The sequence below is a fragment of the Lycium barbarum genome, chromosome 6 (genome assembly GCF_019175385.1).
Source record: "Lycium barbarum isolate Lr01 chromosome 6, ASM1917538v2, whole genome shotgun sequence".
Taxonomy (NCBI): domain Eukaryota; kingdom Viridiplantae; phylum Streptophyta; class Magnoliopsida; order Solanales; family Solanaceae; genus Lycium; species Lycium barbarum.
The window spans coordinates 4,939,507-5,011,595 of NC_083342.1; the positions used below are offsets into that span (position 1 = coordinate 4,939,507).

The 72,089-nt window shown below is 34.0% G+C and overlaps 3 protein-coding genes across 3 annotated transcripts; 1 reads left to right on the forward strand and 2 right to left on the reverse strand.

Moving 5' to 3' along the window:
- Positions 1-2,515: 2,515 nt before the first annotated feature.
- On the reverse strand, positions 2,516-6,129 carry LOC132599481 (histidine-containing phosphotransfer protein 1-like). Its single transcript, XM_060312848.1, has 7 exons — positions 6,024-6,129; positions 5,307-5,372; positions 5,054-5,184; positions 4,836-4,904; positions 3,862-3,933; positions 2,865-2,937; positions 2,516-2,759 (listed from the first exon to the last, which is right to left on the reverse strand). The coding sequence occupies exons 2-7, from the start codon at positions 5,364-5,366 to the stop codon at positions 2,703-2,705; spliced, it is 462 nt and encodes a 153-aa protein (XP_060168831.1). The 5' UTR covers positions 5,367-5,372; positions 6,024-6,129; the 3' UTR covers positions 2,516-2,702.
- A 25,245-nt stretch (positions 6,130-31,374) lies between these two features.
- Positions 31,375-32,944, forward strand: LOC132600318 (uncharacterized). Its single transcript, XM_060313385.1, has 2 exons — positions 31,375-32,547; positions 32,642-32,944. Exons 1-2 carry the CDS (start codon positions 31,375-31,377, stop codon positions 32,942-32,944), a joined length of 1,476 nt encoding a protein of 491 aa, XP_060169368.1.
- Positions 32,945-43,408: 10,464 nt separating this feature from the next.
- On the reverse strand, positions 43,409-50,373 carry LOC132600570 (fatty acyl-CoA reductase 1-like). The gene is made up of 10 exons (XM_060313831.1): positions 50,177-50,373; positions 49,384-49,487; positions 47,463-47,668; positions 47,258-47,358; positions 46,610-46,802; positions 46,193-46,354; positions 45,930-46,011; positions 45,070-45,348; positions 44,210-44,337; positions 43,409-43,681 (listed from the first exon to the last, which is right to left on the reverse strand). The coding sequence occupies exons 1-10, from the start codon at positions 50,253-50,255 to the stop codon at positions 43,534-43,536; spliced, it is 1,482 nt and encodes a 493-aa protein (XP_060169814.1). The 5' UTR covers positions 50,256-50,373; the 3' UTR covers positions 43,409-43,533.
- Between the last annotated feature and the right edge of the window lie 21,716 nt (positions 50,374-72,089).

Below are 72,089 nucleotides of genomic sequence, written 5' to 3' on the forward strand. Positions count from 1 at the left end.
CACATAATTAGGAATAAATTTAGGAATAAATTAATTGCACAATCTGACCTTTATGGTATTTATTAATTACTTTCTTAAATAGATGTAGTTAAAATCCTAAAACTCAATCTTGAAGTTGGATATTAAATAATCATATTTCCATAATAAATATATTTTGAGCAGGTTACACAACAACCTAGAACTTACTCTATTTTTTTTTTTTGGTCATTGAACGATATCTAATAGTACTCCCTCCGTCTTAAAAAGATTGTCTTCCTTTTCCTTTTAGTCTGTCTCAGAAAGATTGACACCTTTCTATAGTTAGAAACAATTTAATTTTATGAGATGATTTACAGCCACACAAATATCTAGGGCTTGTTTTGGACCACACGTGTCAACAGTCTTCCCTTGTTTCTTAAACTTTGTGCCAAGTCAAACTAAAACAATCTTTTTGGGACGGAAGTAGTATTTTATAATAAAAGTAAAAAAAAATAAATTAAATCTCTCTCATTTTGTTTCATTGAATCAATGTATTAATGATTTTCTTATTCAGACATATTTGAAATAATGGTCCAACGTTAATATTAATTTTTTTATAGCGCTATCATTTTAGACTTCCGAGTAGTTACATAAAGTCCTATAGGGTGTAGATTTTAATGTGTTACCATTCAAATACAAAATAAACATGACATTCCAAATATATTTATTATAGTCCATGAAATTCGGTAAAAAAAAAAAAAACTAGGTTACTTTCTGAGGGTCTTGTCTATTTGTGATATCGGAGCAATTAATACTTATATAAAATTCCATATAAAATAATATCGTTTTGATTGATCGTCAAATAAATCTATGATTGCTACATAACTAATACAACACTTGATTGAAGGTATTAAATAGATAATACTCGTATTAAATTATGCACGAATCTATGTACTATTATATATTTGCGAGATAGAATATAGAATAAGAATAAGCGTATTTGCAATACATTGATTAAACTATATTAGATGTGTTGATTTTAGCTCAAATCTACTTCAATCATTTTATTTTAATGAGTTTGAAAGTTAGCTTAAAATGTATGAAGTTTATTAGTAATGGTGATTTTTATATCTTATGTTAGTGCTAATAAACTGGGAATGGAGTGAGCATTAATTGGAACCTTTGAAGCTTAGCATGTTGGTCAAGCCGTGAATTATAGGCATATATTAGTTATTCTTCTTGTATATAATTAATTTTGTAGTACAAAAAAACCATCAATTTATTTTTCAATTTGTATATTGTCTTGAACAAGCTCCAAGGACTTGGTAAACTAAGCTTTACCAACATCTCATTATTGTTGCTTTTACCAATGTCTCTTTAATTATCTATAACAGCTTCTAAGTGCTTTTAAGAAAGCAGAGAGCTGCAGTGAAAATCTCAAGAAATTTACGGGATGATGAGCTCCTGAACAAAGTTGCAGATTTGTCAAGAAAGTAGAGAAAATTTAGAAATCTATTCAATGAATTGTAATGAAGGAATACAATCAGATTTATAGACTAAAGACCATCCCACTTCGTATTGTAACCAACTTTTCTGCCAGTGATCAATTGCAACAAACTAACAATTGAAATGACTCTTTTATCCTTCTAACTGTTCATCATATAACATCATCTACCCAACTAAAAACTTTGTTGCTTATGATCTCTTTATAATTTATAGTGTTGACATTGGGCTCACAGGTTGTAGCAACTAATTTCTCTAGTCCATCCTGACAACCTAGGTCGAGCTTTCTCCATCAAGGACAAGACCTCCTCACAACAAGATCACATATATCACAAAATTACTAATCAAGGTAGGCATGCTTAACTGTAAGCCTATAATTAGCACTCATATATGGCTACTAATGTGAAACTCTTCAAGGGTGATAGATTATCCTTGTCATGACTTAAGTCTCTATAGACATGTTGTTGGTGGCTCTTCAATATCTTACATCGAAAAGGCCAGATCATATTCTTTGTTGTCAACAAAGCTAAATTAAATATCTTTGTCCTAATTTGCTTTGATGGTCGTCGTATGAGCAAAGAACAATGGCTATAGGTCGTCTATAGAATATGAGTATAAAGGTAAGTGATGTCACATAATTAACTTTCCCTGATTTTCATCTTCCTCATGCTCCTATCCTATGGTGCAATAGCATTGGAGCTGCCTGGCTACTTATCTATTAATCATATCTCCAATAATACAATATGATCCTTCCAAAAAAAAGGTAGGAGAGGGAAAAGATTCTTCTACTGCACTACATATTTTTAATGTACGCATGTAGGTGTCTAGTTCATTGAGCTTGAATAATTTTCAGTCCTCTAGTATTTACACCTTTGACATAGTAAAAAAATGCAATCAGACCTCTCTATAACAATTATCTCTATAATAATATCTCATTATTTATTGCCATGTTTTCATTGAAATCCATTTTTTTTATATCATATTTTTTTTACAACGACATTTTCCTATAACAATTAAAAAAATTTGAACAAACAATGTTGTTAGAGGTTTGACAATAGGTTGCATGTTGGTTTGAATAAATAAAGGCAACTAGTTTCTGTCAACCATGATAAACTAAAAGTCCATAGTGAAATACTTATCATAGAAGTAAATAAACAACTCTTATCTTGAACCAAATACAATGACACACATGGACCTCAAATATTCCAAAATACATATAACATAATTTGAAATATTTTCCTTTAAGAACTTGAGCTTCCAACTTGACCCCTTTGCACTATGATAATCCTTCTCTCCATCTGAAGACGTAAATGACATCTTGTAATTATAAAATGAAGTTAATAAGAAAACTAAAAATTAAAGGACACTTAATTAATTAATTTCTGTTTAGGCTGAGTACGTACCCGAGCATAACCTTCCAATTGGCTTTGAGTAGTTGAGAAATCATTCCTTAACAACTCCAAGGTTTGGGAAAACCTGAAATGATGCCAAACAAAAGTTGTAAATTATATACAGTAACATTTATATATCAATATTTTTCACATTAAAGAGAGAACCTAAAGCGTTTGGACATGAGTTTGGTGATATTTGAAAAAAAAAAGTAGTACACAACAAGAACATACCCAGTATAATCCCACAAAGTGGGGTCTAGGTAGGGTAGCAAACCTTACCACAAAGTAGTATCTGAAGTTTAAGTTGAAAAGAGTATTTACAAATTGACGTTGTGTTTGGACATGCATTTCATTTGAAGAAATCTTAAAGTTTTGTGAGGGAACTTTTTTTTTACTTGAAAAAGTGTTTTTTTAATCATTTTTTTTCAAGGTTGAAAAACTAGACTTCAAGTTGGAGTGAAAAATAGACTATAATATATAATCAATTTTTTTTAAAAAAAAAAAAAGAAGAAGGGGCTGATTTAAGCAAATTCCCTCTTTTAGGCCACCATTTAAATTTGTTCCTATTTTTAAAAATTATGTTGTACAAATATAGCTCTTGAAAGATTACCGTTCCAGATAACATAAGACTCAGGTCTAATGTTTGCTAATATATTTCTCAATCTTACGGACAAAACATTAGATTGTTGCATAACGTTTGAATAACTTATAAATTTAGATCATAGTCTAACATTTTCTCATACGATTTTTAGATGGCTCAAAACCGATATTTAGACTGTAGTCTGAAAGGTTCATAAGTTGTAAAAAAAAAAATCATTTACTAAATAGCTATCTAAAAGGGACAACCGCCGAAAATTTTCAAAAAAAAAAAACAGTTGAAAAAGCAATGTCCAAAAGGGCCAAATATCTTAAATTATGGGTTAAGTTCAAGAAGTCACAATGATATACAAAAAAGTTCACTAAAACTTTGCTTAAGCATAAAAGGGGAATAATCAAAGATATTTCTTACTTCTTTTTGTTTCTTTGCTCACAAGCACGAACGAGAAGCATACATGCAGAATTCACTTGCGCAGCACCAATCCTATACCATCGACAGCAATTAATAATCTTGATTAGTAACATAAAATAAATCTAATAAGAAATACACAAATGCAGAACCAAAAAATTCCTTTTATTTTATATAGGCTACAAATAGATATATACACCTTATATCCTAATTTAATGAATTAGGGGGTTCAGGATACGAGTTTCAAAGTATTTAATTCTTTCAGATTTAAAAATAAAATTACATATTTGAAAACTACACCAAAATTATAGTACTAAGTCAAAACATTAATTAAAAAGAGTTTGAGAAAAATAATAGTCAATGAAAAATTGTTTGATTTTCCCAGATGCTAAAGAATTGGGCATATAATAATTTGACAGTTTACCACAACATAATCATATCTTTATGAGATTCCATTGAATCTATTGGGCACAAATTTGAACCATTCTAAGATCTACATGGGAAGTTTTAATTTCATTACATAGTCAAATGTTTTATAAGAAAGAACAAAGAAGACATTTAAAAGGCCGACTATAATATAGGCATTCCAGCGGTAAAACTGATAATTATATGGATCTATACCAAGTCATGAATGATAGTGAAGCTAAATTGCCATCTATACGTGAAGGAACAAAAGCTATATGAAGGCTCAGAAAGGATACGTTAGGGTTACAATGCCACTTAGTCGTGTACAAAAGGAAACATGTTGGTATATGGAGTAAGTATAAGGAATGGAGTTTTAAACTGTAGACCGTAACTACACACTGACTAAGAATTTTATCTATTACTACTAAATACTAATTAAGGGGTCCCAAGAAAATCAGAAGAAATTGCACTTGCCACATTGGTGGTACAACCTAAATTCATTTTTTTTCTATAAATTCTGTTACAAATCAAAGAGCAAGTAAATCAGTAAATGTTTAGTAGATTTTGATCACCTTGTACTTTTCTCTCTGACAAGGTCGCATAATGCAACCAAATGAGAAAAATCAACATCAGGAATATCACTGCAAAATGGTCGATATATAAGAAATTAAACGTGAAGAAAATAATTGCATGATATGAATATAAAAAATAAACTTATTATAGAATTATTAAATTTGGTGCCTTTGTTAAAACCATAGATATGTGGTTTTCGAATTTAAACGGGTACTACATGTCATTTTTCATCTGCGACATAATAGCCTCCACTTCAGCACCATATTCCTCAATTGTTTGTATTACAAATTGAGGATTTTGTGCCCTCTTAGCAATCATCAAATGTTCAAATTCATTATTCACTAAACCCTGCAAAAGAACAATTGAAGATATTAATCAAGTCTAACACACCAAAACTCCACTAAGAAATTAATTTTTTTATCCAAAAAAAAGTGCAAATAAGATAGAGATAGTGACAAGTTAGATTCTACCTTTTTCAACATTTGATTAAGAAGTGCTAGTTGGATTTTCGTCAAAATTCTCAATGCCATTTCGCGCTGAAAAAGTAAAATCAAAGCATGAGGAGATTAAAGAAAAATAACTATATATATGCAGAAGCAGAACTAACATTTAGAGTTTACATGTTATGGATAAATTATATACACATATTAAATTCATTTTTTAAATACAAATACTTTTAAAACAACGTCTACCCCAAAGCTCTTGAATTCTGCCGAACCAGCAGAATTGTACCTGATTACAAGAAGTAAATGAAAAAAAACCTACTTTAAACTTTGAAGTGTTTTACTTTCAAGTCGAAAGGTTTGAGAGAAAAATATAAACTAAATTCACTGAAAGAAGAAGAACAAACAATAAGAAAACCAAAAATTACCAAATGACTAATTTAATTTTGAAGGATTTGAAATTAGTTAAGCAACATGATGAAAAAGAGACATGAAAATTTTAAAATTTTTTTGGTCATGATCAACAAACTTCTTATAAATTAAACTAGTAATAACCATGAAGATCAATCATTCTCGAACTATGATAACAGAAGAAAATTATGTTAAACTAACCAAACTTTGTTAAAAGTGTTACTCATGAAATAAATGTTATAGGTAAAATGAATCATGTTCTATATAGAGATAAAATGAACTTAATCTAAGTAAATAAATTTATATATGTAATCTTTTTCTTTTTCTATTTACCTGGAGATCAAACCTCAAAGTAGAAATAAAAGACTCAACAAAATCAACAAGAAAAGCTCATGAATTCATCAATGAAGTATTCTTTTTCAGAGTGAGCTGCCTAATTTTTATCATCAACTTCTAATTAATATGTATACTAACATCATTTAATGTATAAGTCCAAAAATAATAAGTCTACATTTATTACATTTCAGTTACGAAAGAAAAAAATTGTTGAAAGTACTGAAAATGTCACGTTTTTCTTCTATGGAGGTTGAGTTTTCTTGTGATTTTGCATGATGAGATTTGTTTAGTTCTATTAATGATTAACTGAATTTAACTTATTCAAATAAGTTACATGTGTAATTCATATAAATAAATCTCATGTATATATATGGATAACTAAGATTATTGCTTTTACATATTAAAGTAAATTTTACTAAACCCCACCCCCACCCCCACCCTTTTTTTAATTATTGATAAATATTACCTCCTTCACATTTCGAATTGAAACGATAGCCCCCTTAAATAATATTTTTCGGTGAATTTTAAATGTGGTTAATTGTCTTCCTTTCCAATCTCCGATGTTCATAAAGCTTATTTCTCGTTTGTCTAAAGATGTAGAGGAAATCCTGATATTTTTTTTGGACGCGGAGTAGATTCGCAGAATACATACTTTTAAATTTTTATTCTTTTCTTTTCTTCGTTATATAAGAAGCGGGTCTTTTTTTAATATCACCAAAGAACGTCTTCACCAAATTAGAAAACACGATGGTAATTTTTAATTAAAAATAAAAATGAATACTAAAAGGTTTTATACAATGTATTTTTCGAATATTTTTATCCTTATATGAAAACTAAAGGTAGAATGTTGAAAAAACATAACAGCAGGAGAAAGCAAAAGCCTAAGAAGTTCTAAAACTTTGCTTTGTTTATTGAAACTTTAATTTAAGCTTAGAAAAATAACAATGCTTTTTCTTAGTGACAACCCATCGAAAGCAAGACCAAAACCCCTAACAATGGGCTCAACATTATGCCCTTCGACCACTGTGCTGAAGCTGATATTGTGCTAAGGAGATTCAAAACCTAATATATTTATACATAACTAAACAAATTAACCTTATATATACAGTGTAATTTCCCGACGAAGGACCCTGTAGTTCCGCCCCTGATTTTAGCTCATGTCTCAATATGAATTGCTTTCAGAAATTCAATATATAGCATAGGCCATTCCCAGAGCTGCTTTGATAATCGAGCCAATTCTATGTACTCCATTCTATGGTACACAAATTTTTGTAGGTTCCCATATTTACAAGCAGAGGCGAATCTAGGATTGCGGGAATTGATCCCTAGTCCCTTAGGTAAATAACTCAACCTTCAACCAAGTGCACCATTTAGTCTTTTATAGTATGTGTTCCAGTAGGTAGTATTATACTAATTTTAGAAAATATATACATAAAATACCTAATTTTACGGAGAGACCATGCGTTCACGTGCTCCAAAAATAGGGCCTAAAATCGCCCCAGTATACACGAGCACCTATTTTTCCATATCTCCCATATAATAGAACCAGGGGTAATTTGCTTTAATTATAAGTTTATGACAGCAAAAATAGCAATCTCTTGTGCTTTCAGTATCGTCTTGACATGGAGCAAAAATAGACCTAATTAGCAGGAAAGTTAGGGGTCGTCGGTGAAATGTCTCAGGATTAAGTTTGAACTTAAATTTATACTACTTTGTTTGAAGGTATAACTAATCTGAAGATGAATTTAAACCTCAAACATGGTATTATTTTATCTCACCTAGGAGATGGAATAAATTCGTCCCTGGAAGCCTATGACAGCAAAAAGTGTATACGGTAAAAACCGGATGCGAGGCAAACCGGTGGAGCGAGGGGACCGACTGATCTGCCTTATTCGTCATTGGAACGACCAAGCCCGGTGACCTGAGCATTCATGACCGTTGGTCCGAATTGATCGTGGCCGCTGGTCCGTTTGATCATAGCCGTTGGTCCGAATTGATCGTGGCCGCTGGTCCGTTTGATCATAGCCGTTGGTCCGAATTGATCGTGGTCGCTGGTCCGTTTGATCATAGCCGTTAGTCCGTTTGATCGTGGCCGTTAGTCCGGGAAATCGTGGCCGTTAGTTCGGGAAATCGTGGCCGTTAGTCTGGGAGATCCTGGCCGTTAGTCCGTTTTGGTCATGGCCGTTGATCCGGGAGATCCGTTACGCGGTTGCCACGCGTCGATAGCGTCCTGCCATGGTCAACCACCAACCATGCGTGCGTCAGATCGTACGGCCAACCTAATCCCACCAAATCTGCTCAGAACTGTCCTTTTTATTATTATTCTAATCATTTGTATGGGAAGAGGCCCATAGAGGCACCACAATAAATAGAGCACATCCCCCTCCTTTGTAAGGGTTGACTCCTTTACTTTCCAAGAACATTTATAATAAAAGAGCTCATATACACAATCTCTCTTTCTCAATATCTGATCCGGCCAAGGCCATTTGTTTCCATTTATATTGTGCTTCTTCCATTAAGTATTGAACATAGCTTCTAAATGTTCATGTCCATAGCAAATCGAGCAAATTATCGTTATTAGCCGTTTTATTACTAAATACTACACGCTTATTTTCCACTATCAAACATATATCAAGATCCAAGCACATATCCTATACCCGCATACAAATTCAATTGGTTTCCCAAATTCGGGGTAAACAGTTTGGCGCCCACCGTGGGGCTAGGATAATAGTGGTATTTGATCTTGATCTCTATCTTACCCATCAAAATCAAAAACATCTGCTGTCTGTCTCTGAAAAAACGGACCAAATGGCTAACAGTGGGCAATCTGGTCACGTCAACAACAACGAGATCGTGGCCGAAAATGAAGGCAGCGGGCCACGAGGATTGCCAAACCCCACTGACCCTTTAAATACTAACAATTCAATTACTTTGTCCGGGACACAAGTCCGGAAAGAACCGGATACCCCGAATGATAATATTGACTTGCGTTTAATTTTTGAAATGTTGCAGGAACAGAGAGCGGCGATTGCCGAACAGGGAATCGCAATAGCCCAGCTGCAGAACGGAGGAGATAAAACGACCCCGGAAAAGGCGAAGAGTGTTGCTGAACCCAGAAGAGATGAGGCACGGATGGTTGAAAGCAATGGCTCCGGAGCTGGTCCATCCACCGAGGTTCTGAGAATGCTCGAAACGTTGGCGAAGCGGGTGGACTCGACCGAAAAAAGGGTGGAGACATACAACTCTCGGGTGGATCAAATCCCGGGGGCTCCGCCTATCTTGAAAGGGCCGGATTCAAAGAGGTACATCCAAAGGCCTTTTCCTCCGAGTGCAGCTCTGAAATTGATCCCGAAGAGGATCAAAATGCCGGATATCCAAAAATATGACGGCACAACGGACCCTCACGAACACGTGACCTCATACGCCTGTGCTATAAAAGGCAATGATATGGAAGATGATGAAATCGAATCCGTGTTGCTGAAAAAGTTCGGGGAAACTCTGTCAAAAGGAGCATTGACTTGGTACAATCATCTGCCCGAGCATTCAATCACTTCTTTCGAAATGCTCGCCGATGCCTTCATTGTCTAAAGTTAACTCCGTTTTAAAGTCTACTAAACATACGAGATTCTAGGTAAGGGTTCAATTAATCTAAAGGGAAGGTATTAAGCATCCTTTAAGATCCATTAAAAACAGTTAACCGACTGGACTTAATTATTAAAAAAGGCCAAGTGTAAGTGAAAAACTAAAAGTACGTTCAAAACAAAACAATGGAAGGAAATGCTCAGTTAAGCTAATTTTGGAAAAGAATTGTTTTGTATTCCATAGATTGATTGAAATAACGGACACTTTAATAAATTGACTTCTTTGAAAAGTAGAAAGAAGCTTCAGATTTAAGTGGGTCTCCGAATGCATTTTTTTATGTAAGAAAACAGTTAATATTAAAAGTAAGCTAAAGATAAAAAGTTTTTTTAAATTAAAAGGATCTACTATAATCCTTGTTATTTTTTTTTTAAAGAAAAGAGTATTTATTTTTAGTTTAAAACCAAAGTATCACTCAAAACAGTACGTCTTACAAATGTTCAATAACCTAAAGTTATTGAGTTATTAGTCCTGAAAAATAATGTTATAAGGCAAAGACTTTAAATAGCTAATTACGGCTTAGTCATTAATTAATTGTATAACAGTTCTACCTTCAACAGTAAGCACATAATTGAAAATAAAAATCATTCACCATCATAAGTAAGCAAAAACAAGCAGAAATAAATGAATGGCCATGTTAGGCTATAACAGGAGGACAAAAAATTTCTTCTGTAAATCGATGTTTGAACAGTGCAAAGGCGAGTAAGAGTGAGGACGTGCAGACTCCATGCGAGATGTCGTTGAGTTTCAAAGAGAAACTCTTCGGCTCCGGTGTTCATGTAAACAAAGAAAAGTAACAAAAGATTAGAGTAACGATATGATTCTTTTTTATGAAAAATAATTAAACAAAGTAAAGTAGCACTATCATTCAATTCACAATGACCTGTAAGTTCAAGAAAGACACTGCAAATATATACATGAATAAAGACCTTAAAGACATGAACAAAAAGTTAAGTTTCACACCAAATACAACACGTGAATAAACAAAGAAACATGCTCGTACCCTTTGAAAGTCACTTTTGATTTTGACAAATGAGATTGTTCGCTTATAAAAGGTCCAAAAGTGCACAACATATAAGAAAGGACAGTTTAATGCACTACTGCGTATAGATTTATGTTTCGAACCTAAACAAATTCAGCAGTCCAAAGAGATGCAAGTCAAATATCTATTTCCATGATATCTAGTACATGAAAGAGTTTGTACATTTTAATTCCTAATATTAAAGCATAGAATACACTAGATGAATACATATTCTGTCATCTCAATCTATTTTATCAACGAGACATTTAGGTCCTATGTATGACTAACATTTAAATACTTTGAGTACACTAATACTTTATCTTTAGAAACTTTCTCATTATTCAATGTTTAAGTGAGTAAAGCAGTACATCTAATCTTGATATATGCTCCCAAAGCTATACTTATATTAGTTAAGCAAGATGTGCATGCTCAAATAAACTTCCAAAATCAGAACTTTTACATTTTTCCGAGTTGGATAAAGACCCCCCTTAATACATGATTTCCAGAACGGTGAGTTAAATCCAAACGGCACAAGAATCGACAAAAGGAATGCTTAAAGTCTATTCTCATGATACATCAACACATCAGAGGTAAAAACATGTTCACATAAGCATCAAACAGGATTTTATCTAAAACAGAAACATTTCATTACAAACTAGCAGCGAAAAAAATGAAGCTTAAGATTCACAGACCTTTTGTTGGTGCAGTGAACGGGGACGCTGACGGCCTCGAATCTACTCTCTCGTTATGAATAGATCCGAAACTCGACAAATGAATAATACCGTATCTGTGAGGGAAACAAGCCAACAAAGACAGATGAAAAGTTCAAAGGATCCTAAAGTTTAGAGTAGTATCGAAAAGATAGAATGTTGTGTATAGTAAGATTTCAAGATGTTTGACAAGTGTCTAGCGTATATATATTTTAACTCGTACTCTATCAAATAATAGTATAGAAAGATGTCGAACCCACAGAGATTGATTTATCTATTTTACAGCCGTTTCTTGTTTTAATACTATTTGAGAAAATCAGAAAGAGTTGAGTTGTAAGTTAATTGACTAAAAATACGCAAATAGAGCAATGGAAATATATTTTGATTTTTCAAAAATATAATAAAAGGTGTTGGGATCCTGACTTCACTTGATATTTCTATTATAAAGTAAATTCTTTAATCTTCAATTTCTATTTCTCATAAATGTATAAATGCCTCTCACGATTAAATTTATATATTATTACTTAAGTTGAAGAATTAATCGCACTCCTCTCGGTTATACAAATTAATTATCAAAATAGTAATATTAAAGCACCAGAAATATATGCTTGAACTGAAACATGCTCTTTATAGTAAGTCTCTTTCGGTTACCTTACTTGCTATAACTAATCAATACACTATCCACCTCTCTCGATTACAAATAAGTGTAAAATTAATTACGACATAAAAGAGATAGATGTCACTAAATAAATGTTAACATCTATCAATACGACAATTAACTATGTTACTTCTTCCGTCTCTCTCGATTACAGAATTAGTAACAAGATAATTAGTAGTATAAATTAGATAAACATTAATAAATAAAATAACATCTAACTATAAAGCATATAAAAGTTAAATAGAAAGCTTCCGCTCAAACACGTGAAATTAAGGAATAATATCTACTATTATATAGAAATATCAAGATCTGTCATTCTCCCAACACAAAAGAAAGTTACTCCATATTGGAGTTAATACAACTAATGAAAATATTCTTATCCATTAATAAGAAAATAGAAGAAATATTCAAGAAGAAGAATTCTGCTATTTAATTAAAAGTAGGAACTAGGATAATTTCCTAACATTAATCAATTGAAGAAATAGTAGAAGAAAAAGCTTAAGAATGAGAAGAATTGTATCTGTGTTATAAAATAAAACTATGAAGTAGATACATAGAAGAAATATGTAGAGAGAATATGTAGAGAGATATCAGATTATATTACTTCTGCTCTTTCAACATTGCATCTGTGCATCCTATTTATAGAGAAACAGGACATGAGATATTTTGAGATATTTTGGGATATTTTGGGATATTTTGGATATCCACTATTTGGGATATTTTTGACACTCCCCCTTGGATATCCATTAATAGATGATGTGTCTCGTTAAAACCTTATTAGGAAAAACCCTGTGGGAAAAAGTCCTAATGAAGGAAAAAGAGTGCGCATATCTAATAATACGCTTTGAGAGTTGCCTCATTAAAAACCTTACCAAGAAAACCCAATGGGACAAAACTTGGTTAAGGGAAAAAGAGTACAACACGTATTTCACTCCCCCTGACGAAGACCAAGATTCAGATGTCGGAGTCTTCGCATTCCAATCTTGAATATCATCTTCTCAAGAGTTGAAGTTGGCAAAGATTTAGTGAACAAATCTGCAGGATTGTCACTTGAACGGATTTGTTGCACATCAATATCACCATTCTTCTGGAGATCATGTGTGAAAAATAACTTTGGTGAAATGTGCTTTGTTCTATCTCCTTTTATGAAACCTCCTTTTAATTGAGCTATGTATGCAGCATTATCTTCATATAATACTGTTGGTATTTTTGTATCACACTTCAAGCCACATCTTTCTCTGATGAAATGTATCACTGATCTCAACCACACACATTCTCTACTTGCTTCATGAATAGCGATTATCTCAGCATGATTTGAAGAAGTAGCAACAATGGACTGCTTGGTCGATTGCCATGATATAGCAGTACCTCCGCATGTAAACAGATAGCCCGTTTGAGATCGAGCTTTATGTGGATCAGATAAATAACCTGCATCTGCATAACCAACAAGATCTGTACTACCTTTGTTAGTATAAAACAGACCCATATCGCTAGTTCCCTTCAGATATCGCAATATATGCTTAATCCCGTTCCAATGCCTCCGTGTAGGAGAAGAGCTATATCTTGCTAGCAAATTAACAGAAAATGCTATGTCAGGTCTTGTAGCATTAGCAAGATACATAAGTGCACCTATTGCACTAAGATATGGTACTTCAGGACCAAGTAGCTCTTCGTTTTCTTCCTGAGGTCGGAACGGATCTTTGCTCACTTCAAGTGAGCGAACAACCATAGGAGTACTTAAAGGATGCGCATTGTCCATGTAAAACCGATTTAAAACTTTCTCAGTATAGGCAGATTGATGTATAAAGATCCCTTTTGCGAAATGTTCAATTTGCAGACCAAGACAGAGTTTTGTCTTTCCGAGATCTTTCATCTCAAATTCTTTCTTCAAATATTCAATCGCCTTTTGGAGCTCTTCTGGAGTTCCAATGAGGTTTATGTCATCAACATAAACAGCAAGTATAATGAACCCTGATTTTGTTTTCTTAATAAAAACACATGGACAAATGGCATCATTTATATATCCTTCATTTATCAAGTACTCACTTAGGCGATTATACCACATACGCCCTGATTGTTTTAAACCATATAATGATCTTTGTAATCTGATTGAATACATTTCCCGAGATTTTAAACCAAATGCTTCAGGCATTTTATATCCTTCAGGAATTTTCATATAAATTTCATTATCAAGTGAACCATAAAGATAAGCTGTAACCACATCCATAAGATGTATTTCAAGGGTTTCATAGACAGCGAAACCCATGAGGTATCGAAATGTTATAGCATCCATAACTGGTGAATATGTTTCTTCATAGTCGACGCCGGGTCTTTGAGAGAATCCTTGTGCAACAAGGCGTGCTTTGTATCGCACAATTTCATTTCTCTCATTTCTTTTCCATACAAAGACCCATTTGTGACCAACTGGTTTTACACCATTAGGCGTTTGGACTACAGGTCCAAAAACCTCACGTTTAGCAAGTGAATTCAATTCTGATTGAATTGCTTCTTGCCATTTTGGCCAATCATATCTTCGTCGACATTCTCCGACAGATTGAGGTTCCTGATCCTCACTGCCCTTTATAATATTTAGTGCAACATTATATGCAAAAACACTATTCACCACAATTTTCGAACGATATAGTTCTTCACTCACTGAAGTCTCGGGTTTGCTGATTTCTTCAGGAATATCAGAATTAATCAGATCTTGAATCTCTTCATGAGATCCTTTCATAGTGTCATTCTGATCATTGTTTGTATTTCTTTTTCTTGGATTTTTATCCTTGGAGCCCAATGGCCTACCACGCTTCAGGCGTGGATGAGATTCAGAGGCTATGACACTAGTAGATTGTCCATTTGGAACATCAATTCGAATAGGCACATTCTCTGCAGGGATATGCGACTTAGTTATTCTTTTCAAATCAGTAAATCCGTCTGGCATTTGATTTGCTATTTTCTGTAAGTGGATGATCTTCTGGATCTCCTGCTCACATATAGGGGTACGTGGATCAAAATGAGATAGTGATGGAACTCTCCACGCAATTTCTCTTTTGATTTCTTTTCTCTCTCCCCCTAATTGTGGAAAATTTGTTTCATCAAATCGACAATCTGCAAATCGGGCAGTGAATAAATCTCCCGTCAATGGCTCAAGATAGCGAATAATGGAGGGTGATTCAAACCCAACATATATTCCTAACCTTCTTTGGGGGCCCATCTTAGTGCGTTGTGGTGGTGCTACAGGTACATATACAGCACAGCCAAAGATTCGGAGATGAGCAATATTTGGTTCATGACCAAATACTAATTGTGACGGGGAGTATTTATTATAATGAGTCGGTCTAAGACGAACAAGAGATGCTGCATGTAAAATAGCATGACCCCAGACGGTTGTAGGCAACCGTGTTTTCATAAGTAATGGTCTTGCTATCAATTGCACACGCTTAATAAATGACTCAGCAAGGCCATTTTGGGTATGAACATGTGCTACAGGATGTTCAACCTTTATCCCAACTGATAAACAATAATCATCAAAAGCTTGGGATGTAAATTCTCCAGCATTATCAAGACGTATAGCCTTTATAGGATAATCTGGGAAGTGTGCCCTTAAGCGTATTATTTGTGCCAATAATTTCGCAAACGCCAGGTTGCGAGACGATATGAGGCACACATGAGACCATCTCGAAGACACATCTATTAGAACCATAAAATATCTGAATGACCCACAAGATGGGTGAATAGGTCCACATATATCCCCATGTATACGATCTAGAAAAGCAGGGGATTCAATGTCAACTTTCATTGGTGATGGCCTGGTTATCAATTTGCCCTGATGACAAGCGACACATGAAAATTCACTACTTTCAAGAATCTTCAGGTTCTTAAGTGGATGCCCTTTTGAATTTTCAATAATTCGTCTCATCATTATTGATCCAGGATGACCCATTCGGTCATGCCAAAGCACAAAAGTTCCTGAATCGTTAAACTTCTGGTTTACGATTGAGTGTGCTTCCATTGTACTAATTTCTGCATAGTACAGGCCAGAAGACAAAGTTGGTAATTTCTCCAAAACATATTTCTGGCCGGAGACATTCTTTGTAATGATAAGATATTCATCATTTGTTTCATTTAATGTCTCAACGTGATACCCATTACGGCGGATATCTTTGAAACTCAACAAGTTTCTTGGGGATCTAGAAGAGAATAGTGCATCTTCTATAACAAGTTTCGTCCCCTTAGGTAGAAATATAGTAGCTCTTCCGGAGCCTTCAATTAATTTCGAATTGCCAGAAATTGTATTAATATTTCCCCTTTTTCTACGCAAGTGAGAAAAGTATTTATCATCTTTGAATATAGCATGCGTTGTTCCACTATCAATCACGCAAATATCTTCATGATTGGTCATTGATCCAAATAATATTTGAGGATTTTCCATATATTCTTCAAAACGAAAGAATAGGCAAAGTAAACATCGAAGTAGATATTTTGATTAGACAAAGTATTTCACACACTTTATTATATATATATATGGAAACATAACCACATTAGATAATACAAATGACATGTATGAAATATCTAAGTTAATACAGATCCATCACCGATCAGATGATCTATTTTCCCTTCAGGGAGTTCAAAGAAATCTGCCACATCTAGATGCATGGGCTCAACATTATCTTCAGAAATAAAATTTGCTTCGGCATCCTTTTCTGCCCTTTTGAGGGAGGCTTGATATAGCTCAACAAGGTGCTTTGGCGTACGACAGGTACGTGACCAGTGCCCTTTTCCTCCACATCGGAAGCAATTATTTTCTGAATTTTTCTTTTGCACAACTTCATGCTTTTCATCCTTCCTTTTACACTGCTGGTGGTGAAGGGTATTATATGGTGCAAAACGAGAATCATGATTAAAATTCCTTCCTCGACCACGACCATGACCACGACTGGGGCCACGACCTCTTCCACGCCTAGAATGGCGAAAATTTGCCTCATTCACTTCAGGGAATGGGGCAGTACCAGTGGGTCGGCTTTCATGATTTTTCATCAGTAATTCGTTATGTTGTTCAGCCACTAGAAGATGTGAGATTAGTTCGGAATATTTTTTGAACTTCATCTCTCGGTATTGCTGCTGCAGGAGCATACTCGAGGCAGGAAAAGTGGAGAATGTTTTCTCCAGCATATCAAGATCAGTAATATTTTCACCACATAATTTCAATTGAGAAATAATTTTAAACATAGTAGAATTGTATGCCTTAACAGATTTAAAATCTTGGAACCTTAAATGGAGCCAATCAAAACGTGCTTGTGGAAGTATGACCATCTTCAGGTGATCATATCTATCTTTCAGATCATTCCACAGCGTAAGAGGATCTTTAACCGTGAGATATTCCATTTTTAAATTCTCATCAAGATGATGGCGGAGGAATATCATTGCCTTAGCACGGTTTTGATTTGATGCCTCGTTTTTATCTTTGATGGTGTCTTCCAGACCCATCGCATTAAGGTGAATCTCGGCATCAAGAATCCAAGACATATAGCTATTGCCGGATATATCTAAGGCTACAAATTCACGTCTAGAAAGATTTGCCATTAGTAATGGAAAACAAAGAAATCAATACCTTCGAGGCTTGTAAAGTATTTGCTCGAGATGACAGAGTCTCGTGCTGATAACGTGTTATAAAATAAAACTATGAAGTAGATACACAGAAGAAATATGTAGAGAGAATATGTAGAGAGATATCAGATTATATTACTTCTGCTCTTTCAACATTGCATCTGTGCATCCTATTTATAGAGAAACAGGACATGAGATATTTTGAGATATTTTGGGATATTTTGGGATATTTTGGATATCCACTATTTGGAATATTTTTGACAATCTGCAGCTTCTTCTCCAAATTTTTCGTTCTCTCCCATCCTCTGTATTGGTTGCCTCCAAACTCCCCTATTTATAGGAAGAATTCTTTCCAGTGCAAAGGCTTTAAGGCCGTGAATACTATATTCTCTTTCCAATCTTGGCAAGTTGTGTTACCTTGATTTTCTTTCAAGTTGGCCAATGGCATTCACGCTTTCATCTTTTCATTTAGCAATTTGCAAGTGGAAGACTCCACTTTTTCCCTTGAATTGAATACGTACCATTTCTTTCCTTTCCTTTCCTTTCCTTTCCTTTTGTTATTTTTGTTTCAATTTAGATGGGTCCCACATTAAGGAAAATTTGCACAATTGTTTTCATCTTTGCAGCACTTCCTTTTCTCTTTCTTCATTCACGTCATTTTTCTTCCTTTTTCGTTTTCTTCTTGTTTCTGTTTCAGTTTGTGGGTCCCATATTTAAGAGAATTTGTCTAATTTATTTCATCTTTGCAGCTAGGGCTGTTCAAAACCGAACCGCCATCGATAACCCAACCGTAAAATTGGCTTATTGGCTTATTGGTAGTGGGCTATTGGATTAGCGGTTGGGGAATGGATTAAAATTTTGTAGTTAACGACTTATCGGTGCGGGGGCGGATTACAAATTTTTTTTATTGGGCAAACCGTTAACCCGTTAAGAATTTATCATATTTATATTTTTACCCCTAAGCATATAAAATATGTATTGTAAACCTAAAACACTAAAATCTAAAGCTAAAGCATTAAAGTGAAAAGTCTGAACCATCGGTAATTATCTTCGGTAAACTCTTCCATTAACCATAAATAATAATAATAATAATAATAATAATTATTATTATTATTATTATTATTATTATTTTGCGTTGGAAGTTACTATTGCAATAATTGTGGTTCCAGAGAAAGGTGGTGAAGTGATCACCATCGGAAGGGTTGAGATTAAACTTGTGAATTCTTAACTGTTAAGTCCTGCCCTGTGGCTATGGGGCTTAATTGACTTCCTAATTGTTAAATTATGAATAAATCGTGTGTCTTCCAAGGCGGAAAAAAAATAGTAGTTACGTAATTTAACCGATACACCGCCCGATAACCGTCCGATAATTGCTAACCCGATACCGAACCAACTGATATCTTATTGGTTGGCTAGCGGATTAGTACTTTTAAAAGCCGATAACCGTTAAGCCAAACCGTTAAGCGTAGTTATCCGCCCAATCCGCCCGATAAGCAGCCCTATTTGCAGCACCTCCTTTCTCTTTCTTTTGATTTTCCTTTTTTGGATCTTCTTCTTCATTTTGCTCTCTTGATTTATTTATTAAATTATGATATTTCCTGCAAATAAAATATAGAAATATTAATATTTAAAATTAAATAACAACTTAATTTATATATGTATTTTTGTCTTATCAATGTTCAATGCGTTTTTTTTTTTTTGGATGTTCCCAAAAAAACCTCCCTTTCGCTGAGTATTTAGAGTAGTATTTATAGGAGAAAATTGGGGTTAGAATTTTGGCGGGATAATGGAGGATTTTGAAACTTTGGTCAAAATAATCGTTTGAAATCTGGTCGTTTGAAGGATTTTGGACAAACTCGAGATCCTTCACGTGATGGTTCAGACGTTACCCGAAATGGTGCGATCTCTTCTAACCTTTGAAGTTTTTAACGCCTCTCGCAGCATGGGACTGGAAAGAGACGCTGAGACGTGTAAGCTAAGCGCGGAGAGAGAGAACTCTTGCACAAATATGGCTCAAACAAGGTCTGTCCATGGCTGTGACTTAATGTATTCTTGTGTAGAAATGGAAAATGGAGAAATAAGGGTGTGCGGCTGCTCCTTTTTTTTTATTTTTTTTTTAGGGTTAAGGAATGTGTTAAAAGAATTATGGGTTGGGTTGAGTGTAAGATGGGCTGATGATGAGAATACTTGTTTGGGCCGTGATTTGGGGTCATCTGTGAAGCTAAATTGTTGGTCTTTTCCCAATTCTAATCCAATTCTTTAGGCCTTTTTATAGAATTATTTACTTGAAAAGTATATGTAATAAATCACACAATTAGTAATTAATAGTCATAATATTAATTTACTAGTAATAAAAGCTATAAAAATATAGGTAATGAGTGATAAAATAAGAAGTATTTTTTAACTTTATAATTAACAAGTAATAAATAAGTAGTAATGTGAGGGTAATATTAACATAGTAATATTACAGTAACAATACTTATAAATAATAGTAGCAATATTAATAACATAGTAGTGAATAGAAAGTATTTAGTTTATCAATAAAATTAGAAGCCCGAGAAAATAAATTGGAATAGAGGAGGGTCAAAATTGAGTGTTAACACTATTTGGTTGATTTGTATTTGCACTTATTTTCTTCCATGTTCTGACTAAACTTATTTGTATTTGAGTTATGATTTGCATTTGGTTTATTCCTATGTTGGTTTCGAGTTACGTTGGACTTATTTGTTGAAGATCCTTTAGTCTTTTGGAGTTATGTTGGACTCATTTGTTGAATCTCCTTTTAGTCTTTCTTCTTCCTTCCTATTTTCTAGAAAAAAGAAGACGTATTGTTAAAAAGAAGACAATGAGATCTAATAGCAAGTTAGCAACCACTTATTTTGTTCTCTTTTCTTTTTTAATTGCTTATGTGAACATTTTAATTATTCGACTTTGTTCTCTTTCTTTCTTTTTTTCCAAGAAAATTAATTAATCATTATCTCTCGCTTTATAAAATTCTCGGAATGCCCCTTGTTGTTCTCCACTTGTGGGATTACGTATACTGGGTATGTTGTTGCTGTCATTTGATATTGTAATCACCATAAGAGTTTTCTAGCAATGAAATTTATCAAGAATAACTTGCGAAATCAAATGCAGTGATGATGTTAACAAAATTTCGTTGCACTCATTCATCAAAAAAAAAAATTATATACCCGTCAACATTTGAACAACCTTACCAAAATTTCCAGCTCCGCCACTGCTCTCGGGTTCAAAATCCGCCCAATTTTCACCCCACAGTTCTGGTGATCGCCCCATCGCAAAAATGTTGTACAAAACGCGCGTTCCCTTCTTCACCTTGTTTCCCTCAGGCCAAATGTCATCTTCCGTTGCTTGCTTTGATTCTTGAGGGATTGGAGGGTAAAGTCTCATGATTTCGCAAATGGAAGCGTGCATGTATACCACTTGCTGCAAATTTTTACTTTCCTCTTTCTAAAGTATTTCTCTGATGATTTCCTTCTCCATTCGTGGATTACTCGAGACCAACCAAAAACACCATACTGAAGCTAAACACAGAGTGTCTTCCACACCCAAGATGAGATTAATAGCTTCACACTAGTAGAAAATCACTATTTTCCCATTGAAATTTAATTCCCACTGAAAAATGTTCAATGGCTATTCCCAGATATATTTTGATTGAATCATTGAGAAAAGAAAAAATAGAAGTGTTTTCACACAGAAAAATTAAGAAGTTTCCAGTGTTTCAATGAAACCTGTTTCCCATCATACGTCTTTCCAGTAAGCTGATTTAGTGAGATTGAGATGAAAAATCATGTTTTATAATACAAATTTCCCACTGATTGTCAGTGGGAAGAACCTCTTTGTTTCTAGTAGTGTCATCCATGTAAAACTTTTCATCAAAAACAAACATGTTCTTCTGATCATCAGCCCTTGCCAGCATCCGATCAAAGATATCACCAGGAAAATCATCAGGGACGTTATCAATGGGGTATTGACTTATATCTGTCTAAACTTAGTATGGATAAAATTGTGTTTATTTAACCATGGCTCCCCTATTATTACCGTTTGTTTTAGCCAAGATGCGTAAACACACCTTCAGTCTAAATAAGATAATGTTCCCTAGCTCTCTTTTATTTTATTTTGCAGGAGATTTCATGAATTATTTTGCAACTCACCTTGTTTCATTGCATTTGTTTTTTACCGCTCTTTTTTTTAACTCATTTAACGAGTTTGAACTAATCGCAACACGTCTCGCTCCCTCAACACTTGTCTCTAATCATCAAGATGCGCAAACGCACTCTTGATCCTATATTTATCTAACACCTGTATGATTATAGTTATTCAATGTGTTCAGATGCTCGGATCAAGATGTTCACTCTTGTCTTTCCAAATTTTAAAACTAAGATGCGTAAATGCACTCTTAGTCAATACAAATTTTAACCGTGCTTATATTTTCCTAAGCTCGATATATCCTAAGTTTTGCCCAAAATCTATCAATGTGTGAGAACGTTTTCCTTGCAAATGGGCTTTAAGCGGTCATTCGCACAAATGACCTTATTTGGGGGTGGTCTTTAATTTTTGGCCTTCGACACTTTAAGGGGCTGAAAATACCCCTGAGATTTTGGGTTTGAATTCCAGTATAGTATAAAAAAAAAATCTCAAGGCAGAATTTCGTAGCAAATTAGGTCTATTCGGGCAAAAGTCAGGCCTTGAGACCTAACTTTTGTAGAATCCCAGTAGAGTAATAAAAAATAAAAAATCGCCTTAAGTCATGAAGCCTTGCCTTGCAATTTTTTTTTTACTGAGCGGGGGTTCGAACCCAGTCTACTTTTTTAAGTGAAGGGTCAAAATTAAAGACCAACAATTTAGGGGCAAGAATTAAAGACCAACGCCTTTGAAGGGAAATCCGCGCAAAAAATATTAGATTAGTTGAGACTCGGCCACACTGAATGAGAAACCAAAAAAGGAAAGAAATTGTTACAACTCGCATTTTTGTACGTTGAGTTTCGCCAAGTACTAGTTGTACTAGTCTTGGGAAGCAGGATAGATTTTTCGAGGTCATGAGGATAGATATGTCCATCTTGGGTATATAAGAGAGTAAAACCATGTTTAGTAAGATTTGGGGAGGTTTAAGACTTGTCGGATCATCGGAGTTAAGTTTCAGCGAAAGTTCGACAAAGTGTCACATTATGTGGCAATATGTGGCTCTCAGAGCACAACATGTGGTCCGCAAAGCACGCTTTGAGAGACGCAGTTGTGGAGCACAGTGTGACAGAAAATTTTGGTGATGTTGCAAGGTCTGCGACACAACATGCAGCTCTCAAAGCGCGCTTTACGACGCAGCAAACCTCGCTGCATGTTGTGTCGGTCCAGAATTTTCTGGACTTCTATAAATAGACCCATTTCGACCCTAAATCATTATTTCACCATTTTTGGGCCTAGAAACTTTCAAAACTCTCTCTGCAAGTCCACACATGATCTAAGACCAAAATCAAGGGCAAACCAAGTGATTCTAACATAAAGAATTCCATGATCATCATTAGATTGTTCTTCCTCTTGTGGTGTTGAATTTGGAGACTTCTTGGAGGTGAAGGAATTTTGAACTTAGAGTGATCCTTGTGGTTGAAGGTAAGATTATCACTCCATGTTCATGTTTATAGCATTATTTGACATTTACACAACTTATGGGAAGGAGAAATTGTGAAAGTAATGTTTAAGTTGTGCTAGAATTTGTTCTTAGCTATGTTTGAATTATGAATTGTTCTAGACTTGGTATGGTTGTGATGTTGTTGGGCTGGTTTGTGCAAATAAATTTGTAATATAAAGTTATTGGATTGTTAAGTGAGTTGTGAAGATGAAAAGGAACTAGTGAAGGATTGATGGTACCGAAATATGTATAGTGTTGACACCCAATTTTGTCCCGCCTCTCCTCCGAAATACATATTTGCGCTTCTAATATTTCAAAATAATAATAATAATAATAATAATAATATATATTATGTTTACTATAGTTATTAGTCTCTTATCAATAACGGCGTTTTATTATTTTGTTACAACTATTATTATTATCATTACTATTATTATTATTATTATTATTATTATTATTATTAAATTATCATTTTATTACTGATTGTCATTAATTATTATTATTCTTGTTATTTCCATTATCATCATTATTATTATTATTATTATTATTATTATTATTATTATTATTATTATTATTATTAATTACTAATCATTATTATCAGCGTTATTTTGTTATCAATCATTAATCATCATTATCATCGTTATTTTTGTTATTAATTATTATTATTGTTTTATCAATAACTGTTATTTATTATTATTATTATCATCATTATTATTTCTTATTATTATTATCATTATTATCTTATTATTATCACTATTATTGTTATTATTATTAATTTATTAACATTTTGTTACTATTATTTATTATTATTATTTTATTATTAATTATTGTCATCTTTATTATTATTATTATTAATTATTATCATTTTTTGATTATCAAGGTTTGTTATCTACTATTATTATTATATCTATTATTATTTTTTATCACCATTATCATCAACATTATCATTATTACCATTATCATTATTATTATCACCATTAGTAGTATTACTACTGCTATTTATTTGCTGCTATTATTTAGTATTATTGAAATTTGCATTTCTCAACGTGTCTACCGACTTCCGCATACGCATCGCATTTACTTCGCACATTTTAATGATAGCATTTGTTATTAAATATTATTGCACGGTCATTTGCGACATCATATAATTTTTACCCGGGTCTTTTTATAATTACATATTTCCGTATTAGGTAATATTCTGGCACCCTTAGTACATCGTTAATCAAAATGTGTCTCTTATTCAAATTTAGAAGCCAAACTATTTCTTGCACTCGGTCCGTATTTTGACTTACCGGACCCCAAATCAAAGTCCGATTAACTCCTAATATTTTTTTGGACTAAACCATATTTTTATCTCAATTTTTAGACCAGTCCATGTTTAATTTACTAGTCCATCCATTTAATACCCAGTCTAAAATTTGACCCGGTCCACAAATGGACCGGGTCCAATTCATTTTTCAGCCAAATAAGGGAAACCCTTTTTAGGGTTTCCCCTTCATTTCGTCATTCCCACCGCCGCACCCCCTTTTCCCGCTCCCTCTTTTCCCCTTCATCTCCTCTCGCCGCCGCTCCCACTTCCCCCTTTTCCCTCCTTCTTCTCCACTCCCCACTCACTCTTGTCCCCCACTTTTCTCTCTCTCCCGCTCCTCCTTCCCTTTTTCAGCACAAAAACAACAAAATCTAACCTATAAAGGGGCAACAGTAGACGAACACAGGGGACAAAAAAAAAAGGAGAACGACGGAGAGAAAAACGAGCACAACACGAAAAGAAACAGATCAAAAAAATCCTCTGAGCAGAACCCAAATTTCCAGTGATTGAAAATCCCCTAAAAAAAAAATCAAAGCTTCCAGTTGCAAAAATCCCTAAAAAGACGTTCTATTGGCAGTTTAATCTCGTTTGTTATCGGTAAAAAATAACGAATCAATTCTTCGTTTGCCTTGGTGTTTGTTACGAATCCGAGCATCGCAAGTTCGGATTCGACTGTGTTCTAGTAGATCTGAGCCTCCGCACCCCATTTCGCTGCGCTCGCAAAAGGTTAGCAATTTTCCTTTTCTTCGAAACTCATTTTATTTCTTGGGGTAATGTTTGCATGAGTTAACTTCCTATGCTGACATGAATTTGTTTCAGTTCTGGTATTAGTTAAAGAATAAGGGTCGCCAGGTTTTGATTGAGCATGCTGAAATTCGTTAGTCTAATTTTGTTGGTTCGATAGTTTTAAAAAATGTGATTGCATGTGTTGAAATTGATTACATCCATTTGTTAGTCAAATATGTTGTTCGCTTGCCTACGAATGTCTTGAAAATATCCTGCCAATGCATTTAACCATAATTTATTATACAAGCATGTCTTTATTTGAGATTGGAAAAAATGTCGATTTTCTGTTTAAGTATATAGGAGATATGCCCAAACATACTGTACGTACATAATTTCAAAGTCTACCTTTTCAATATACTGGTGTTATTGATCCCTTACTGTGATTGAATGGGGGGTAGTAATGCTATGAATGGCTTAAATATAAGTGTTTAGCCTATTTTCATGCTGTTCTGCCCCAGTTGAGTTGAACATTGTTTAATTTTCTGTCCCATGTTTTGCAAATTGAACATTTTCAGTTAAATGAGAACTGATGTTGTACCCATATGTTTCAATTCTAGGTATCAAGAATCCTATTTAGTTTTGCCTATTACTTAAAAAATGAGTTTATATGATTCATTGTTATGCTATTTGATAAGTGTTGTACTTAGTTTTTGGTTCAGAAGTTTGCTGGACACGTTGATGCATTTAAACTCCCTGTGTTTGATTATCATGTTCACTGTTGTGTCAATCCTGTATGTATTCTCATGAAATGGTCTGTGTCAAGATAAGTTTTAAGCTTGATAGTTGCTAATACCCCCATGTTCTCTGGTAATCTCACATATGTTTGAATATGTCATCTTTGGCTGAATGCCTGTTTGGATGGTGTTCTTTACACTTGAGCATGTCTTTTTTCCCTTTCTATGAATATTAGTTTTTCATCTTGATTGTCCCATATGGATTGGAGGTGCACTGTTTTTCCCCTTTTGCCATTTTCAATTTGGTTACTGTTATAATTTGTATCTAGTTAAGATATTAGCATATAGTTTGGTCTTAAAAGAGTTCAGATCTACTGTGCATGATCAGGTATTATAATTCTGCTCCTGCTGTTGTATTTTTTTTTCTTTTTTTTCTTTGAAGTTGGAAGTCATAATTTGTGCCCCTTCCTTGACTTAGTATTTGCAATCAGTTTAAGTCATTGGTTTGTAAGTTTGAAAGTAATGCTCACCATGATATATTAGAAAGTTGGTATGTCTCCCTTTTGTTTGGTTTTCTGGTCTGAGGCTCCATTCAATGCCTTTTCTTTCCTCTTTTATATGCTGACTAAAGAAGAGCTGTACTAAGAGACCCTTTTTTCCAAATCTGTCATTGAGAATGTAGTTTTGACAGAGTTAATTTAAGACTGTAAGAAGTATAATCTTATCGGTTTGATCAATGAACGTAGGAGTCAGAGTTATAGAAGTCTATGCTAAAACCATGTTAACCTTATCTGTGGCAGTGAATATGAATTCAAGGGTTTGTGGTTGTGCTGTCTAATGTGTTGGAATATTAGTTGCATGTTAAGAGTGTTACTTAATCTTGTCCAGCTTCATACCTGTCAACTCATTTTTTTTGTTTGCTTGGAAGCTGTTGATATATTAATTAGAAGTAGTCCATAGCGTTTAATTAAAGTCATTAAATTGCTCGTAGACTGTTATATTTAGTAAGTATACTTTGGAATATTGGTTTGATGTTTTCTTGCCCTCAAACTGTCTCGAGAAAGGTTCAAGAGGGTAAGGATCAGATCTGTGTGAAATTTGGGTTTATTTGAATTCATATGTGTTAGTGTATTTAATACATCCCTATCCACATGACTGTGCATGTACGAAATATACCTAAATATACATAGTACATATGTAATCCATGGAATTTGCTTTGAATTTGTATCTTTACATGTTTAAGCCGTATTGATTGTATACTAATCTGTCTTTTCTTTTGTTTATGCATGACCGTCGCATATGAGTCCTAAAGACTCGTTCTTCTCCCGCATTTGGCGTTGGGCTAAAAGCCCAACATGACTCCTCTCGTGTCCACCCCACAGCAGCCATGAAAGTTTGTTATTGGGCCGAAGCCCAACAGCAGCCCTTTGAACGCCACATTAAAAAATGTGGGCTGAGCCCACTCCTACTAGCAGCACAATCAGCAGTCCGAAAGTGGGCTGAGCCCATTTTGATATTATTTTCCCCTTATTTGATTTTCTATGCATTTGATTTGTATTTGTGTAACTAACATTTTATTTGTTTGTTTCCTTAGCTTTGAACCTTAGTAGAATTAGTATAGAATTCAGTTTTAATAAGGGGTAGTTAATTTAAGAAAACTAATAATTAATTCCATAAGTTTCATTTTTTCCTTTATATCAAAGTTACTTATAGTATTTATAATATCCACTTTTTTTTAGAATAATGGATTTTCAATAGCGTAAATTCATATTTTTCGAGTTAAAGGAATTATATTTTGTTATCTTGGGAGTTCTAACACCACTAATATACAAATAGGAGCTTAAATATATTTTATAAATAACCTTTTGAATTTTGAGTCAATTACGCATATTTTGAGCATAGTTAATAAAAGGATAAAGAAAGTTCACATAAGCCTTTTTTTTATATTTCGTTTATGCTCTTAAATCGCGAAATCAATTAATGTCTTGCCATTTGAGTCGTTTCAAACATTTATTTAAGCACTGCATAAACTCGTGTTTTATTCTATTTATATATTTTTATGCAAATTTTATTTTAAATAGCATTATTACCTAAAGTCTTTGCAACATTTATAGGTTTATTTTAATGGCTTGTTGAGGTTTTCTTTTATGCAAATTATTATGTTTTCTATATGTCTTATTCTAAACATCATTTTCTTTTTCCCTCAAAGTCTGAGCAACTTTTTATAAGTTTTATTTTGAATGGCATTTAAAATCTACTTTTATGCAAATTATTATATATTTTTTTTCTAAATCCTATTTCAAGCAACATTCTTATATCTTTTTTTCTTAAAAAAACCTTGGCAACATTTCTTAGCTCTTTTCTTAAAATTTCAGGCATCTTATTTAATTTAATTAATTAACCTAAGGTTAGTCGGATAACCGTAAGTTAACGGATTCTAAAGGATGCCTAACCCCTTCCCTTTAGGATAATATAGAACCCTTACCTAGAATCACACTGGTTAAGCAGGCCATTAACAGAGGTTTAGTTTTAACTTTACCTTAGTTAATAATCAGGTGTCCTAATTCACCATAAAATCAATTAGGTGGCGACTCCTTAAAACAAGCAATATAGGAATCTCCAATATGTTGTACTCCGCTTCAACCCGGTTAAAATGGGGTATAACAACTTGGCGACTCCGCTGGGGACTCTAGGTTCTAACCATAACAAACTTAGGTTGATAATTAATTTGTTGGATTTTTGGTTGTTTTCTTTATGTTTGCTTTTATTGTTGCTTTGTTTTTTTTTTTTTTTTTTATGTTCTTTTAAGTGATTGCTTTATTGTGTGAAATTTTCTGTGTAATAATATGTTACTGCTTTTCCTTAAATTGGCATTCCGGTCATATTTCCTCCATTTCTGGCAAACTCACACTATCACACGTACACGCGAGGTGTGTTTTGCGCACCCGCAATTTTTTTTTGTAGAATCCAAATTTTAGGAGAGTTGGCGTATGCGCGGGGTGCCCGAGTAACGGGGACCGCGTAGCCTTCTCACTCGAGTAGTCCGCTCGGGAACCTTGTGTCATAGGAAGCCAACTCCTAGTTAGCCTAAGATAGAGCTAAACTAAAACCCTTTTAAGAACATGCACGAACCTAGGAAGGCTTAATACCCAAGGCGTATTAAGTCCATTAGTCAACCTCGTCCAAATGTCCAAGTGGGTTCATGACCCCAAGCGACGCTTATCATGTTATGTGTGCATTATTTGAAGTTGATTGGGCCAAATATCGACCATTGCTCTAATTAATTAAACTTTAGGAGGGTGGGGTTTTACTAACCTGTTGTGATGCAGACATCCGTGAAGATCGCAAGTTTTGAAAGAAGCTTGGACACAATTGAACTTAGCTTATTTTTTAGGAATATTTTTTTTCTCTTTTCTTATTTGGCATGTAATAAAGCTTAAAAATATTTATGTACTTCATTTTGGGAATAGACTCGTTTAATTAATTAAAGAGAAAATGGGATGACATATAATGGCTCTTTCATCTTTCAAGTATACGCTAAGCTTACCTCGTGCCTAAGGAGGTCCCCTACGTATTAACACGCGTGACTGTTATTTTATATACTTGTGTTATGAGCTTTTAAGTTGCGTGCTTGCTTGCTAAGTGGTTTACTTGAACTTATTTGCAATATGCTTGCTTTTGAATTTATTTGTGATTATCACCTGATGCCAAGCTCATTACTTAAATTTATTTGCAGGCTCTTATTTGAATTTATTTGTGAAAAGTTATTACTTGATATTTACTAACATCATCTTTGTTTCAGAAGAAAAGTAAATTCATATTTTTGCTTTGCCGCACAATTGCATATTGTTCATTAATTATTTTTGCATCATCCTCACCTCAAAAAAAAAAAAACAAAAAACAAACAAAAAAACTATTTATTCCGCGGTTAGCGCACTTTAGCCACTCTAGAGCACCTTTAAGATCGTTCGCATTCTTAGCATCACTCTCGACAAATTTCTAATCGTCGGAGGAAATTTTTTAATTTTCGCATACCTGAACTAGCCTTGAAAATCCTTAAAGTTAACTCTTATCATTCCAACTTTGTTTTAATAGGCATTATCTTATCGTTATTTTCTTAGTTACTCAAATCTATTAGTATCGAACAATTTGTCTCGCATCAAACTGCAAATTCTAGAGCTTTTTGTGTCCTTCTTTTACGGGTATGATCTTCTGTCTCAAACGACAAAACATTTGACCAGTTAGCTCCATGCCTCGTAGAATCCATTTGCACTCGGTTTACGTCATGGAACTTTTACTTTCCAATTCTATCATCTTCAGCATTTATCGTTTCTTCTATTGGTAGATGTCCAAATTTATTGGTCCAATCTATCAAATGGCACTTCTCGATATTTGTTCGATGTTTTGCCATCAAGTTGTTCAAGAATGACTGTTCAAGTACCTTGCTTCTGCGGAGCCTTCGCTGAGTCAATCGCGTCATTCTGGGTCGCTGAAATCTATCTTCTCGCACCCATTAATTTCAATTTTGGCATGCAAGTCGAAGGACAACCTCATAGGTCTCCTCTCCTTGACATTTTGCAACCTGCCAGTGCTTCGTAACTCTCGGGTATATTAAATTCAACTGTCTTGCGCCCGATAAATCATGATCTTCTCTAAGCTAATCTCTTGCATTATTAAAAAAAAAAAAAAAACTTTTTACACGCACCCGAACTACGTTTAACCTGATTTCCTGTCGGATACAGGATACGTAGGCAGCCTATATAAGGCCCGGTCTTATTTACTACAAATTTTAATACTCCCCAAACGAAGGAGCATGAAACTGGGACAATTTTGGAATGCAACCCAAGACATTTTTTCAAAACGTCCTAAAACTGGGGCAAATTTTTTAAAAATATGTTGGAATTGGTAAGAATTAACTCAGAACCAAGCTTGGCGTTCGATACGAGTCAACCTTTTTTCAAATGGCATGTTCTACTCCAATGTAGTCTTCTTTTCTTCCGATTCATTCTCAACCGTCAGAGCTAAATAGCTGATGATTCATTTTCGTCCATTCGTTTCCTTTATATGGCTCAAGTCGTCTCTAATCTAGAGCCTGCTTAATTAGATCACTTAAAAAAAAAGGATATATATATATATATATATATATATATATATATATATATATATATATTGTTTATGAAGCTTTTACTTCATGCACTAACATTTTATTTTGTTTATGAAGTTTTACTTTTCTCTATTAAAAGGTTGTCTGGCATTGAACATTGTTTTGGCTGCGAATCTGCATTAAGGACGAGACTACAATGGCAGAGAGATTTGAAACTTTCAACACCGGTATGGGTTTGGTGCAAGAACAGAACGATAGCAAGGGAAAGGAGGTTCGAAAAAATATTGTAGTCAATCTGGGAAATACCTTAAGCCTTCTTCCTAATGCAACCTCAACTTCTAGCAACGTTTCCTTAGTCATTTCGCCTCACTTAGATCCTACCTATACCATTCCACAAATGCCTTCAACCTACACTCCCGATCAAGTAACGATAATTCCTAATCCTCAATTTTCCATAACCACCACTCAATTCGAGAAAAGTAAGAAAAACGAACTGGCAATATCCCCATACAGGAGGCCTGGAAAGGAAATCAAGTCGCTTTACCATGAAGATTTGGGAAAAGAACTCCACAATTTGAGGAAAGTCATTAATGAAGAGTTATGTTCAAGGAATTTCCAGATTTTGAAGTATGAAGATTTGTGTGTGCATCCAAACGTTGAGCTTCCGTCAGGGTACAAAATACCTAAGTTTAACACTTTCAATGGGAAGGGAGATCCCGTCGCTCATTTAAAGGACTATTGCAGCAGATTAATTGGTATTGGACATAATGAAGCCGTACGAATGAGATTGTTCATTCAAAGTTTATCAGGATCAGCACTCTCTTGGTACACTAAACAAGATTTTAGCAAATGGCTTACGTGGGAAGATATGGCCTGCGGATTTATAAAGCAATTCGAGTTTAACAATGGAGGCGATCCGCACATAGCCGATTTGCTCAGAGTAAAGAAAACGCCACATGAGTCTTTCCAAGAATATGCCATACGATGGAGGTTAGAAGCTTCAAAAATACATCCTCCATTATCCGAGAGGGAATTGATCTCAACCTTCATCCAAATTCAAGAAGACTTATATTATGATAAGTTGCTCGGAGCTTGTGCACACAACTTCTCTGATTTGATTAGGATTGGTAGAGAACTAGAAAATGCCATTCAAGAAGGGAGAATTACAGATAGCTCAGCAACACAAGCCGTTCACCAAACCTTCCAAGCGGAGATACTAGGAAATCTGCAAAGTGAAATGAAGCAAAACCAATTTGCTTCCACGACTATGCATCAAGCGCAATGCCATAAAAGTCACCAAATATTTTTAATCTTATGCCACTATGCAATGTCCTCGTCAGCAGAACTCCCAGCAAGGCTACCAACGACGGTTTCACCAAGCACAATCAAGCTCTCAACATAAAAAGAAGAGGAAATCTTTTTGCTTCAGTACTCTAAATGAACCATTGACAAATATATTTAAGAGGTTGAGTGCTAAGGGTATTCTACAACCAAAGAAGGGATTTATACCTAAGCATCCTCCGCCAAACTTTGATTTATCTAAGAGTTGTGCTTATCACTCAAACATTCAAGGACATGACATTGAAGAATGTCCAGCACTAAGATTTAAGATTCAAGGCATGATTGAAAGTGGCAAGATAAAGCTACAGCTAGAGCCTTCAACCGGTAATATTGCAAACACAAAGACAACTGTTGTTAAGGGTGATTCATCGAAACTGGCACCAAGGCATTTGAAAAGAAAGCGTGAAACAAGTCAAGCAGACTGATAGGGACATCATCTCGCCACTCGAGAATATCATCCTCCACATGCCCATCTCTAGGAGTAGCTGCTATTTTGTAATCTTTTCTAGACTTCAAATGAACTACGGTCAACCTAATTCCTGTTAGTAGCAGGATACGTAGGCGCCCATGTTGGGTCCGGTCTCAATAAATAAAAATTCCAATTCCCCCCATAGCCGAACTGGAGAAATTTCGCATAATCAGATTTCCGCAATGGCATAGCAACGAGAAGCGCAGATTCAAAGCCAAAGCTCAATGTTCAACGCAAAGCAACCACTTCCTTTTATACTAACAAATTTTCTTTGAGTAGCGCAGAGCCGATTTTTAGCTACTCTTCAACGATAATGCACAGAATTTTATTTTTTGAAACATTTTAGCAAGGTGAAATATCCCCAAGGTTTCCAGTTACGGAAGCTGAAGTATGCTTACAGCTTTGCAGGGACTGCGCATCGAGCGGTTTGAATCTTATTATAACACGCACAAATATTATTGCTTTCAAATGCTCTCAAATGCACTGCGCATGCACTAATATTTTAAATACCACGCACTGCTGCTTTAAATTCCCCGCACTGCATGCACTATTATTTTTAATACCACGCACTACATATGCACTATTGATTTAAATTCCCCGCACTGCATGCACTACTATTTTAAATACCACGCACTGCATATATGCACTATTGCTTTAAATTCCCCGCACTGCATGCACTACTATTTTAAATACCACGCACTGCATATGCACCATTGCTTTAAATTTCCCGCACTGCATACGCACTACTGCTTTCAAATGTCCCGCACTGCAAAAGCACTGCACCTGCATTGCATTATTACTTTCAAATACCTCGCAAAGGCACAGCATCATTGTTCGCAAACGCACAGCATTTGGGTTCGTCCACCCTAAAATAGGACATATTGGGTTCTTCCACCCTAAAATATGATGCTTGGGTTTTTCCACCCTAAAATAGGATACTTGGGTTCGTCCACCCTAAAATAGGACATATTGGGTTCTTTCACCCTAAAATAGGATACTTGGGTTCTTCCACCCTAAAATAGGATATTGGGTTCTTCCACCCTAAAATAGGATATTGGGTTCTTCCACCCTAAAATAGGATGCTTGGGTTCTTCCACCCTAAAATAGGATGCTTGGGTTCGTCCACCCTAAAATAGGATATATTGGGTTCGTCCACCCTAAAATAGGATACTTGGGTTCATCCACCCTAAAATAGGATATTGGGTTCTTCCACCCTAAAATAGGATGCTTGGGTTCTTCCACCCTAAAATAGGATGCTTGGGTTCGTCCACCCTAAAATAGGATATATTGGGTTCGTCCACCCTAAAATAGGATATATTGGGTTCTTCCACCCTAAAATAGGATATATTGGGTTCTTCCACCCTAAAATAGGATACTTGGGCTCGTCCTCCTTTAATAGGACAGTTTACGCTAGTCCGCCCTTTCATATGTTACATGGGCCATGCACCGCCCTTTGTAATTTCTGCATAAGGCTGAGCACCGCCTTTCATGTTGCATGGGTTGCGCACCGCCCATTTAAATTTCCGCATAAGGCTGTGCACTGCCTTTCATATGATGCATGGGCTGCGCACCGCCCTTTACATCGCTTTCATATATTGCCTGGGCCATGCACCGCCCTTTTAAATTTCTACATAAGGCTGTGCACCGCCTTTCATATGATGCATGGGTCGCGCACCGCCCTTTGCATCGCTTTCATATATTGCCTGGGCCATGCACCGCCCTTTTTAAATTTTTCGCATAAGGCTGTGCACCGCCTTTTATATGATGCATGGGTTGTGCACCGCCTTTTATATGATGCATGGGCTGCGCACCGCCCGTTGCATCGCTTTCATATATTGCCTGGGCCATGCACCTCCCTTTTTAAATTTTTCGCATAAGGCTGTGCACCGCCTTTTATATGATGCATGGGCTGCGCACCGCCCATTGCATCGCTTTCATATATTGCCTGGGCCATGCACCGCCCTTTTTAAATTTTTCGCATAAGGCTGTGCACCGCCTTTTATATAATGCATGGGCTGCGCACCGCCCATTGCATAGCTTTCATATATTGCCTGGGCCATGCACCGCCCTTTTAAATTTTCGCATAAGGCTGTGCACCGCCTTTTATATAATGCATGGGCTGCGCACCGCCCTTTGCATCGCTTTCATATATTGCTTGGGCCATGCACTGCCCTTTTAAATTTTCTGCATAAGGTTGTGCACCGCCTCTTATGTGATGCATGGGCTGCGCACCGCCCTTTACATCGCTTTTATATATTGCTTGGGCCATGCACCGTCCTTTAAAATTTATGCATAAGGCTGAGGACCGCCTTTCATATATTACGTGAGCCATGCACCACCCTTTGAAATCTCTGCATAAGGCTGCGCACCGCTTTCCATACATTACATGGGCCATGCACCGCCCTTTGTAATTTTCTGCACAAGGCTGAGCACCGCCTTTCATGTGATGCATGGGCCGCACACCGCCCTTTGCATCGCTTTCACATGTTGCGCGGGCTGCGCACCGCCTTTGAAAATTTCTGCATAAGACATCGCACCGCACCTGCTTTGTTTTATTATTATTCTTTTCTTAATGCCCTGCATATGTTCGCAGCCGCATTGCACCGCGCTTGCATCGCTTTATTTCAAATGTTTATTTTACTGACTGTTTTATCTAGTTTAAAGTTTTGCAGGAACTTAGCGCAACGTGGAACTATTTCTTCGGCAGCGAACTGGGGCAATACGTCGGGAAGGATGAGCAGACTTCCCGACAAGGGTTAAAGATCTACCTCGAACACTCGGCTCCAAATTCAAATTTCCCGTTCACATTCCAGCACAATCAATTGTCAGGGTTCTATCACGATACCCAGTGTCATCATAATTCGACACTGGGACAATATTTTTTGCGAAGATTCGCATCAAATCGTGAGTTGCCAGTCATAGGTGTCGTAGTCTTCCCAGAACTACACACGGCCTGATTCTCGTGCAACCCGAGATATGTAGGCGATTCAAAGACCAGAGTTCGGCCGTAATTTTCTTTACCCTTAGTCCTCCACAATCCTCTAGCCGGGACAAAATAGGCTACTAAGTCAACGTCTTTGCCCGAAAATTCTTTCATCATTATCAGGCAAAGAGGGACAAGTTGTTGACACCCAATTTTGTCCCGCCTCTCCTCCGAAATACATATTTGCGCTTCTAATATTTCAAAAAAAAAAATAATAATAATAATATATATTATGTTTACTATAGTTATTAGTCTCTTATCAATAACGGCGTTTTATTATTCTGTTACAACTATTATTATTATCATTACTATTATTATTATTATTATTATTAAATTATCATTTTATTACTGATTGTCATTAATTATTATTATTCTTGTTATTTCCATTATCATTATTATTATTATTATTATTATTATTATTATTATTAATTACTAATCATTATTATCAGCGTTATTTTGTTATCAATCATTAATCATCATTATCATCGTTATTTTTGTTATTAATTATTATTATTATTTTATCAATAACTGTTATTTATTATTATTATTATCATCATTATTATTTCTTATTATTATTATCATTATTATCTTATTATTATCACTATTATTGTTATTATTATTAATTTATTAACATTTTGTTACTATCAATAATTATTATTTATTATTATTATTTTATTATTAATTATTGTCATCTTTATTATTATTATTAATTATTATCATTTTTTGATTATCAAGGTTTGTTATCTACTATTATTATTATATCTATTATTATTTTTTATCACCATTATCATCAACATTATCATTATTACCATTATCATTATTGTTATCATCATTAGTAGTATTACTACTGCTATTTATTTGCTGCTATTATTTAGTATTATTGAAATTTGCATTTCTCAACGTGTCTACCAACTTCCACATACGCATCGCATTTACTTCGCACATTTTAATGATAGCATTTGTTATTAAATATTATTGCACGGTCATTTGCGACATCATATAATTTTTACCCGGGTCTTTTTATAATTACATATTTCCATATTAGGTAATATTCTGGCACCCTTAGTACATCGTTAATCAAAATGTGTCTCTTATTCAAATTTAGAAGCCAAACTATTTCTTGCACTCGGTCCGTATTTTGACTTACCGGACCCCAAATCAAAGTCCGATTAACTCCTAATATTTTCTTGGACTAAACCATATTTTTATCTCAATTTTTAGACCAGTCCATGTTTAATTTACTAGTCCATCCATTTAATACCCAGTCTAAAATTTGACCCGGTCCACAAATGGACCGGGTCCAATTCATTTTTCAGCCAACTAAGGGAAACCCTTTTTAGGGTTTCCCCTTCATTTCGTCATTCCCACCGCCACACCCCCTTTTCCCGCTCCCTCTTTTCCCCTTCATCTCCTCTCGCCGCCGCTCCCACTTCCCCCTTTTCCCTCCTTCTTCTCCGCTCCCCACTCACTCTTGTCCCCCACTTTTCTCTCTCTCCCGCTCCTCCTTCCCTTTTTCAGCACAAAAACAACAAAAAACAACCTATAAAGGGGCAACAGTAGACGAACACATGGGACAAAAAAAAAAAGGAGAACGACGGAGAGAAAAACGAGCACAACACGAAAAGAAACAGATCAAAAAAATCCTCTGAGCAGAACCCAAATTTCCAGTGATTGAAAATCCCCTAAAAAAAAAATCAAAGCTTCCAGTTGCAAAAATCCCTAAAAAGACGTTCTATTGGCAGTTTAATCTCGTTTGTTATCGGTAAAAAATAACGAATCAATTCTTCGTTTGCCTTGGTGTTTGTTACGAATCCGAGCATCGCAAGTTCGGATTCGACTGTGTTCTAGTAGATAAGAGCCTCCGCACCCCATTTCGCTGCGCTCGCAAAAGGTTAGCAATTTTCCTTTTCTTCGAAACTCATTTTATTTCTTGGGGTAATGTTTGCATGAGTTAACTTCCTATGCTGACATGAATTTGTTTCAGTTCTGGTATTAGTTAAAGAATAAGGGTCGCCAGGTTTTGATTGAGCATGCTGAAATTCGTTAGTCTAATTTTGTTGGTTCGATAGTTTTAAAAAATGTGATTGCATGTGTTGAAATTGATTACATCCATTTGTTAGTCAAATATGTTGTTCGCTTGCCTACGAATGTCTTGAAAATATCCTGCCAATACATTTAACCATAATTTATTATACAAGCATGTCTTTATTTGAGATTGGAAAAAATGTCGATTTTCTGTTTAAGTATATAGGAGATATGCCCAAACATACTGTACGTACATAATTTCAAAGTCTACCTTTTCAATATATTGGTGTTATTGATCCCTTACTGTGATTGAATGGGGGGTAGTAATGCTATGAATGGCTTAAATATAAGTGTTTAGCCTATTTTCATGCTGTTCTGCCCCAGTTGAGTTGATCATTGTTTAATTTTCTGTCCCATGTTTTGCAAATTGAACATTTTCAGTTAAATGAGAACTGATGTTGTACCCATATGTTTCAATTCTAGGTATCAAGAATCCTATTTAGTTTTGCCTATTACTTAAAAAATGAGTTTATATGATTCATTGTTATGCTATTTGATAAGTGTTATACTTAGTTTTTGGTTCAGAAGTTTGCTGGACACGTTGATGCATTTAAACTCCCTGTGTTTGATTATCATGTTGACTGTTGTGTCAATCCTGTATGTATTCTCATGAAATGGTCTGTGTCAAGATAAGTTTTAATCCTGATAGTTGCTAATACCCCCATGTTCTCTGGTAATCTCACATATGTTTGAATATGTCATCTTTGGCTGAATGCCTGTTTGGATGGTGTTCTTTACACTTGAGCATGTCTTTTTTCCCTTTCTATGAATATTAGTGTTTCATCTTGATTGTCCCATGTGGATTGGAGGTGCACTGTTTTTCCCCTTTTGCCATTTTCAATTTGGTTACTGTTATAATCTGTATCTAGTTAAGATATTAGCATATAGTTTGGCCTTAAAAGAGTTCAGATCTACTGCTGAGACTCCAAACTGATGACAGTTTTAAAGGGGTAGCTTTGGTTCCAATATTGGTTTGTTTATGTTTCTAGTTTGCATGATCAGGTATTATAATTCTGCTCCTGCTGTTGTATTTTTTTTCTTTTTTTTCTTTGAAGTTGAAAGTCATAATTTGTGCCCCTTCCTTGACTTAGTATTTGCAATCAGTTTAAGTCATTGGTTTGTAAGTTTGAAAGTAATGCTCACCATGATATATTAGAAAGTTGGTATGTCTCCCTTTTGTTTGGTTTTCTGGTCTGAGGCTCCATTCAATGCCTTTTCTTTCCTCTTTTATATGCTGACTAAAGAAGAGCTGTACTAAGAGACCCTTTTTTCCAAATCTGTCATTGAGAATGTAGTTTTGACAGAGTTAATTTAAGACTGTAAGAAGTATAATCTTATCGGTTTGATCAATGAACGTAGGAGTCAGAGTTATAGAAGTCTATGCTAAAACCATGTTAACCTTATCTGTGGCAGTGAATATGAATTCAAGGGTTTGTGGTTGTGCTGTCTAATGTGTTGGAATATTAGTTGCATGTTAAGAGTGTTACTTAATCTTGTCCAGCTTCATACCTGTCAACTCATTTTTTTTGCTTGCTTGGAAGCTGTTGATATATTAATTAGAAGTAGTCCATAGCGTTTAATTAAAGTCATTAAATTGCTCGTAGACTGTTATATTTAGTAAGTATACTTTGGAATATTGGTTTGATGTTTTCTTGCCCTCAAACTGTCTCGAGAAAGGTTCAAGAGGGTAAGGATCAAATCTGTGTGAAATTTGGGTTTATTTGAATTCATATGTGTTAGTGTATTTAATACATCCCTATCCACATGACTGTGCATGTACGAAATATACCTAAATATACATAGTACATATGTAATCCATGGAATTTGCTTTGAATTTGTATCTTTACATGTTTAAGCCGTATTGATTGTATACTAATCTGTCTTTTCTTTGGTTTATGCATGACCGTCGCATATGAGTCCTAAAGACTCGTTCTTCTCCCGCATTTGGCGTTGGGCTAAAAGCCCAACATGACTCCTCTCGTGTCCACCCCACAGCAGCCATGAAAGTTTGTTATTGGGCCGAAGCCCAACAGCAGCCCTTTGAACGCCACATTAAAAAATGTGGGCTGAGCCCACTCCTACTAGCAACACAATCAGCAGTCCGAAAGTGGGCTGAGCCCATTTTGATATTATTTTCCCCTTATTTCATTTTCTATGCATTTGATTTGTATTTGTGTAACTAACATTTTATTTGTTTGTTTCCTTAGCTTTGAACCTTAGTAGAATTAGTATAGAATTCAGTTTTAATAAGGGGTAGTTAATTTAAGGAAAACTAATAATTAATTCCATAAGTTTCATTTTTTCCTTTATATCAAAGTTACTTATAGTATTTATAATATCCACTTTTTTTTAGAATAATGGATTTTCAATAGCGTAAATTCATATTTTTCGAGTTAAAGGAATTATATTTTATTATCTTGGGAGTTCTAACACCACTAATATACAAATAGGAGCTTAAATATATTTTATAAATAACCTTTTGAATTTTGAGTCAATTACGCATATTTTGAGCATAGTTAATAAAAGGATAAAGAAAGTTCACATAAGCCTTTTTTTTATATTTCGTTTATGTTCTTAAATCGCGAAATCAATTAATGTCTTGCCATTTGAGTCGTTTCAAACATTTATTTAAGCACTGCATAAACTCGTGTTTTATTCTATTTATATATTTTTATGCAAATTTTATTTTAAATAGCATTATTACCTAAAGTCTTTGCAACATTTATAGGTTTATTTTAATGGCTTGTTGAGGTTTTCTTTTATGCAAATTATTATGTTTTCTATATGTCTTATTCTAAACATCATTTTTTTCCCTCAAAGTCTGAGCAACTTTTTATAAGTTTTATTTTGAATGGCATTTAAAATCTACTTTTATGCAAATTATTATATTTTTTTTTTCTAAATCCTATTTCAAGCAACATTCTTATATCTTTTTTTCTTAAAAAAACCTTGGCAACATTTCTTAGCTCTTTTCTTAAAATTTCAGGCATCTTATTTAATTTAATTAATTAACCTAAGGTTAGTCGGATAACCGTAAGTTAACGGATTCTAAAGGATGTCTAACCCCTTCCCTTTAGGATAATATAGAACCCTTACCTAGAATCACACTGGTTAAGCAGACCATTAACAGAGGTTTAGTTTTAACTTTACCTTAGTTAATAATCAGGTGTCCTAATTCACCATAAAATCAATTAGGTGGCGACTCCTTTAAACAAGCAATATAGGAATCTCCAATATGTTGTACTCCGCTTCAACCCGGTTAAAATGGGGTATAACATATAGGATTGAGGAAAACAAGCTACATGAATCTAATGCACATGAGGTGTTCGACAAAATGTCTAATGAGTCTTCTTATAAGTTATGAACCCATCGTTGATACAGATACTTTATTTACCGTAGATAATCATTTGTAGAGCGCACGAGGACTCGTGGGATCCGTATAACCAAGGAGACAATGTATGTTAAGGCTAACCCTTTCTTTACTGAGGCATGATTCCTTGTTGTGAACCTATACATGATATCCATAATATCCCTATTCTTAGAAATGCTAGAAGCTCATAATTCTTAAAGTTCTTATGAATATGTTGATAAATATTCTCTATGATGAAGATGATTATGATGATTCTATAATGGAAATCGGAGATTCACCGACCTTATGTCACTCCGATATAGTTGTAAAGTTTCCTTTGGAGTCTCATGTATACTATCTATATATTTATGTATTTTCCCACACCGAGCCGCGCTATAGTCGGCCAGGTACGACACCTATTGTGCATACCACTACAGTTGGGTACGGATAACACCGAGTCTTGTTATGGTCGGGTACGAGGGACACCGAGCCTATATGGCCGGGTACGGTATTATTATGTATGTATGTATGATAACGTTTTCTTTAGAGAAAAGTTAAGTAGGCATAACAGCCGCCCTCTGAGCTATAATTTGATCTCTTCATCTCATGTTATTCGCATTCTTTCATTGTGATGATATTCATGCCTTACATACTCAGTACATTATTCGTACTGACGTCATTTTCTTGTGGACGCTGCGTTTATGCCCGCATGTAGGCAAGGAGACGGATAAGATCCTTAGGCGCTTCATCAATGACTTCTCAGAAGCACTCCACTTGCATCGGAGCTGTAGTCTAGTGGTATTATTCTGTTGTGTACATATTTGGGCACAGCGGGGTCCTGTCCCGTTTTTATGATGGTATGCACTCTTTGTAAAGGCTCGTAGATAGATGTATATAGTTAGATGTTCCATAACCTTACCAGTTCATATTTTTGTACATCATTTTGGGCATAGTTGATGATGATCATATAGATGAGCTATTATTTTTGTGGATTCATGCCCTTATAGATTATAAGATTCATAAGTTATCTTTCATGGCCCACCTAGAGTGATAATGAGAAGCATGTTAAGAGATGCTCGGTAGGTTTGCTCCGGGTGCCCGTCATGACCCTCCGACTAGGTCGTGAAGAAATACTTGCTAGGAATACCATGGCTGGTACTCAAAGTAACACCCTTATTATACGTAATGACTCTTAGTATTTAATATTATCCTTTGTTTGATTCAAAAAAATTATTAAGTTTGATTTTGCCGATTAAGTTTTTTATTTGCTTTATTTACATTTTCCAAGTGAATAAGAGGACTTCATCTATGCTCTTTATTAGATTCTTGGACTTCAACAAATTCTATTATTTTTTCTTTACTTAATTCCTTCTTTTTGCGACACCATTGTTTGTGGTTTTCCAATTAGAAGTTTTCTTTTGGAGAGAATCTCATTTTACCTTTAGATATTTAAGAAAATGGTACTAAAGATATTCTTTATGTTTATTAGATTATTTAGTTATACTCATGCTCTAACTAATTTAATTTTCACATAACCATACCGAAAGATAATCAGTGCGAGTGACAAAATAAGAATATCCTCAATCAACAAGAATTTTTATGGATCACACAAACATATATATGAATCAATGCTAATAATTAATTCATATGCCCTTTCTCACATTTTAAAGAATTAATGATGATGTGATCATTTTTTCGTTGAGACAAGATTCACAAGTTGCATATAATATAATTCAATAATTCAGAATCATATCGGCCAAGATAACTTTAGTTTCTTTTCTAATATAACTCTTTTCTGTCAAACATAATCGACCAAGTCTACGATACCAAATTAGTATATGTTTGCTTACTTGATTCTCTATTTATTTTAAGGTACGGAATATGCGTAATCGAATTAGCAATCACATGCCAGGTAATATATAATTAAAAGAACGTTTGAAATAATTAACTTCACAGACACAACATTTTATATTGTTGTCCTGGACAAATTACGTTTACAAGAATGAAAATAATTGTACTCTCCATTTTTATTTTTATTTTCATTTTTATTGCAAATACAGCATGATTATCTCACCATATGCTGAAAGGAGAAACTAATACATGAATAATTAATTTTCAAAAATAATCCCTAGAATATGTGCTTCACAGCTCCAGGGAGGTGAGTCTTCATGAAGTAATCCTCCCATATGATGCAACTTGGATCAAAGTTGAGCACATCATCCATGTTGCATTCTTTCATTGTCATTCTCAACCCCTCTGTGTTAGCATCATCAAAGCTAACAAAAAAAGAAAAAGAATATAAGTTTTAGAAGTGTACTTTATTAGTCTGAGAGTTGATTTTACTGATGCTAATTAAGCAACTATAAGTACTCCTCGCTCCTTTCAATTTATGTTACCTAGTTTAAATCGATATAGAGTTTTAAAAAAATTACGATTTTGAAACTTGTGATCTTAAATACGGACTGAATAGAGCGGGTCAAAACGGCTAAGCTAATAAATGGATCGGTCATTAATTACTCAAACTTGGGTAGGTCATATTTACGCCGGCTAGCTTTGCTACCCCTAGTCTACAACATGTTATAGCATTTCTGTCGCTATAAACTTTGAAACGTGTGATTTTAAACATGCCATAACATTTGTGTGGTTAAAAAACCTCTCATTAAATAAAATGAAAAGTGTAAAGCTAATTGTTTTCAAATTTATAATTACATCATTCTTTTTAAAACGGACTAAAAAAGAAAGTGCATCACATACACCTAATGAAGTAATTGGGAAAGATATAAAATATTCAAAGATTCAAATACCTTCCATGGAAAAGCAAATAAGGTTTGTAGAGTTCAGCTAGACGTATAGCCATATCAATCTTCCTTTTCGTATCCTTGTATGTTTTGTCAAAACTATGCCATGATAATAGATTTGCCAACTCAAGCATCTAAGACATAAGAAATAAACCACAAGTTAGTTTCACCGAATTTATCATGATCAACAATAAAAAGTTTTTGGCACACAATAAAGGGTTTTAACCATAGGCAATCATAATTTACTTAACAGTTTGATTAATTAATTACTAACTGTAAACTCGCATTTGCCATGAACTCATTTTTTTGATAAAATTCACAAATAGCCGCTTTTCAAGTCTTGTAATTATATCGAACAATAATCACTGACCTGGAGTTAATTCCAAAAGTGAAACTACACGATATAGCTATTTTCTTAAAGATAGGGCCGGAAAAGAGGTCAGCAAAGCTATTTTTACATGAATTTGCTTGTCATGACCCGGGCTTTAGGGCTAAAGCACTATTCAATATGAGCCAACCTTTAGGGCCTTATGAATTTGTTTCTTTGGGCTTTAATCCAAAGACACAACATTTGAATTCCCTAAGTCACTGGTGAAATTCACAAATAGCCACCTTTCAGCTCTTATAATTGAAAAATAGCCACTGTCATGGAATTTCAAAGTTAACGTGTGAAACTCCAAACTTCAATAATAGGGAAGAAAAGTGTCCAAGCATTCCATTTATGGGATTTGCAAAAGAGATGGTTCAAACGAATTTCATTTCATGGGCAATTCAACTCTTTAGATGGTTACTTTTAAGTACCTAAACGATCAGCCAGGGAAAATTGTATCAAGATGAAAAAATATTACTATATATTAAAAAGAAACCTTTAACAGTGGCCAATAATAGGTTGAAATGTATTTTCGAAAGCTATCCATGCTGCTAAATAGTGTAGGCATCCCCACTTTGATGATGTTCCCATCTTTGTTGATCCATGGATTTTTGGTGAAGTAATTAAACAAGAACAATCGAATATCAGAAGATTTTAGGGGATTTCTTCTAGAAGAACTGATGTGATAAATAAATCCTTGAGAAGAATTATATTGATTTCCAATACGTGCTATAATTGCTGCAAGGATTGCATTCACCACCATATCACCTGGAATCTGTAATTAAAGAGGTGAAAAGGGTAAAAATATTTTCCTTATAATTTAGCAAAGAGTTTAAGTTATATATATCAACACACGATAAATATATTTTTTACACTATATATTTATAAGCAAGCCTTTTAAAAATGTAGCATTTATAATCTTACAATATGACATGTTACCTATTACAATACGTAAAAATGACCCGATAGAGTAAACATTCTTTACACTAACGGTGCATATAACTTAAGAGATTCCGTTCTTTTTCTTGGGAGATATGTACTCCCTTCATTCTAATTTATATAACATAATTTGAATAGGCACAAATTTGTTTAAGAAAAAATAATGATTTTTGAAAGTTATGATCTTAAAATGCCAATACATTTGTGCGGCTATAAATTTTTTTAAATATGTGCCATAAACATGTCATGATCTTAGTGCGACTTTAAAAAAACTCTCAGTAAAAGAAGAAGTGTCAAGTTAACTATTTTCAAATATAAGAATATTAGTTTTTTCTTAAAACAGATCAATAAAAAAAAATCATATAAAATGAAACTGATAGTACCATAAATTGAACTTAGTATATAGAGAGCACATACCGCGTCAATATAAGAATTTGGGTCACCGAAGCTGAACTTCAACACTCCTTTACCATATGCCAAAATAAAAGAATCCACTGTCCTGCAATTGAAAATATATGAGAGACATGAGTCACTTCTTTAAATGCTGTGCTTTATTTTAATTATCATGATCTCAAGAATTTGAGTAACACTAGTTGTCCAATTAGTGATGGTCGTAATAAAAAAGGATGTATTTCAAAAATATGTATTTTGGAATTTATAAATTTTGGTGATTCACTTACTTCACTCCTTCAATCCATCCTGGAAATGGCTCTTTATAAGTGCTAGTGATAATTGTTGGACGTATTATAGCAAGTTGTAAATTCTCCTTATAGTGACCTAAAAGCATCTCTCCCATTGCTTTTGTGAAGGAATATGTGTTTGGCCATCCATGCATAGTTGCCCTAAAAGATCAATATAAGCCATGTTAATGTAATAAAAACAATTGGTAAGTATGACTTTGTTGCATCAATAAAAAGATCAATGGTTAATTTCACGGCTCAAACCGACGAAGACAACTTTTATTATTAATGCTCCAATGTTAATTAGAATACAATAATAATGCATTTTTCTTTCACTATCAATATATATAAGTTAAATCACAAAACAGCTTCTATATATATTATTTAAAAAATTCTATGAGTTGAGACTTTGCCAACCTTTGAATGCCTAGATCTCTCATGGCCATTGTTACTTCCTTTATTGTCAAGTTTTGAGCTTCAAGTTCCTTGAGTTTGTCCTCTATCACTTTCCTCTCCACATCAATGTCTAATTTTGTGTCTTTGTTGAGTGTCTCACCCAAACTGAATGATTTCTCTGGTATTACTCCTTCCCCTTCTCCACAAACATATGCTACGACAAAGATTATTATAAGACAAGTTCTTCAAGAAATTTTAACAATAATAATATATACTCTGTTTGTCTCAATTTATGCGGTGGTGTTTGATTGAACACGGAGTTAAAGAAAGAAATAAAAACTTTTGAAACATGTGGTCAAAAACAAGCGATAGCGGTTGTGTGGCCGTAAATCATCACGTTAAAGGCAATACGACATTCAGTGGCGGAGACAAAATTCCTATCAAGAGGATTCAACATCTACGTATACAATGTGTTTCCGGCTAAGGGGGTTCGAATATTTCGGCCCTCAAGCTCCGCAACTAAAGATATTCTTTTTTGAATAAACTAGAAGGCAAAGTATTGCCACATAAAATAGGTCGGAAAAAGTACATCAAAAGAGAATCACATATTTTTGTTTCAAAAATAAATAACATAATTAAGGACCCTTATGAAGATCTTTAAAAACTGACCAGTGGATACATGAGCAATAATGTTCACATTTTCACATCTTTTAGCAAACTTGAGGACGTTAAGGGCACCTAGGACATTGATATTCATGGCAATATCATATCTACAAGAAGAACAAAAAGGATATTAGTGAAATTAACAATAGGGAAACTAAGTAAATTGAATCAAATTAAATTATGTCTATTAAATAAGATGTATTATGCATACCTCTCATCGAATCTAGTAGTCGCAGCAGAGTTTATGACTATGTCTATTTCTTTGAACATTTGGTTTTTCATCTCTGAGTTTTCAATTCCAAAATCCTCAAATGATATGTCACCAGCAACTGGAAATACCTTCTCTTTTATGAGAGAGTTCAGATTATTTGCACCTATCTTTTCTCTTAGAACACTAAACAATTGAGTCTGCATAACCTGTGAAAACTTGCAAATATTAACGTCGAAGCCAGATTTTTCATTAAGATCAGCATACAAAATATAAATAAATTAACACATGGAGAAGATAAGGAAATTCAACATTTACTATATAAACAATTTTCTGGCCAATTGGGTCGGAATGAACCCCCTTGCACCACGTAGCTCCCACCCCCCCCCCCAACCACCCCACTTGTACTCCCAGACATTATCAATATTGTTCGTTTTATTTTTCAGGTAATTACTAGCTCCACTTTACATATAATTATATCTTCAATAATATATCTGATAATGTAAAATAAAAATAAAAATACTATCAATATAGAGGAGTTAAACTCTTGATAGTAAATACTTAGAGATCTCTACACAAGTATTGGATCGGGTTCAGTGTTTATATTTCTTAGCATGTATACATAGATTATACACAAATCATACACGGGTATAAATACATTATACATGAATTATGCATAATATATATTCACCATCTATTTTATATTTAATCAATTGAATGGACGGCTGTTTAAGTTCATCCTTCAAATATTACTACCACTTATATGCGAGAAAATGAGGCGATATAGCTATAAACTTCCTATGATCATATAAAGAAACAAAATTAGTAATGTTTCTGTAAAGCCCATTTAAAAGATACAATATGTCGAGCCCAAAAACCATAAATTGCCTAGGTTGTTTTGCTATAACAAGAAGAAAAAAAAAATCTAACATCCATTAAATACAAGATGTGGCAAAAGAGAAACACACCTCCCGTATATTTTACAATGACTTAGGTTAGGTAACTTCTTTGGTCCATTATTTACTCTCTCGACTCTAATATAGTTAGACATTATGTTCCCGTCTCTATGTATTCACTTTTTGGATATTAATTGACATGTAAGGTTGTAGGCCTAAATCCCACCACCATAATTGTTTTTTCTTTGAAACAGAACTAGTAGTAATTCTATGAGGTTCCATGTTTTTTTTCTTTCCATAACGCCTCATCTAATATATTTAAGACATTATGTTCCCATCTCCATGTTCACTTTCTAACGTTAATTGATAGGTAGGGGTCCAGGGTCTAACCTTTCCCCCACAATAATAATATTTTCTATATAGAAAAAAAAATCTAATATAATTAAGAAGGATTTTGAATAAATCTCGTACACAAAGTCCCTTTATCATAACAAAATAGTGATGGAACTTTTTGTACCTAGAAGTTCCTCTTATGCTTGTTCAGGAAGCAGTTAGAGCAAATAAATTAGGAACTATTTTTATTAGAAAATTTAGAGACAGTTCTAGTGAATAAGGACAATTTTCGTGCAAGAAATGAACCTGTATCTCAAAATATGGTGCATAATACATAGTATTACTATCTTTTTAACAAGGAAAACAAACAATTTAATGAAAATGTATTGCATAAGCATGGGAAAAAAGACTTCCATTTCAGCAAAAGAAGACATTCTTGGAACATTAATAAAGACAGAGGTCTTAATATAAAATATTCTTAATAGTATTGTTCAAATTAAATGAACTCTTCGGGGAACAAAGTCGTCTTTGGTAGAAAGTGTTTTAACAGCAAAATAAAACATTCTAGCGCGGATTCAGATTATTCGAGCTCAAACGTGAGTAATGGACACCAAATAATTAAGAAATCAAAAAAAAAAAATAGATGATGAAATTAAATAATGAAAAACAAACAAAAAAAATACAATATGCTTTACCTCGTTAGTAAATCGTTTTTTGGCTGATTTTGTGTCTGCAGCTCTTACCAGAAGGAATATTTTTTTCACATTTGGTTGAATCCGAAGTATCTTCTCAACCAGAACTACATATTACAAAAACAAATAAAAAAAACACATATAGGTTGTAGAACTACATATTACAAAAACAAATTATAAAAAACATATAAGTAATTTTTTTAAAGCTTGAGTGAACTGATAGTATTTATACTATGATAAAGTCTCTTGATAGCAAAATAAAAATTATAGTTCCTTGCATCATTGATTTCTAGCCTTTTTGATGAAGTTTATGAAAGTCTAAAAGTGCTCATTTTTAAAAAAATGTAGTAGCAGAAGTTGTTCTCAATCTTTAAGCAAAAGCTGAAAAAAATCGTTTCTTCTAAAATTAAGTGTTTTTGATCATGAATACCCATATCAAACCAAATTAAACTTCCTATTTATAACTTTGTTTTCCAAATTTGACATTTGAAAGTACTTTCTTAAAAAATTAGCTAAATAAGGATTCTTATAAAAAATACTTCTCCAAAGATTTAGCCAAACACAATCTACGACTCTCTTGGATCATTTTTTCAGTAAGCACTTTTGATAAGAAATAAATTTCTCAAAATAAGTTGATTTCGGCAGCACCTAAGAGAAGACTAAAGGGAAAATAACACTTTCGATGCTCACAAAACCTGGGGACTTGACACTTGGAAACTGGGAAGTTTGCTAATTACAAAAGTTTAGAACGCTATAATAACAATTAATATGTAAGAGAGGGAGAGAATGTGTGTACTTTTTGCAAGGAAACCAGTAGCACCAGTAATGAAAATAGTCTTGCCATCTAGAAAAGGTTCAATATTAGACGCTTCCATGGTGTAATCAAGAATTTGGGCAGCTAAATTTTATTGTAAACACTTGATCTCATGCACTATACAAAATAGTGATCTTTTTAAAAAAATGATAGTATTTTGATATGAAACCCATGCACTCATCTCTCAATATATATAGAGGCAGAAAAAAAACTTGAAGAGCACAAATTAAACGATTTTAAAGAGGCGGCTTCAATAATTAATACTGTAGGTTTTCCACTTACCTAAAATTTAGGTCACCTCATTTCCTTAAGTCAAGGGTACTCCCTCTGTCCCATATTAGTTTGTCACTTTCTCCTTTACACGCTTTTTAAGAAATCATAAATGAAAGTGTATTTTTACTATATTACTCTTATCTCTCTCCAATAAATTATACTCTAATCAATACTGGTTACTTTGAAAAACAGTTAATGGTAAGGATAAAATAGGGAAAAATTAATTAATTGTATCTTGATTTTGTAAATGGACAAGTATTTTGAGACATATATTTTTAGTAATGTGACCAACTAATATGGGACGCATGGAGTAATAAAAAGCCAAGAGTGGAAGCAAATGCTTAACCCTTACTATCAAAAAGTAGCATTTATGACCCTAATTACAAGAAATAGAGCAATAATTAATCTGTGATATAATTCTCCAAAGATCCTGTCCTCAAACTTCCATCACATATTACGACAACCTAACAACCCTTCATTCTTTTTGGTATTTTTTAATTTGTCTTAAGATTTAAGTTATTTGTACACTGTCAGTGTAAATAACTTATATAATATCAGGTTATTCAAAGAATATTTGCAAATAAATCTCCTTGAAATGTGTGATTTGTATCTTGAAAATAAGACAAAATATTTTTTACAACGGGTATAGGTGACCATGGGCGGACCTAGAAGCTGATGTGTACGATGTTCGGCCAAACCCAGTAACTTTAATTCAAACCTTATACTTGTATTAAGATATTCGCTAATTATGTATAAAAATTAAATCTAGAATCCAGTTACTAACACCTAATTATGGCGCTATCCTAAAATTTATAACTCACAAAGTTTAAATCCTGATTCCGCTTATGTAAGTGACCTGCTAGTATAATTTTTTTTATTTTTTTTTACAATAGTATATTAACTTAAACTCATCTAAGAAAGATGATCTTAGATTAGTCGAGAATTAATCCATTTATTTGTGGCTCATGTAAAAGGCATTTGCTATTTGGTCAATACGTAGAATTTGATATTTTTCGTATCTAGAGTTGGTATTATATAGGAAGTCGACAAAGTTTTGTGCACACCAATCAAATGATATATACAATGGTTACATATTAGAAACTACGTAACGTCATATAACCAAGGTAGCTGACTAGTTTAACCAATACGTGCCATGACTGGAGGTTAGGTTCACCTAGTTTGAATTTTTCTGCTATTTGTATTTATGTATATGTACAAGACAAGGATTAATGACAAATCCAAACCCCCCCACACTCACAAATCCCAATCACGAAAGGTGAAAGTCTGAATTATTATTTATAAGAAAAGGTAACGTCAAATAGTTTCTCGGTTTAATTCTTTAAAATGTTGTGGAGGGATAAGCACTTTCATTTTTTATAGGTTAATTTGAATTTTAATAACTATTGAAGTTATTATTTTTTCACATACATACATATAACTAAAAATCGGACCTTTTGAATTCGTAATGCAATAAACTTCAAATTTCAATTGATAATCCAACTCAGAGTCTAACACAAAAAATAAAAACACCTACGTGCACATGTATATTTGTATTTGAGATAAATTTTTAAATATGAAGCAACTTGAGATAGTAGTAATCTTGACTTCTTAAGAGGATCAAGACTTCCATCATAATCTTAAAAGTTGTCCGAAGAGTTGGTTTGCTTTCATCCACGTCTGATTTGATCCGGCTAATTATCACTTGTGCTAATAATTCTCCATAATAGGGGTTAACTTCGATTATGCTTGGTATTAAGAGATTCTTATGAATATTTTTTCAGGTTCTAGCTGCCCTTCGCCGCTTCGTTCCACTTTTTAAACCGTAATTTTCGTATATTTACTTCTTCATATTTTTAACTCTTTAGTGAAAATTGTGCCTCCGTCATTAATTCTAAGCTTGTGGCCTAAATTTTTTTCTCATGTTCCTTGAGACGACCTCCAGTGTGTATGTCATAGCTTAGTTTTATGCAGTCAACTTATAGCATGTTTGGCCAAGCTTCTAAAATCAGCTTAATTCGAAACAGAGAAATATTTAGTTATTTTGACTCTAGATCTAGCTCTCAGGAAAGAAAGAACAATCAAAAGAAGCAAGTGATGCCGTTTTTAATTGCTAATAAAGATGGGTGTTTGAACCTTCTTGAATGCGGCTTTTTGCCAAAAATCATGTGGCTTAAATTGAGCAACAACACAATTCTTTCAACTAAAGTAATGTTAGATTGTTTCGTAACGCTGCTAAGAACGGGAAACGGGAACTTGTCAAGGAAAGTTACTCCCTCCATCTCAATTTATGTGACAATAATTTTTTTTAGTCGGTTAAAAAAAAATGATATATTTGAAAGAGTTAGAGATAATTATGGTTCTCGTCTTCAATCTCTTGTAACATACACCTACATAATATATAGATAATCAGTCCAAAAAAGAATGATATATTTAATAGAGTTAGAGATAATTAGGGTTCTCCTTTTCGATCTCTTGTAATATACATGTACATAATATATACATACAGAGGAGATAAACTCCTCATGGGATAAGGAGTCTGGTAAGTCTATCCAAAGCATGAATTTGAAAACTATAGGATACAATTTAAATAACCATATAGTTATCCTTTAGATATCCTAACTATATTATCTTTTGGATCACAAATTTCAAAAGTCTTTCTTTCATTCTTAAACTTTATGTCCAGTCAAACAACAACAACATCAACATATCAAGTATAATCCCACAAGTAAAATACGCAGACCTTATGGGGTAGAAGGTTGTTTTCGATAGATCCAGTCAAACAATTTCACATTCTGCATACGCTACCGTCCACTCCTACAACTTACGCAAAATGAAATGGACTTTGGACGGACAAATGCGAAAACAGTTAAGTGCGGACATGGATCGCCGCTAAGAAATTGGATGAAAAGTTGATAACCTATAGTATTAATTGAGCGGCTAATTTGACCAAAAGTTTGGCCATATTTCTTTTTGGCTCACTCCATTTCTAACTATTGGTGGATAAGTACTGTAACATGCACGTTCCAGCATGTCCAATTGTTTCTTTGAGTAGGTAAAACCACGTGGTTAGTTCTAAAGTTCTGTGTCCCCCTTTGAGTGTTTTGGATTTTTCATTCGGTGGTCGATATCCGTGTTGGAACTCGATTAAATTCGAATCGCGTATTATATCGCCTATTTCTGGGGTCAGCGCTCCAAACAATTTTTTTCCCATTTTCAGAAGCTCGAATGCGAAACTTCTGATTATACCAACCATCCCACCACAATTATATTCATGTTGGTCTCAGTGTCCCCTTTGATTAATTTGTATATATTTCCTTTTATTTGTTTCTCAATGTGAAACAAGGACTATTCTATTACGTTTTGGAGTAATGCATAGGTTCGGGAAGCTGCCTATATCTCTCATCACTATGACAGGATTTGACAACAATTTAGCCTTATATTGAGGGGATCGAACCGAAAAAAGTACTATTTGGTAAAATGATGTCGTTTTTCTTTTATTGGTAATGAAGATACTTCTTATATTAAATTATGTAAAGAGAACACGAGAGCCATTAGAAATCCAATGGGAAACAAGATGTTAACAACAGTAGCTATCGTATTTTCTAAACTAGAAGTATCCTGAATCCTATTGCTAGCTACTGAGCTGTTACAAAATCATGTGGTTAGTTCTAAAGTTCTGTGTGCCCTTTAATTGTTACTGGTTCTAACTGTTACTATTTCTAAAGTTTTTGTGTCCCCTTTGATATACAAGTGTTTATTTAGAAGCTAATGGTGATAATATGAGATAAGACCAAGTACAAGATACCATTTACATAGCTCATTGTACAAATCTTCAAAGGTTAAGTTATGTTGTCTTTTTAAGATAACATCACAACCTAAGCTTTGGGATATATTAGGAATTTCTCCTAGGAGGCCCCACCAAAGGTTTGTGAGGACAAAAAAAATATACGTGCTTAAGGAGCTAATGGTGATGGTATGAGATAAGACCAAATACAAGGTACCATTTACATAGCTCATTTTACAAATCTTCATAGCCTAAGTTGTCTTTTTAAGATAACATCACAGCCTAAACTTTGGGATATATTAGGAATTTCTCCTAGGAGGCTCCACCAAAGATTTGTGAGGACAACAAAAAATGCACGTGTTTATTTAGAAGCTAATGGTGATGGTATGAGATAAGACCAAGTAGAAGGTACCATTTACATAGCTCATTCTACAAATCTTCACAGGCTAAGTTGCATTTTAAGATAACATCACAACCTAGGCTTTGGGATATATTAGGAATTTCTCCTAGGAGGCCTCACCAAAGGTTTGTGAGGACGAAAAAAAATATACGTGTTTATTTATAAGCTAATGGTGATGGTATGAGATAAGACCAAGTTCATGGGACCATTTACATAACTCATTGTACAAATCTTCACAGCCTAAATTGTCTTTTTAAGATAACATCACAACCTAAGCTTTGGGATATATTAGGAATTTCTCCTATGAGGCCCCACTAAAGTTTTGTGAGGACGACAAAAAATACACATGTTCATTTAGAAACTAATGGTGATGGTATGGGATAAGACCAAGTACAAAGCACCATTTACATAGCTCATTGTACAAATCTTCACAGCATAAGTTGTCTTTTTAAGATAACATCACAGCCTAAGCTTTGGAATATCCTAGGTAGCACCACCAAATGTTTGTGAGGACGACAAAAAACACGTGTTTATTTAGAAGCTAATGGTGATGGTATGAGATAAGATCAAGTACGAGGTACCATTTACATAGCTCATTGTACAAATCTTCACAGCCTTAGTTGTCTTTTTAAGATAATATCACGGCCTAAGCTTTGGGATCCCAACTTTGCTTTAAAAATCAAACTCCCCCTCAACTTTCAACAATAGACATTCTCCCCTTTATCCAATGCAATGACTATTTCACCCTTATTTTTTCCAATCCTTCATTTATGTAATACATTTTTATATTATATATAATATTTGTTGACACCCAATTTTGTCCCTCCTTTATTCCAGTTAATAAATCAATATGTTATTTTGCCCTTACTTTATTAGAATTTCTACTACTATATTAATATTGTTAAATATTAATACGTCGTACATCGCTACTTACTTATTATGTATAACTTAGGTAATATTTTTTACTCTATTATTACTTTGCTCATATTTTATATTAACTTTAATTATGGAATTTATTATTATCGTTATTATTATTGTTATTATTACGTAATACATAATTTAATCACGTAGAAGTTAACTACTGAGAAGCCCAAAAGGAATTAAATTAAAGGAAAGAAAAGGCCAGGCAATTCGGAACAATCTGAGGCCCATTTCTTATAGCCCAAACGGAAGCCCACGTTCCTTAACAACTCTACCCGATCCAGCCCACACCCGCCATTACCCGACCCGGCCTATTGCTCTTAAACTTCTCACTACCCTAACAAAGCAGACGCCTCGCTCTTTCTCTGCTCTCTCTCTTCACACTTCATCGTCTCCCTCACCCCTTTCCTCTTTGAACAAAGATCCATATCACCATAGCAATGGCAGAATCGAGCAGGTTCCATTTTCGTGCAAAACATTATGCCCGCTTCTTCTATTTTTAAACGAAAACCAAGCTTCTTTCTCCCAACTCAGACCGTGTCCCTCCAATTTAGAGTAAGCATCTCATTTTTTCACCTTCTCTATCCTCTACCCTTTGTCACGAGACTCGGTCAACAAAGATATATCACAAGAAGCCAAGAAAACTTTTCAGAGATCTGAGCAAAGGTTCGTTCACGGGTTGATTCAAACGGCTATTTCAACTTTGGTTTGGAGCCAAAAATCGAAAAATCGAAACCCTAGATTGGGCTTTTACACCTATAAATACTCACTTCGTCACCCATTCAAAGCAGTTCGGACAGCCGCCTTGATTCTCCTCTAAAGGACGTCAATATTTTAACACTTCTACATTACTGGGTGTTTTCTTTGAAATATAAAATCACTCATTCTTTTACCCTGCTGTTACTTCGGATTCGAGCATAGATCCGCGGACCCCCTGCCTCCGTTCACTGCACCTACAAAAGGTCGGTAAACCTTTTCCTCTTCTTTATTTTAGCATTCTGTGTGTTTAGTTTAATTTGTGTTCGTGTGTTAATTAACAGCCGTATTAGTTGATCGTTTAGTTCTAGTCGAACTTAATCTTAATTAATACAGCGTAGCATCCATTAATCATGTAGTTAGTTTAAAGAATCATACCTGTCAAATTTTCTCATCTATTAATCCTTGCTATGTGTTAGTGTAGTCTTAAATCTGGTTAGTAATCGTAAACATGTATTAAGTGAGTTGTCGAGTCATTAGCATGCCCGTGAGGCGGTTAGTTTGAACACTTATTGATCTGTGTCTGTTAAAACTATGGTCAGTCATATGTGGTAAGATTCAGGGTCTAACTATATACAGTTGCACCGTATGTCCAGTTCTGGTCATAAATCAGTAGGCTTATGGTCTTTTGTTGTCCGAATATTATAACGAAGGTTCCTACGTTGATGTCTAGCTACTGTGGTTCTGTTTCCTGTTAACATGGTTTCCAAACTCGTCCACTCTAGTTTTGAAATTAATAATGATCTTGTTATGAGAAAGATTAGCCGAATGAGTAGTCCTTTTTAATCCGTCATCTTGATTTTACCTGGAGATGATGTGTATGATGTCACCTGTTGTGTTTCAGATCTGTAAAGCATGAATATAAGTGGTATGAGAGTCTTGTTTTGATGGAATCTAACAAGAGCTATCACTTAAATTAGTTGTCGAAATCAAGTGCGCATGACAAGTAATTTTTAGTCCAAGGCATGTGTGATTGAAGCTTTTTTTGGGTCTGATATGAACCTGTCCAAATCCTTTAAGATCTCTTTTAACTTTAAAAGTGTCACTGTCCTATAGCTTAAACTGTTAGCTGTGCATTAAGAAAATAATGTTTGAGTTTGGCGTGTCTATGTGTTGGTTTTGAATTGCTCGGTTCAGAATATGTAGTTTAATATCAAATGGTTTGGTCATGTATACATTTACATTGTCTTCCCTGATTTATATGTTGCTGGGAATTGAACGACAATATTGCTGCCTTGTTTCCCACTTATAGTTTGATTCAAGATCTTATTCTCTTGCTCTGTTGTGAAGCTAATGTGATATAATAGCAGGCTTAAGGATTATTTAAGTTAACTTTCATAAGGACCAGTAGGAGCTATCTGTAATTTTGTTTCTTGATTGTTACAGTTTACCTTTAACCTTAAGATCATATTGTACTCTCAAATTTCTGCCAATTTACGTGTTACAGCTGTTACTTGTGCCTTGCCTTGCTAACAGCCCAAATTAATCAATCCCCTGTACTAATTCTGCCACTACTATTTGTTGCCCCCTTTCTTTGCTTTGCCTATGATTCTCTAATTTTTTACAAACCAGCAGCCCCTTAAAAGGATACGGGCAGAACATATTCCAGTTTCTGGTTTTTTTTTCTCTCTTGCGTTTTTGACCCTGCACACACAACCCACTGGTCTGCTTTAAATCGTACCTTATATATGGCTTGCCTCTCTCTATGTTCTGTTATTGGGCTGGGATTTATTCCATTAGTCATTTAAATCTATCTAGGTTGCCATTATTTATGTGATGTTTTCTTTTTTCTATCTAAGTTTCGGTTGTTGCTTTTTCCTTTATATATATTTGAAGTATAGGTCTCATAAATCCTCACCGTACTAATCCTTTTCTTTTCATTTTATGCATGACATCTCGCATACGAGTTGGACTCGTCATCTCCTGCATTCGGTGTTGGGCTGAAGCCCAACAAAATTGTCTTCTCAAATCATCCTCCATCCGCAACATATGACAAGGGTTCTTGGGTCAAACCCATATGACAAAAGGCCTATTGCGATAGTGTTTGAATGGGCTAAGCCCATTTAGTTATGCTTATCTCCTCTACTCCCTTCCTTTAGTGTATTTGACTTGTGCGGATTGTCTAACATTTTGTCTTAGTATGATTTTCTTAGCTTAGACGAATCTTGGCGGGGTTCGTAGGAATTATGGTTTTGGGAGACTAAGTAAGACCATTTGAAATTTAGAATGAAATTAATTGTTAATATCTACCAAACGTTTTGGGCTAAACAAGGCGATTTCCTAAAAAAGACGCCAAAGAATAAATAATAATCATACCTTTCAAACAAATCTTGTTGATTTCATAAACCTTTAAGTAGTAAAGGCTTGGACTGTTTTTTTTAAACATTAAAATCCCCTCTGATTTCCGACGATTTCGTCATACTTAGTACCGTAAAACTTTAAACTTTACCGATATTAATTTTACCATAACACTTTTAAATTTGCTAGTCGGCATAACCTACTTTCTCCAAATATTTATAAAATGTGGTATAAATCCATACTTCCCTTGATTTATTTATAACTAAAGTCTTTTTATACAAACTATTATCCTTTTCACAAATCTTATTTAAAACAATATGATCATATTTTTTACTATAACCTTAGCAACACCCACAAGATATTTTCTTGAATACGTAAAATATTATATTCGCATTCTTAGCCTAATTAAATTTGAGTCCGGTCGGTTAACCATTATTAATGGAATTTAGAGGATGTCTAATACCTTCCCTCTAGGTTAGTTGAACCCGTACCTAGAATCATTTTGGTTTCGTAGACTTTAAAATAAAATTAACTTTAAAAATAACTTTAATGAACTTTAGGTGTCCTAATTCACCATAAATAATTAGGTGGCGACTCCTTAACTTTAATTAACCCCGGAATTATCGGGATGTTGTAAACTATTTTGACTCCGGTTAAAATAGGGTATAACAATATTTATCTTTTTAATCTAGATATTTATAGATTCTTATCTAAGTTCATTAACATTATAAGTCAAATAATATTTTTATGAAATTTTTTACAAAATCTAATGCTATTTTTTATGATTGTTATTTCAATATTATATGCAGTAAGTATGTATATATGTATGTACATGCATGTGTGTATATTTAAGTTTCATTTCTCTCTTATTATCTATTGTTTATATAAATACACAAGTGGTTGTCACTAATGGAATATTTCTTAAGTTATAATATAATTCATTTACAGTATAAATAAAGCATTCTTAAAAATTTGCATCTATTTTTCAATTGTTTTTATTTTACCTACATAAAAATATATTTGTGAAGTTATTGTGAATTTTTCACTTGTATAAATAAATATTAAAGTTTTTCTTATTTTTAATAGAATTAATTTTTTATTTATTCTGTTAATTTGTTTTATTATAGAACATCATTAACTTATATAATCAATTAGTATTTCTCACTTTTTTCTTCGCCTAGCAGAATTAAAAAAAAAATCATGATTTAAAAGAAGATAAAAAAAAAAGACAAAAATTGATAATGTAAGGGTAAAATAGACATTTAAAAAAGTCAATTAGGAAAAAGTGGGGAGAATGTTTATTGTTCAAAGTTAAGGGGTGAGTTCGATTTTTAAAGCATTGTTGGGGGGTGTAAATGATTTTCATTAATTAGGAATTTATCCTTTGAGGCCCCACCAAATGTTTATGAGGACGACCAAAAATACACATGTTTATTTAGAAACTAATGGTGATGGTATGAGATAAGACCAAGTATAAGGTACCATTTACCTAGCTCAGTGTACAAATCTTCAAAGGCTAAGTTGTCTTTTTAAGAAAAAATCAGAGCCTAAGCTTTGGGATATATTAGGAATTTTTCCTAGGAGACCCCACCAAAGGTTTGTGAGGACGAAAAAATATATGTGCTTAAGAAGCTAATAGTGATGGTATGAGATAAGACCAAATACAAGGTACCATTTGCATAGCTCATTTTACAAATCTTCATAGCCTAAGTTGTCTTTTTACGATAACATCACAGCCTAAGATTTGGGATATATTAGGAATTTCTCCTAAGGTGCTCCACCAAATGTTTGTGAAGACGACAAAAAATACACGTGTTTATTTAGAAGCTAATGGTGATGGTATGAGATAAGACCAAGTACAAGGTACCATTTATATAGCTCATTGTACAAATTTTCACAGGCTAAGTTGTCTTTTTAAGATAACATCACAGCCTAAGCTTTGGGATATATTAGGAATTTCTCCTAGGATTCCCCAGCAAAGGTTTGTGAAGACGAAAAAAATATACATGTTTATTTAAAAGCCAATGGTGATGGTATGAGATAAGACCAAGTACAAGGTACCATTTACATAACTCATTGTACAAATCTTCACAGCCTAAGTTATCTTTTTAAGATAACATCACAGCCTAAGTTATCTTTTTAAGATAACATCACAGCCTAAGCTTTGAGATATATTACGAATTTCTCCTAGGAGGCCCCACCAAAAGTTTGTGGGAACGACAAAAAATACACGTGTTTATTTAGAAGCTAATAGTGATGGTATGGGATAAGACCAAGTACAAGGTACCATTTACATAGCTCATTGTACAAATCTTCACAACCTAAGTTGTCTTTTTAAGATAACATCACAGCCTAAGCTTTGGGATATATTAGGAATTTCTCCTATGAGGCCCCACCAAAGGTTTTTTGAGGACGACAAAAAATACACGTGCTTATTTAGAAGCTAATGGTGATGGTATGAGATAAGACCAAGTACAAGGTACCATTTATCTCATGACCCAATTCGTGAATTGTGATGGCACTTACACTGTCCCCCCAGCTAGGCGAACCATTCCCAACTTGTTTTAATCATTTATAAAAATTATGCGGAAATAAACAATGATTTAGTTAACAAATTCAAATTATATTGATAACAAGTGCAGAAGTAACAACAACCCCAAAATCTGGTCTGGACTAGTACATGAGCTACTACCAAGAAGATACAAGTCTGATAAGAAAATAGAAATCTCAAAATATCAATATTGTCTCAACAATACAATGTAGACAGCCAAATGCAAAGGAAGAGTCTCCGGATTGCAGATCTAGCCAAAACTCACCCTGGAATCTCGATCAAGTAGACTCATATCACTCTCGATGATAGGAACTAGAACTAGCAACAGACTCTGCACTCAAAAGAAGAGTACAGCAAGAGTAGTATCAGTACAAATAATACGTACTGAGTAACCATCATAGGCCGACTAAGATTAGTTCATGCATATGAGCATAAAATCAATCAAGATAAGCAAATAGACACATAATACTCAAATCAAGGTCACAACATATCACATAACCGAATCACAACCTAAGGTGAAACTTCTAACCACAAGTCTCAATAATCTCAAGTCTATAATCACAAATCTAAGTCCTGAAACTAGGCAAAGTCGCTAGTCCACAATTGAGGTCCAGTCCATAATCCGATCCATGCCACAACAAAGGTACAACAAAACTTACCAAATCAGAAATAAGAAGCCATGTGATGATGTAGAACAAAATGTAATGATGTACAATGCAATGCACTAGCCAAATACTCCAAACATGTACACGCATGCTAAATGGTAATGTTTTTCGCAAATAGTCATGACCTGCGGGGGACCCATGGCGTCCATGTACTACTCGTTTCGAAACGAACCTCTGACCACGAGCTCGTAACTAGGCCACATCGTCACCCCTATTAAATGTGCCTCAATAGATGTATATGTTCCATCTCAAAATCTCATCAACAATGCTTCTTAATCGAATCAAAATAAATAAGTGAACACATATCAAAGCCAGAAACAATGAAGTACAGTCATAGTAACACAAGTCATATCAAGACTCACCAATAACTCTGCTCAAGCATAACCTAATTATACAACTATCTCAATCAATCAGTGAAGGGTATATATGAACACCTTCCTTTCAACAATTCCAAACCATTTCCATAATGTATGAATGCAGAAATGGGCGTAAATATGGTAAATCAATGCACTAAAATAACAATGAAGGTACAAAAGTCATAATGCCATAAGTCATATCAAGATTTAGATAAATCAACTCAACTATGGAATGAATCATACAACCCATCTCAATCGTCATAAAGATTCTATAACACCCTTTACTCCTAAGTATAGCAAGTACGCCTCACAACTAAATCTTATGACATCAAGTGCTCCATTTTCTCATGTATCATCATCAGCACCAAATCATAATTCGATATCAATGTATATGTAAAATGAGAATGTATGTCATGCATGATATCATCACAATTATACAACATGACTAAGGCCTAGTCTTATTACCTTCCTTTCTCCGATGATAAATGTCATAACCAGATAGAGATGAGTGCAACGCGTATCACAACGCAGCAATTAAAGTAACAAACCTACTCACCATAACAGGGCCCCAAGCTACAACCAACAACACGAGTATACATATTAACTCCTTCCTTCCCATATCACAACGAATACACCACCTATTCAATACATAAAGTAATTGTGCCAAGCCCACGTAATCAGAAGTCATACCAACCTAAGTAATATCCAATCATACATCTTGTCCGAAGACCCAATCATGCTTTCTCCTGTCAATTCTACACAATATATATATTTCACTAATCAAAGTCTAACTAAAGTAAGCCGTAACCTATCTCGAAGCAGAACAGGAGCCACGAACTACTCCACACGAGCCTTCTGATTTCGAAGCGTCTTAGAACAGTCAAAGTCTGCCCCCCTTCTCAATATAAAAATAGGTTTCTGCCCCCCCCCCCACCCCCCGCCCCCGTCAATTTTCATTGTAGCGGTCCCTAGCTTCGTTGCACAGGTAACTAGTTTAGCTGCAGCAGTCCTCCTCGTACAGCCGGCACTAAAATGGCCATAACTCCCCCATCTGAAGGCAAAATGCGACGATTCTTTTTGCTATAGCTTCGTAATTGCGATACGGATCTAATGGTTCAATAAAAACACAAAACAAAGGTATTTTTATCAATATGGTGCCCTTTATAACTAACGAACTACAGCGAAAACATCGAATATGAGCGCGACAAACCCTAAATCTATCTAAAACTCTTTGGAACCTCACCAAAACTTATTGACAAGTCCAAAATTATTATACAAACTTGTTGGAACTTTCAAAGCATTGACACGGGGTCATCTTAACCCGATGTTCACCGTGGTCAACTCTAACTCTTTATCTTAACTAGTTTCTCCACCAATGACTCAAATCAGACTCAAACCTTTCGGGAATCAAACCAATGACTTCACTAAGTCATAAATCATACTAACGGGACTGGGGGAAGGGTCAAAAAAGGTAAATGGGTTAAAACACTATAACGACCAAACGGGTCGTTACAATTTACATAGCTCATTGTACAAATCTTCACAGCCTAAGTTGTCTTTTCAAGATAACATTACAGCCTAAGCTTTGGGATCCCAACTATGCTTTAAAAACCAAACTCCCCCTCAACTCTGAACAATAGACATTCTCCCTCTTTATCCAATGCAATGACTATTCCACCTTTGTTTTTTTCAATCCTTCATTTATGTAATACATTTTTAAATTATATATAATATTTATATTTTTAATCTAGATATTTATAGATTCTTATCTAAGCTCATTAAGTTCATTAACATTATAAGTCGACTAAACTTTTATGAAATTTTTTACAAAATCTAATGCTATTTTTTATGATTGTTATTTCAATATTATATGCAGTAAGTAAGTATGTATATATATATATATATGTATGTAAATGCATGTGTGTATATTTAAGTTTCATTCTCTCTTATTATCTATTGTTTATATAAATACACAATTGGTTGTCACTAATGGAGTATTTCTTAAATTATAATAAAATTCATTTACAGTATAAATAAAGCATTCTTAAAAATTTGCATCTATCTTTCAATTGTGTTTGTTTTACCTGCATAGAAATATATTTATGAAGTTATTGTGAATTTTTCACTTGTATAAATAAATATTAAAGTTTTTATTATTTTTAATAAAATTAATTTTTTATTTATTCTGTTAATTTATTCTATTATAGAACATCATTAACTTATATAATCAATTAGTATTTCTCATTTTTTTCTTTGCCTAGCAAAATTAAAAAAATAAAAAATATCATGATTTAAAAGAAGACAACAATTGATAATGTAAGGGTAAAATACGCATTTAAAAAAGTCAATTAGGATAAAAGGGGAAGAATGTCTATTGTTAAAAGTTGAGGGGGGGTTTGATTTATAAAGCATAGCTGGGGGTGTAAATGATTTTCACCCAAATCTAAATATCTATAGATTCATTCAAAAAAAAAAAAAAAACTTTAAAATATGCATATCAATTAATTGTGGGTGAAAATCATTTTCACCCTCCAACTTTACTTTAAAAATCAAACTCCCGCCTCAATTTTTAAGAATAGTCATTCTCCCCCCTTTATTCTAATTGACATTTTTAAATTCCTATTTTACCGTTACATTATCAACTTGTCTTTTTTTTCTTTTACTTCTTTAAAATTATGATTTTTATCTCTTTAATCTATGTAACAAATTTCCTATAAAAAATAAATATTACTTTCGAGACGGCAAAAGAAAAGTGAGAAATACTAGTTGAGTATATAACTTAATGCCTTTCTGTAATGAAATAAATGAGAAGAACAAGGTTTTTTATTAATTATAATCAAAACTCTGATATCTATTTATACAAGTAAAAATAACCGATAATAATAACTTTATAAATAAATTTCAATGCATGTAATCAAAATAATTAATAAATATAAAGGTATATTCTATAAAAAAATCCAAAAAGATTTTTTTTATTATAAATAAATTTAAAATATTCCATTAATGATAACCAAAACTCGTTTATATATTGACAATATATATACACAGACTTAATGCATGTAATATTAAAATATCAATCATAAAAAGTAACATTAGATTTTGTGATGAATTCATAAAAGGAGTATTCTACTTATAATATGAATTTAAATAAAAATCTATAGATACCTAGGTTAAAAAAATTATATAATATAAAAGGAATTACATAAATAAAGGAAATCCAGTTGATGGAAACCCCACATCAAACCCTTTTTTATTCTTTTTAATAAAGGATTATCTGGATCAGCTTGTGTATATCTCAACTATTTAAATGAATATCAATTACTTTCTATTGGGGTAATTCAACTTTTTTTTTTTTGGCTTACAAGCTGTTTTTTTTTTTGAAGAACAAAAATATCATAGATATTTAGAATAGTTTCTAGAAAGTTATAATGTAATATCTTTGATATATATTGTATTTAGGAAATATCTAGAAATTCTGGACATTTAGATATTTATAGTAGATGATAGAAATATCTAGATATTCTAAGTAGTGCTAGAAGAAATTCATGACTAGATTTTTCTTATGGATGTATCTAGAAGTATTTCTAGAACCATCCCTACACAAGTATAAATAGGAATGACCTTAGTCATTTGTACCAACCCAATACAAAGTCATTCAAGCCAATTCAAGAAGTCTTCTTCCATAACTAACTGGTTTTTCTAAATGGATTTGAGCGGTCATGTTAATGAATTGGGTATGGAGTTGTTGAATCAGTCCAATTACAAGGTATGGAAGACATGTATGGAGTCATACCTTCCTAGTGAGGATTTGTGGAATGTCGTTAATGGGAGTAACATAAGTCCTCCTGCCGACGAACCGGAAAATGGCGGCGCATGCAAGAGTGGAAGCAGATTAATGCAAAGGAGGAATTCATCCTAAAGAGGTCCATTTCACACAACTTGTTTGAGCATATTATAAGGTGCAAATCAGCTCATGAGATATAGAGGACCCTCGATCGTCTGTTCAACAAGAAGGATGAAGCCCGACTATAGATATTAGAGATTGAATTGGCGAACACCATTCAAGGTAATCTTTCTATTGCCGAGTACTTTGTTAGGATTAAGAACTTATGTTCAGAAATCTCTTTATTAAATGCGAACGAGGCTATCTCTGAAGCACAACTGAGAAGAATTATCATTCATGGTTTGAAGTCAGAATATATTCCTTTTGTTACATCAATTCAAGGATGGGCTCAACAACCATCCTTGGAAGAGTTTTAGAATCTTTTATCATCACAGGAGCTACTAGCCAAATAAATGGCTAGTGTGACTATTAAAGAAGGGAAAGAAAATGCTCTTGTAGCTAACAAGAGGAATTTTAAAGGAAGACAAAAGCGAAGGGGCTCAAGAGTGATGACACATTTTCAATTCCATGAGGGTTCAAGCTCGCCAAGACAGAAGGAGGAGTCCTCTAATAATGGTAAGAAGACTATTAAATGTTACCGATGTGGTGAATTAGGACACATAAAAAGATTTTGCCGAGCCAAGAAAAGCAACATGGCTCAAACCAAGAGAGCTCATAAAGAAAAAGAACACTGGAGAAGGTGTTTCGTAGCTGAAACTCGAGCAGTAGATGCCTTGGCTTCCCTTAATTTCGAAAGAGTCTGGATCGTGGATTCAGGATGTGGACACCGTCTCACTAGAGATGAATCTAAATTTTCCAACTTCCGAGAACACAATGATTATGATGTAATTGTGACAGAAAATAATACGGTCCATCTCGTGGAGAAGGAAGGCATTAGTGACATCAACAAGAAGCAAGAAAATTTTAAAGACATTCAAACTAATGACATGGTAGCTGCTGCCAAGATAATCAACGAACTAGATGCTAACTGGTAATCAAAGGCTGGACGTGAAGGATGTTAAAGTAGAACCTGAGCAGGCAGTGTCTGAAACTATATATGGCAATGGTGACCATTCCGGAGAAAGCACTGAGGAAATTGTAGTTGAAGTTGAAGTCTTTGGTCAATCATCTGCCGTATCAAAGTCAATCACTAGCTTAGATCAAATACTGGAAGCAGATGGAGAAGCTGACGGTCAAATAAATGAAAAGGTTGACCTTGAAGGCTCAATTTCATATGGAGATACAAAAGGTATGATTTTTGGAAGCTCTGAAGCTGCCAAACAATTTATTGAGGAGCTAGAAAGGGAATCTAGTGGTGGATCCTATGCTGGTATTTAGGCTTCGAACGAAATTCATGGTCAGATCATCACCGACTCAGGTGCTTCTCCAGACAACACAATTGTTAAGGAGCTAAGAGAAAGGGGGAGTTTGGAAACTCAAAAATGTGAAATTCAGCATGAAGATGATTCACGTGTTTCGCAAAGGCCAAAAAGAAATAGTGTCAAGTCTGCCCATAGCGGAGATGAAAATTTTATCAAGACATATTCATGTTTCTTTGGAGGCCCAATTATTAGCGGAAAATCATCATTATTTGAAGAAGGAAGAAATGTCGGGAAAATATTGTTGAGATCTTCACCATGGCACGCTCAAAAGCTTCGTCTGAGCTCTTCCACGACAAGTTCGGGATAGCTTCTAGCTTCCAAAAAATTACTTTAAGGGGGAGTGAAATTTTTTGGAAGAACAAAAATATCATAGATATTTAGAAGAGTTTCTAGAAAGTTATAATTTACTATCTTTGATATATATTATATTTAGGAAATGTCTAAAAATGCTAGACACTTAGATATTTATAGTAGATGATAGAAATATCTAGATATTCTAAGTAGTGCTAGAAGCAGTGCTAGAAGAAAGAGATAATTAGATTTTTCTTATGGATGTATCTAGATGTATTTCTAGAACCATCCCTACACAAGTATAAACAGGGGTGACCTTAGTCATTTGTAACCAACCCAATACAAAATCATTCAAGCCAATTCAGGAAGTCTTCTTCCATAACCAAGTTCTCCATTTCATATCTTCCTCTTCTTTAGTTGAATCTTCCGATCTTAGTTAACGATCTTGGGCTAGCAGAAGGTTTCCCCGATTTACTTTTCTTCTGCTATATTTCTCTACAGTTATTTCATTAAATTCCATAGATATGTTTATTGTCACCCACCGACGCAATTAAGGCCATTGAATCCACTTGGGTCATTCTCACAAGTGCGCTTTTTCGTGGTAGTATTTAATTTGGATAATTTTAATATATACAATCCAGCATAAAATATTACATCCACGTAGATATATTTTTAATTTACGTCATAGCCCATTCTTTACAGCCAGGTAAATATATTTTTAATTTACATCATAGCCCATGCTTTTTCCAACCGTGTTTATACACATGATGTACAATATTATACACTAACGGTAGATAATGTATCAACCTTGTATAAAAGTGTATAATAATGTATAAAAGGGTTATTTCAGTCAATATTAGAAATATGAGCCATTTCGGGTAAATATTTTCTCCAAATAGACACAGAGTGTTATTTTCCCATTTAATTTTTGTCCCTCAAGTTTGTGTTCTTTAATTTTGTCCTTCAGCACTTTTTGCGTGGCATAAGTTTGGATTTTGCTATGCCAAAACTCAAAATAAAAAGGCCAAAAACACATCAAACTCGACAAAAACAGGCACGAAAAAGGATAAAGAACACATGCCCGGCCCAAAAGACATAACTCTAGTTTCTAAACACTACAACAAATTCTGAAAATACTACAAAACTTATGTCGCCTAACTTAATTCCTACAGAACTTATGCCAAGCAAAGCAAAAGTTCAGTTTTCAAAAATAAATATTACAGAACTTATGCCGAAAACTGAACTTTTGCCGAGCGAAACAGATTTGAATATTTTCATTAAATAAGCTATAGAGGCAAAAATTAAAGACCAGTGCGTTTGAAGGACAATCGGTGCAAAAACTTCAATAAACTTGTTTATTAGACCTTTAATGGAACCAACAGAAATGATCCCATGTGCCCTAGCTCCATCCCTGACTAGAGCTTACATTTATAGCAGTCCTACAATCTGAATTTAATTTAACATTTTTGTTTTCCTGTCTTTTTGTCTGTTGATAAGAGGGAATGAACAATTTTGATTAGGTGAACAGACTAAATGTACCACCTGGCTTTTGGAGAAATTTCAATGGAACTCTAAACGGACGATTTCAACTTATAGAATAATTGAATAAATCCTACCATACAAAAGTGTAAGTGCAGACTTTAGCAATGAAATATTTGTAACATTAACTATATGTCATTCTATCTTTTGAGTGTTAATTTCATGTTCTTTTTCATTTAAGAAAATGAAGTGTAAGAAAAAGTGAGAAACGAAAACTAGGATGCAACTTCAAATTGAAAAAATCTAATGGAAAATAGGAATCATGCAATGGGCTAGCTTCTAAAAGAAGGACAAACGATCAAGACTCAACAGTGAGTGATTAAAGACTCATCAATTTTAAGTCTTTAATGGAAACAAAAATTAAAGTCAGAGATGAATCCAACATTTGAACATTATGAGTTAGAGTTCGAAATTTTACTAACCCTATATTATTCATTGGGTTCGAAGTCTACTACTGGTGCATATTTTGTTAAGTTTTAACATATATAAAATGTTCGAGTCCACGTTTTCTTGATAAATAAAAGATTTTATTTAACCAAGAGAAATATGTAGAGTGGGGGATATGTATCAAGTATCAACCAACCGGATATCAGCTGCTTCTCCCTTCACCTATCCAATATCAATACCTCATTTACTTCAAAGTATAGTCATGCAACATCTATAGCATATTCTCTATACGAGTTTAAGGGTAGATTGAACAAGAGCTAGCAAAGCTATATTTCTTTGGGAATTATTACTGGCGCAAGGTTAGACTCGGGTCTAAAGTTTGCTAATAGACTGCTTAACTTTACAGGCAAGATATTAGACTGTCTTTTAAATAACTTCCAAATTGTTAGACTGAAGTGCAAAAATTTCGTAAGTTACAAGAGAAAGAATGTCACCTAAACATATATAGAGCCCGTTTGGATTGGCTTATAAGTTGCTTATAAGCTGTTTTCAGCTTTTTTGAGTGTTTGGCTGGCCAGCTTAAAGTCATTTTGTGCTTAAAATAAGCTCAAAAAAATAATTGGGCCCATTTGACTTAGCTTATCTAAAGCAGCCTATAAGCTGAAAACAGCTTATAAGCCAAAAAAAATAAGTTAGACTACCCCAACTTATTTTTTTTAGCTTATAAGCTGTTTGCAGCTTATAAACATAAGCCCATCCAAACAGGCTCTATAGCCCAATGAGGGGTCCAAACTCTTTGCAGCTTTCATCACTGGTACCTACGTATATCGAAATAATTGCACGGTTTTCCCTTCAAATGGACTGGTTTTTAATATTTTCCCTTCAAATGGGATGGTCTTTAATTTTTTGGCCCTTCAAAATCGAATTTATGCCTAGTGAGGGCAAAAGTTCTTCAACGGGGTAGGAACAACTTGTTGATATTATGATGCGTAACTTATGCCCCTCTAGGCATAAGTTCAATTTTGAAGGGAAAAAATTAAAGACCAACACAAAATAGGGGAAAAAACGCAAATGATCCGCTTAATTGGGTCATTTGCACGGTTACCCTTCAAATGGACTGGTATTTAATTTTACCCTTCAAAATTGAACTTAAGCCTATAGGGACATACGTTACACATCATTATATCCATAAGTTATGCCAGCGGCCTTAAAGAACTTATACCCCTATTCACATAAGTACGATTTTGAAGGACAAATTCAAGGTCAGCCCATTTGAAGGGCGTTAAGGGGAAAGAACACCAATGTCCACTACACACAAAATAATTACCCTTCCATGCCCACCTTACTTTCATACCCCCAAAACTATTTACCCTTAATACCAATTGTAGCTCTTACAGGTAATTATCTCTTTTTTCATTCTTTTCTTTTTTTATTTTTCTACTTCTTATCTTGTTTTTCTTTCTTTTCTTCTTTTCTTTTTTTCTCTTTTTTTTTTTTCTTTTTTCTCCTTTTTTCTCATTTATTTTTTTCCAAATCACACTATATTTTTTTTTTTCACCAAAATCTGATTCCATATTTAATTCTAACTCCTTTCTTTTCATTTTTTTTCTATATTTTTTATTTCTTTATTTTTTGTTCCTTTTTAATTTCATTTATTTTTTTTCTTTTTTTATCTCCATAATCTAATTTCATTCATCTTTTTGCTATTTTTATTTATTCTTCTTTTTAAATTTCTGGTGATTTGCATTTACTTTTTTCTCCTTTTTTAATTTTTTTTTCAATTTTTTTCATAATCTAGTTATACACACCTTTTGGCTCCTCTATTTCTCTCTTTTTTTTTTTCAATTTTTTGGCTCCTTTATTTTTTCAAATTTTTTTTCATAATCTAGTTATACACACCTTTTGGCTCCTTTATTTATTTTTATTTTTTTTATCAATAAAAAGGATAACTGATATAATATCTTTTTATTTGTTTATTTTATTCCATATCTCAAAAAATAATTTATTCTAGCATATAGTGTATTAAATCAGTAGCAGTTGAAGTATACTGTTGCGGTATACTATGATTCCCATATGGTATATATCATATACTAACAGGATATCATACCGGACTGGCAGTTCATTCTTTTAAGAAAAACACTCAGTCCTCTAAGATACCAAACTGGTATATATCATATATTGGCAAAGGATCATAGAGGACTAATTCATCCCTTCAATAAAAACACAACCCAATCCTCTACGATACCCACATGGTATATATCATATACGACAGGATATCATAGAAGATTGATTCATTCCTTCAAAAAATACTACTCAACGCTCTATGATACTCAATAGTATATCATAAATTGACACGTATCATAGAGGACTGATAGTTCATTCCTTCAAGAAAGACACTCAGCCCTCTAT

Bases quoted from the DNA above. Each gene is read 5' to 3' on its own strand.
- LOC132599481 (XM_060312848.1), bottom strand. From the start codon at position 5,366: ATGGCATTGAGAATTTTGACGAAAATCCAACTAGCACTTCTTAATCAA. The intron at 2,938-3,861 runs GTAAGAAATATC...GCATCATTTCAG, and splicing joins GAGCAAAGAAACAAAAAGAA to GTTTTCCCAAACCTTGGAGT. The intron at 2,760-2,864 runs GTACGTACTCAG...TTACGTCTTCAG, and splicing joins AATTGGAAGGTTATGCTCGG to ATGGAGAGAAGGATTATCAT.
- LOC132600318 (XM_060313385.1), top strand. From the start codon at position 31,375: ATGGCAGAGAGATTTGAAACTTTCAACACCGGTATGGGTTTGGTGCAA. The intron at 32,548-32,641 runs GTTTCACCAAGC...AATATATTTAAG, and splicing joins CAGCAAGGCTACCAACGACG to AGGTTGAGTGCTAAGGGTAT.
- LOC132600570 (XM_060313831.1), bottom strand. From the start codon at position 50,255: ATGGAAGCGTCTAATATTGAACCTTTTCTAGATGGCAAGACTATTTTC. The intron at 47,669-49,383 runs GTAAAGCATATT...AAGTTTTCACAG, and splicing joins AAAAACGATTTACTAACGAG to GTTATGCAGACTCAATTGTT. The intron at 46,803-47,257 runs GTCAGTTTTTAA...TCTTTGTCGTAG, and splicing joins TATTGCTCATGTATCCACTG to CATATGTTTGTGGAGAAGGG.